Source organism: Strongylocentrotus purpuratus, unplaced genomic scaffold, assembly GCF_000002235.5.
Source record: "Strongylocentrotus purpuratus isolate Spur 01 unplaced genomic scaffold, Spur_5.0 spur5_scaffold_1, whole genome shotgun sequence".
In the NCBI taxonomy this organism is placed as follows: domain Eukaryota; kingdom Metazoa; phylum Echinodermata; class Echinoidea; order Camarodonta; family Strongylocentrotidae; genus Strongylocentrotus; species Strongylocentrotus purpuratus.
This window is the reverse complement of record NW_022145594.1, coordinates 37,075,972-37,148,060: the sequence shown is the minus strand read 5'-3', so window position 1 is coordinate 37,148,060 and position 72,089 is coordinate 37,075,972. Positions and strand designations below refer to the sequence as shown.

At 37.6% G+C, this 72,089-nt stretch overlaps 2 protein-coding genes across 5 annotated transcripts in view; both read left to right on the top strand.

Annotated features, from left to right (window-relative positions):
• The window catches only part of LOC115921092, a 5,183-nt gene extending 4,104 nt beyond the window's left edge, over positions 1-1,079 (top strand). For all 4 annotated transcript variants that reach the window (XM_030978163.1, XM_030978162.1, XM_030978161.1 and 1 more), the window contains exon 2: positions 1-1,079. This exon is cut by the window's left edge. The gene's annotated coding sequence lies outside the window, so the exon portion shown is untranslated.
• A 28,238-nt stretch (positions 1,080-29,317) lies between these two features.
• Positions 29,318-63,533, top strand: LOC105441412. Its single transcript, XM_030978758.1, has 11 exons — positions 29,318-29,416; positions 30,754-31,043; positions 31,798-33,506; positions 41,423-41,590; positions 43,924-44,088; positions 45,468-45,632; positions 46,470-46,631; positions 50,528-50,695; positions 59,609-59,776; positions 61,979-62,146; positions 63,516-63,533. The coding sequence occupies exons 1-11, from the start codon at positions 29,325-29,327 to the stop codon at positions 63,531-63,533; spliced, it is 3,273 nt and encodes a 1,090-aa protein (XP_030834618.1). The 5' UTR covers positions 29,318-29,324.
• Positions 63,534-72,089: the final 8,556 nt, after the last annotated feature.

The following is a 72,089-nucleotide window of genomic DNA, read 5'->3' as shown; positions in this document are numbered from 1 at the left end:
AATTGTCTTGGAAAAACAGTCCGACAATATGTTTTTTTTTTTTATTAAAGAAGAGTAATGAAAAAAAGGAAAGAGTAATCGTTATATGAATTCATGTAATACATTTTTTCTGCAAATAACGGTTAAGTGATTATGTTTTGTTAAATAATCAGAAAGGGATATTCGACAAAAAGGATATTCAAGAAAGATGATCATTTAAATCTTGAGACGGATTAAATTGGAATAGATTGTTAAATATTTTTTTGTTAAATTGTTCAGTGTGCTACAAGGAAATGCACCCGTTCTTTTTTACATCTAGGTCGGTCTGGCAGGCTTTTCCATAAAGATTGTTATTGATGTAATCTGTGAGTCATTAACTGAGTAATGAAGGATGAGAATATACTTGTATTTTCCTGCGGTACAACGTATAGCAGGAAAATGTTGTATATGCGGATCCGTTTAATGATTACGTAATGGGAGTGGCGAGACGCCATGATTCCGCGAAGCGGGATGGTTTGAATAACTTAGGCAGGTGTAAGTTATTGTTTTGAGAAGGAAAGGAATGTTCAGAAAGGCATAATAAGAGAGGGAAATGGGCGTGGTAGCCATTCTAGCTTTGTCAGACACTAGATACACGACACAAATTTCAAGTGGAAATTTTAATACAGAACAATAGTTTGGTGTTTGTTTTTGTAGGAGGTTTAGAGATTCAAATAGATTATTTTTATTGGGACGATTTGCCATTAGGTTTTTCCAGAGCATTTGCCTTATTTAGTTTATCTCTGGTTTTTTCAACCTAGGGAATCGGTCCGGGCGTGGGGGAAAAAGGCAAAGCCCCATGCAGGTTAGGGATCAAAATTAATATTTTATTCTATACAATGTCAGTATATATTGAGGTATGAACGTTGACGATTGAGATTGAAATTATGCAATGTTAACAATATTTACACTTGATATTTTCAGAATCAAGAATGAGTTTAAAAAATTGAAATTATTTTGATGTTCAAAATGATATAATAACAAAGATTGTTCATGATTGTTCAAAAAGATACAATTCGAATAAAAGCTGGCTTGGTCGGTCTGGCAGGCTTTTCCATAAAGATTGTTATTGATGTAATCTGTGAGTCATTAACTGAGTAATGAAGGATGAGAATATACGGAATCTTATGTACCGGGGACGGACGAATCTAATCTGATCATTTGAAGTGTCAACAACTGAAGTATTGAATACGGACCCGTGTGTTTTTCACCAGCGAGGAATGTTTGTATCAAAACGAAACGAAGTAATACCCAAATTTGGACATGCTTACACTTCAAATAGTTTTTCCATTGTAGTTTTACTCTAAAGAATCTATTCGACAAACAAGTTTTTGAGCTTCTAAGCACCCACGCTCCTAAAGTCACAATCAGTGATCATAATTTTTTGTCTCAATATAAAATCTACCAGCGTGAACACCATTACAAAGGATTTGAATCACGGTACGTTTCCTTTCAGAACGTTCCTTTATTTTTTATTTTTCTATTTTACCGTTGTTACAAGCCCTGCCGTATAAAATATTTCATTCACCTACGATACTGTGATATGCAGAGTGTGCCAGTCCGTATATCATGGTATGACTAATGGGGATCGGACCTAGATTTGTGTGGTTTCCATGCAAAGTCACTCTTTTGTCTCTCTCTTTCTCTCTTTGTGTTAAAACAGTCAGGGTGTATGAGTAAACCCATATCGTTTACATACTATAAACTAAGAAGAGGAATACAAATACACTACATACACAACCAGTAACACAATGTTTTTGATTTAGAGAAGTAAATTCGTTAGGCTGTGAGCAAGGTTACTTGTAGAAGTAGAATCATCAAATGCATTTCATGGGGTAGGTTGATCCGTTTATTTCGTGGCATTCTGGCATCTGAAATGAAATTATTGGAATAACACCAAATACTTATACTTATACTTATTACATGTACATCGAGACATGTATTGCTGTCAACCATCATTTCTTCCTTTTTAACTTTAATGTTTTAAAAAGTACACAATTATTTACACAGGGGTAAGATGAGCCACACACTGGTTAAGCCAGGGCTCAACTTGCCCCAACGGAAAGTCCCATCTTACCCCACACACGCCATTTTGCAAACTTGACAAAGCATTTTTTGTTTACAGTATAATGAGGCTCCCAGATTTTTACACGAAAATCCGCTTTAATCTAAGCATATATTTACAACAAGCAATTTAGATAGATCCCAATTGGGTACATTGTGTAAAACCCCAAAATAACGACAAATTTCTTATCATTCTGCCCCCATGTGACAAAGGTAGTTCCAGCGATGTAAATTGATGTCCTTAATGTCCTGAGGGCGCAAACCTGCTTTCACTTCGTACAGTTTTCTAGTAACAAGGGGTGGCTCAACTTACCCACCAAGGCTCATCTTACCTCACTTTCCCCTACGTATGCATTACAAATAGCTTGTGGTGGGGTGGCCCCCCCCCCCACCCCACTCCGGGCCGGAATGACCGCATGCGTGTTACCAAAATGTCCGGTAAAGGGGTACTTTTCACGCACCAAAGTCCGGCTCGTACATACACAAAATTGACTTTACACACCGGAATTAGGGGGTGTTTTCAAAAGGAGGGAACACGAATATACGTACCCTAAATAACACTGAGTGGCGGGCCGGGGGTGGGTTACCCATTCCATCCAATACGTTGCCGACCCGTTTCTCAGTGTAGCGATTTAAAAAAAAAATGTATTTATCACTCTCTCTTTCTTTTTTTGCTTTCTTTCTCTCTTTTACCTTCTTTTCTCTTTCTTTTTCCGTTTTTTTCTTCTGCCGCTCTCTCTTCCCTTCTTCCCCTAATTTTAGGCCGCCAATAGGGTTGGTCATGGCCGATTTGCCCCCACACCCTGGATCCGCCACCACTGACATGACAACAATTTATTATTGGAGACCCTGAAAACTGTTTTACTACTGATGTCAATCTATGTAGTACTAAATTCATTCACCAGCCGCGCGCAGAGAATATCTTTCTAAAACGGCTAGGCTGTTGTGTAAAAAATTGTATTATATCATCCAAAAATTCAACCTATACATTTGAATCCAACCTGCATTAAAGTTAAAGGGACGAAAGCATAATTATTCACCAACTGAGAGTCGGTAGATGAATGCGTTTTGAACAAAACTCTTTTCAAAAGCAAACATCAAAACGGTTTTCTTTATATTGTAACATAATAGAAAATGTACAGCATTATAATATTAATATTGACTGTAAACAGACAGTTTTTTTTTCCTCCTGAAAATTTAAAAATGGCGCCGGCCGAGAAGTCCCTTAGTGGGTTGGGGGGAGGGGGGGGGGGTGGGGCCCTCCAAAATTTGAAAATTTGCACCCCCCCCCCCTTGATCGCCAGGGGAGGGGGCCATCCCCCCTAAAAAGCTCAAGTTCACGTGTTTTTACACGTTTTTTTTCCAGGGGGAGGGGGGGGGGGGCGGGGCCCCCGGCTCCCTCCTTGGATTCGCCACTGATGTACGTATTACGTTTAATGTTACTATAAGGTATTCGTAACGTTAGTCACTGTCTATCCGTCTATATGTTCAGTGCATGCTTCCGTCCAATATGATTTGTTCAGTGTAAATTTGGTAAAACAGTTTCTTTTGATCATCTCCATGTCATGTAATTTATGTTGATGTGGCCACTTTCCTTCATCAAGACTGCTGCATTTATCTTTGACCCTACCCCAAAGGGTTCATGATATGACTAATACAAATACCAAAATGAAATTACTGCATGACATAGAATCTGCAAGTCCCACTGACAAGAAATTATTTCATAAACTCATCAAAGAACAAAAGTTTTCATCAGGCTCTCTATCTTCAGTTTAATCAATTACTTTAGGGTCAATCTTACAGTGGTCATCTTGATCACAAAGGATGGGAAACCTACTGCTGGGAACTTTCAACGTCTAAAATTGGTCCTTCAGATTCAGTTAATATGGACAGAGAGGTGGCTGACAATGAAAATTCTACAGAGCACTCAAACATCACTTTGTCTTCAAAAGATATGACCCAAGCCTTATCACATCTGAAACCAGGGAAAGCAAGCGGCGAGGATAATATGTGCGTTAATAACTTAAAAGCATAATTAATGTACAAAAAGACAGCCTGATAGAGTACAATAGAGTAGAGGAGCACCATAGCATCCGTATTGGTCTACATGTGTGTTGTATAATGTTTTTATTGAATTATTTCAATCAATACTCCCTGCAAGGGTGTCGATTTGTGTCCGTGGTTGGGGGGGGGGGGGATGATAGGTGCCATAATATTTTCGGCAATGGATCAAAGCAACCACGAGGTTGAAGCGTGTGGCAGATTGCACCCCCTCCCCAAGCGCGTAGCCAGGATTTCATTTTAGGGGGGCGGTAGTGAGCACGCAAAGCGTGGGAATCACTTACAAAGCGCGCTCTTTAGGGGGTTTGGTGCAGGGAGGGGGGGGGGAGTTTTCCCCCTCCCCCGCGAAGCGCGGAAGCTTTGACGTTTCATTAAATTATTAGAGAAAGAAAACGATTCGTTGGACCGTTCTCGACTCTTAATTCTTGTTTGAATTTTGAATCAAGTTCCCCGACCTCCGCGCATAGCGCGGAAGCTCTGACGTTTCATTAGATTATTAAGGAAAGAAGATGATTCGATGTACCATTCTAGACTCTTAATCCTTGTCTGAATTCAGTTTCCCCCCTTCTGCGCGAAGCGCGGAAGCTTTGACGTTTCATTAAATTATTAGAGAAAAAAGACGATTCGTTGTATCGTGTCCCTGTCTGAGCGCAATTCCCCCCGCCCATCCAGCGCTAAGCGCGGATGCTTTTACGTTTCATTAAACTATTAGAAAAAGAAGACGATTCGTTGGACCGTTCTCGACTCTTAATCCTTGTTTGAGTCAAGTTCCCCTCCCTCCGCGCGTAGCGCGGAAGCTCTGACGTTTCATTAGATTATTAAAAAAAGAAGATGATTCGATGTACCATTCTCGACTTGTCTGAATTCAGTTTCCCCCTCCCGCGCGAAGCGCGGAAGCTTTGACGTTTCATTAAATTATTAGAGAAAGAAGACAATTCGTTGTACCGTGTCCTTGTCTGAGCGCAATTCCCCCCGCCCTCCCGTGGAACCTTTGACGTTTCAATTAATTATTACTCTTAATCCTTGTCTGTATTCATTTTCGCCCATCCCGCGCGTAGCGCGGAAGCTTTGCCGTTTCACTAAATTATTAGAGAAAGAAGACGATTCGTTGTACTGTTCTCTATATTAATCGTTGTCTGAATTCAGTTTCCCCACATGATGTACGTATTATTAGAGAAGCAAATTTTTGCATGCACAGCCCGAGTGCTTGTCGCAATAGCTTCTAGAAAGGAATTGTATACTACTGTTAGTGTTAACTGCCACTAATTAGGCCCATTAGTGACTGTACAAAATATATGCTCTTCCTGACTATTTGGGAATGTGTCAGTTTGAAACAGAAATGGAGAAATGTGAATTTTGTTGAAAATCATGTGATATCACAAACATATATAAATCACTTGTATGAAATTGAAAATTAGTCATGGTTGGATGTTATTTTTTTTTGGGGGGGGGGACTAGCGCCCCCAAGCTCCCCCCCCCCCACCAGTACGCCAGTGACATAGGCCTACATCAGCATTTCAATCAAGCAAAAATAAGTTGTGACATAATAATCTTTCTCCAAAAATGAAAAATGTTTTAGGAAATATCAGGAAATAAAATGAGTAAAAAACAAACAAATAAAGATACAATGACGTGAATTTTAAAAAGGGTGAACGAAAACAACATAACAACTAGTGAACTATCTTATAAGTCATATTAATTAATATTATTAATTAATATTTCTCCTTGTCTCCGATCTCATCACGACATGAATTCGTCACAGAGTTTATACTGTCCAGGATTGTCTGATGTGCATTGCAGATTGCTACTTTTGCGCTTTTAACGCTGCGTCTTTGCATTTGGCGCACTGCATTTCTATGATGCTGTTGATTGAACAAATTGAATAAATTCATCAATTCCTGATGAAGCCGTATGAGCGAGAATTCAATTTATTCTTGTCTCATATACAGTTGTCTCATTTACTTCGTATATATGTATGTATTATGAAAATGAGATAGCAAAATGTGTATATTGATGGTCATCTGGCGAGTAATAACCATTAACTACTCTCATCGGGTTCACATCAAAACAAAAATCTCTTCTTTTTTTTTTTTTGATGGTGAATTATTGGGGGGGGGGGGATGATTGTACAGGCCATCCCCCCCCACCTGAAATATTGGGGGGGGGGGGGGATATATCCCCCCCCCCCATCCCCCCCGGGATCGACACCCATGAGTCTCCCTGAATTTTTCAGTTCAGCTTTCAGTTCAGTTCAGTTTATTAATTTTTTTCAAGCATAAAAACAATATTATAATATATACAAAAAATGGCAAATATACATAGTAAGAGAAAAAGGAAAAAAAGTTTATAAAAACTTGTATGGCGTAGTTTCCAGTAAAGGGGAAAAAATACATGGTATAAACAATTGCAATAACAAATTACAAAATTATGCAGATTTATAAGGTACGCAAACTTATACCAAGCCTAATTTACTCATTTATTTATTTATCTAGTGAACTTGGTATAATTTGATTTGTCAAAAAAAAAACATTTTCTTGTTTTCTACACCAACCTATACCAAATTCGTAACATCATCGGCTTAGCAGTCCAAAATCGGCCTATAGGTTAGGGTATAAATATGTTAAATAGCTTGAATTTCGTTGATATCTTATAACATTTCATAGAATTTATTAATAAGTACACAAATCGGGAATGTTATGTACCGGGGACGGACGAATCTAATCTGATTATTTGAAGTGTCAACAACTGAAGTATTGAAATACGGACCCGTGTGTTTTTCACCAGCGAGGAATGTTTGTATCAAAACGAAACGAAGTAATATCCAAATTTAGACATGCTAACACTTCAAATAGTTTTTCCATTGTAGTTTTACTCTAAAGAATCTATTCGACAAACATGTTTTTGAGCTTCTAAGCACCCACGCTCCTAAAGTCACAATCAGTGATCATAATTTTTTTTCTCAATATAAAATCTACCAGCGTGAACACCATTACAAAGGATTTGAATCATGGTACGTTTCCTTTCAGAACGTTCCTTTATTTTTTATTTTTTATTTTGCCGTTGTTACAAGCCCTGCCGTATAAATTGTTTTATTCACCTACGATACTGTGATATGCAGAGTGTGCCAGTCCGTATATCATGGTATGACTAATGGGGATCGGACCTAGATTTGTTTGGTTTCAATGCAAAGTCACTCTTTTGTCTCTCTCTTTCTCTCTTTGTGTTAAAACAGTCAAGGTGTATGAGTAAACCCATGTCGTTTACATACTATAAACTAAGAAGAGGAATACAAATACACTACATACACAACCAGTAACACAATGTTTTTGATTTAGAGAAGTAAATTCGTTAGGATGTGAGCAAGGTTACTTGTAGAATCATCAAATGCATGTCATGGGGTTTGTTGATCCGTGTTATTTCGTGATATTCTGGCATCTGAAATAAAATTATTGGAATAACACCAAATACTTATACTTATACTCATATTACATGTACATCGAGACATGTATTGCTGTCAACCATCATTTCTTCCTTTTTAATTTTAATGTTTTAAACATTACACAATTATTCACACAGGGGTAAGATGAGCCACACACTGGTTAAGCCAGGGCTCAACTTGCCCCAACGAAAAGTCCATTTTGCAAACTTAACAAAGCATTTTTTGTTTACAGTTCAATGAGGCTCAAAGGTTTTTACACATAAAATCCGCTTTAATCTAAGCATATATTTACAACAAGCAATTTAGATAGATCCCAATTGGATAAATTGTGTAAAACCCCAAAATAACGACAAATTTCTTATCATTCTGCCCCCATGTGACAAAGGAAGTTCCAGCGATGTAAATTGATGTCCTTAATGTCCTGAGAGCGCAAACCTGTTTTTCACTTCGTACAGTTTCCTAGTAACAAGGGGTGGCTCAACTTACCCACCGTGGCTCATCTTACCTCACTTTCCCCTACGTATGCATTACAAATAGCATGTGGTGGGGTTGGGGTCCGGCCCCCACCCCCCCTCCTCCCCCCCCTACTCCGGCGACGGAATGACCGCATGCGTGTTACCAAAATGTCCGGTAAAGGGTAGCCTCTTGTCGATGCCCTCGCGCTGTTGGAGTCTCTAAATTCTGACGAGCGAAGCGAGTCAGAGCGCCTCGGTTTCTCTGACTCGCTTCGCTCGTCAGAATTTAGAGACTCCAACAGCGCGAGGGCATCGACAAGAGGCTAGGTAAAGGGGTACTTTTCACGCACCAAAGTCCGGCTCGTACATACACAAAATTGTCTTTACACACCGGACTTAGGGGGTGTTTTCAAAAGGAGGGAACACGCGTATGCGTACCCTAAATAACACTGAGTGGCGGGCTGGGGGTGGGGTACCCATTCCATCCAATACGTTGCCGACCCGTTACTCAGGGTAGCGATTTACAAAAAAAAATTGTATTTATCTCTCTCTCTTTCTTTTTTTCTTTCTTCCTCTCTTTAACCTTCTTTTCTCTTTCTTTTTCCGTTTTTTCTTCCGCCGCTCTCTCTCCCACTTCCCCTAATTTTAGGCCGCCAAAAAGGGTTAACCATGGCCGATTTGCCCCCACACCCTGGATCCGCCACCACTGACATGACAACAATTTATTATTGGAGACGCTGAAAACTTTCTTAATACTGATGTCAATCTATGTAGTACTAAATTCGTTCACCACTGGCAGCCGCGCGCAGAGAATATCTTTCTAAAACGGTTAGGCTGTTGTGTAAAAAATTGTATTATATCAACCAAAAATTCAACCTATACATTTGAATCCAATCTGCATTATAGTTAAAGGGACGGAAGCATAATTATTTACCTACTGGTAGATGAATGCGTTTTGAATAAAACTCTTTTCAAAAGCAAACATCAAAACGGTTTTCTTTATATTGTAACATAATGGAAAATGTACAGCCCCCCCCCCCTGGATCCGCCACTGATGTACGTATTACGTTTAATGTTACTATAAGGTATTCGTAACGTTAGTCACTCTCTATCCGTCTATATGTTCAGTGCATGCTTCTGTCCAATATGATTTGTTCAGTGTAAATTTTGTAAAACACTTTTTTTTTATCATCTCCATGTCATGTAATATATGTCGATGTGGTCACTTTCCTTCATCCAGACCGTGCATTTATCTTTGACCCTACCCCAAAGGGTTCATGATATAAGTAATACAAATACCAAAATGAAATTACTGCTTGACATAGAATCTGCAAGTCCCACTGACAAGAAATTATTTCATAAACTCATCCAAGAACAAAAGTTTTCATCAGGCTCTCTATCTTCAGTTTAATCAATTACTTTAGGGTCAATCGTACAGTGGTCATCTTGATCACAAAGGATGGGAAACCTACTGCTGGGAACTTTCAACGTCTAAAATTGGTCCTTCAGATTCAGTTAGGATGGACAGAGAGGTGGCTGACAATGACAATTCTACAGAGCACTCAAACATCACTTTGTCTTCAAAAGATATGACCCAAGCCTTATCACATCTGAAACCAGGGAAAGCAAGCGGCGATGATAATATGTGCGTTAATAACTTAAAAGCATAATTAATGTACAAAAAGACAGCCTGATAGAGTACAGTAGAGTAGAGGTGCACGCATCCTTATTAGTCTACATGTGTGTTGTATGATGTTTTTCCGGGGACGGACGAATCTAATCTGATCATTTGAAGTGTCAACAACTCAAGTATTAAAATACGGACCCGTGTTTTTTTTCACCAGCGAGGAATGTTTGTATCAAAGCGAAACGAAGTAATACCCAAATTTGGACATGCTTACACTTCAAATAGTTTTTCCATTGTAGTTTTACCATAAAGAATCTATTCGACAAACATGTTTTTGAGCTTCTAAGCACCCACGCTCCTAAGGTCACAATCAGTGATCATAAAAGGATTTCAATCGAGGTATGTTTCCATTCAGAACGTTCCTTTCAAATGTGTTTTTCTCTTTTTCTTTTACCCTTGTTACAAGGCCAGCCGTATGAAATATCTTATTTACTATATGGTATGACTAATGGGGATCGGACCTAGATTTGTGTGGTTTCCAGGCAAAGTCACTCTTTTGTCTCTCTCTCTCTCTCTCTCTTTGTGTTAAAAATCCAGGGTCCATGTGTAAACCCATATCGTTTACATAATATAAACAAACAAGAAGAACAAAACACTACACACACACATATAAGTTTCATAACACAATCTTTTGAATCAAGAGAAGAACATTTGTTAGGTTGCGATCAAGTTTACTTGTAGAATCGTCCAATGTCGGGTGATGATTTTGTCTTCAAATTAAAGGGAGTGTAGCATGACGAGACTATGAGGATGTTCACACCGGCAGAGATAGCACGCGCTAGACCGCGCTATCTCTGCGGTTTGGAAGGTACAACGTCGTTTCGGTCCGCCCAACAGCGAGCCACGGCGAGCCAAAACGGCGTGCCACTGGAGCACCTCTTGGGGGTGGTCCACGAGAGAGAGCGCGGTTTAGCGCGCGCTAGAAAAGAGGGGGTGCTACGATAGACCGCGCTATCTCATTGCGGTGTGAACAGCCTCTATGAGGCTGTTCACACCGGCAGAGATAGCGCGCGCTAGACCGCGCTATCTCTGCGGTTTGGAAGGTACAACGTCGTTTCGGTCCGCCCAACAGCGAGCCACGGCGAGCCAAAACGGCGTGCCACTAGAGCACCTCTTGGGGGTGGTCCCAACGAACTCAAACCAAGTAGAAGGATTGTGTCCGTTCACGTTTCACGCAGCGCAATGGCACCGCTCGAGTGCGCCCGCCGCCATTTTGCGTAGTACAAGAAATCGCCTGCGCATACGTATTGTGTACAAGCTCCTAGGAAGGGACGTCCAGAAACCAGGGTTTTATTGTTAGTTTTGGTGAAAAATATCTTTACATATATTGTTTATGCCCTTTTCCAAGTCCCATACAGATGTTTGATGACTTGAATATTGGAATAAGAGCGGCAGCTTGGACAGTAGGGGAGTTGAAATTTTAGGGGTTTTTTTTGCATAAAGACTAAAAGAGCTAGACTATTTGTTAAATATCATTTGTGGTATTAGGCTAGTTTTGTATCTTTCTGTGATAGAAAGAATATATCAAATTATTTAGGCTCTATCTATATAAATCACTCCCACTTTCTCTTTACACACACTCGTAAATTCTCAGTCTTTGTGTTTCTCTTCCCACTCCTCCTCTCTCTTATCCCCTTCTCTCCCTCCCTCTGTTTTTCTTTCACACTCCCTTTCTTTCTCTCTTTCTCTCTATCCCCTTCTCTCTCTCCCTCTCTTTTTCTTTCACTCTCCCTTTCTTTCTCTCTTTCTCTCTATCCCCTTCTCTTTTTCTCTCCCCCTTTTACTTTCACTCTCTCCCCTCTCTCTTTCTCTATCCCTTTGATTCTTGGCACTGCAGAAGTAGGCCCACTGAATATTAATATTATTTCTTTTCTTTCCCTTGGGAGGCTACCATTTAGCTGCCAGATATTATTTTCATCCCATATAGGCATATTAAAGATTTGTCTAAGAAGTGTTAAGTAATGACACATTGTGGCAACTATTCACATGTCTTTCCACATAATTGTGAATACTTTCATCTTTATTAAGTTTTTTTTTTAACCTTGGCATTGCGCTATGTATTACATGAATGTATAGAGTAACATCCATGAACTATTGCAATGGTGGATATGAAGAAAAAAATCCTCAATGGTGTGGAAAAAATGTTCCTCAAGCAAGCAATCATGGCACATTATGTTTATACCGGCACATTTCTTATTCATTTTAACACACAGAGAAATAATCACATGTACATTTGCATTTGACTGACTACAATGTACAAAAGGCAAGATTTTCTCCCTTTTAGCACTCAAAACTTGAACATACTTCATTAAAAACTAGACATCAACAAGATATAATACATATTTATCAGTATTTCCCTCTCTTTGGTTTGTTCATGAAGCAATGTATGGATTCATTTGATTTCAGTGAAAACTTTTAAAACAGATTTTTACTCTAGATGAAAGTTGCAACTTTCATTTAGCTCAAGCTCTTTCAGTTGGTAAACATGGATACAACCATTGCAACTACAGTTTGAATTCAATAGTGTAGAATAGATGACACTGCACATTGAACAATAAAATCATTGGACAATATTTTATAACAAAACAGGGATCGTTTGCATACACCGTAAACCTCTGTATACAGATTTTCATACAACATAATGAGTGACTTCCTGTTTGTACACACATGTATGTGGCACTATGCCATCACCGAATACATTATCCATTATCAAGAAACATACGCACAATAATTTGTAAATAGCTTTGGGAACTATAAGTGATCAGAGTCAAGTTAAAAATACAAAATTTAAAGAAAATCCCTTTCCCTGAAACACGTTGACAATAATCCAGTTGTTTTTTTATTTCTTTGATGCCTCTTTCGCAAATTCTAATCTCAAATCTAATTTATGCAATCAGATTCAAACTATACCTAAACCTGTCAGACAGAAGACAGGCTAGTGTAAATAATAGAATCACACAATTCCTTTCTCTCTGGGTAAGCCTAGATGACACACAAAATAGACCAATAGGGCAAACATCGTAATAAATATCGTATACTATATCAGGCGCGTACGCAGGATTTTTTCAAGGGGGGGGTTTTAACATTTATAAATCGGTCCGAAAATTTCGCAACGACTCAGCCAGCCGCTGAATAAGCGGGGGGGGGGGGGGGGGGGGGGGGGGGGGGGGGGGGGTAAGAGGACACATTTTTTTTTTTTTTTGGTCCCCAAAAAATCGCAACGACTCAGCCGACCGCTGAATAAGCGGGGGGGGGGGGGGGTAAGAGGACACTTTTTTTTTTTTTTTTGGTCTCGAAATTTGGAAATTTGACATTTTTTTTTTTTTTTTTTTTTTTAATAATTAAAAAAAAAAAAAAAAAAAAAAAAAAAAAAAATCCAAAAGGGGGGGGGGGGGGGGGTTTTAGGTTTTTTTTAGGGGGGTTTACACACAAAAAATTTCCAAAGGGGGGGGGGGTTTAACCCCCAAACCCCCCCCCCCTGCGTACGCGCCTGTACTATATTATCCCTGTAGTGCACATTCTGTCATTTCAGTGGGAAGGAGAAGTTGAAATAGTCTGTTTGAATTAGTATATTTATTTCATCAATGGTGAAATATTATGTAAAAAAATACACATAAATAAGATTGACCAATTTTTTACCCTATTACAGCAGAAATCCCCAAATATTTCAAAATGTATATGTCTTTAAAGATAAACATGTACCAGAATAATGGGAGCTTCGCAAAATATTGCCTGGTGTTTTTTTGTCTTGATTTGTATTTCAAGTGCTGTGCTTTACTAGGCCATATGAAATCATTACATAATCTACACATATTCATCTGAGGAGTAAGTTTTAGAGGACGTAGGAAGGTTCATGCAGGTAGCTTCTTTAATGACTGACAGGTCGTAACTTTCACAATGACCAACTTTGATGAGTAAAATTTCTTGTGTTTTACAACAATTTAAATGTCCAAAATTAAGGTGTAAATTTTGAGTAAATTCCAGTAAATTTCTTACAATAATGCTTGAAAGTCTGACGACTCACGGGAAATTGTGTCACTATTAATACCAGTGCCGCGATGCAACATGTTCATAAGTTCAAGTTAATCTTCAAAGTAACTTGAACCAAGTTTCACCAAGTCAAACAAAGAAAGTGACCTGCTTATGCCCCAATGATTCCCCCCCCCCCAAAAAAAAAAAAAAAAAAAAAAAAACACAAAACAGAAAAGTATTCTCTGGATATCATGTATTCGATATTATCGGTTTATAATACTTTGCAGCTCTGTGGAATTCAATATTTTTGATAGTTCATAGCTGATGTCATTGAACTCGAGCGAAAACAGTTCACAAACATGGAAATGAATAGATGGGACCGATGTACAAACCCGTGTACAAATACACGCTTTAGTCTGTGGCTTTCTGCTTTCGGATCATGCAAAACTGTTTATTTTTGCCATGTTTTTAATGAAGTGATCACTTAACTATGAAAGGTTATTCCAGAGCCTCTTTTAAGGCGATTGGTGCAGTTGAAAGCTGCACAATATGGCATTTTGCAGACGAAAGTTGAGCATACACATAGCACGTAGTCGCAGTTCGCTTTCACAACGCTCGTTCTATCCAAGATGGCGCACGGCGGTGCAATTCAGCGGTCTCGGAAAATCCTTCTACTTACTTGGATTTCGATGGGTGGTCCACGAGAGATCGCGCGGTCTAGCGCGCGCTAGAAAAAAAGGGGGTGCTACGATAGACCGCGCTATCTCATTGCGGTGTGAACAGCCTCTATGTTTCTTTCCGTAGCCCTACTCGGGGCCAATCGGGTATATTAGGGACTTTTAGATTCGCACGAAGACAATAGGTCTATGCTACGATCGACGTCCTGTTAATGCACTGCCGTGAATGGAAGTCACACGTATCAGTCTACGCAAATCTAAAAGTCCCTAATACGAAGCGTGAGGAGAACTTCGGTCTGTTTCGCGAACGCTAGCGCGCGCTGACCAAGTAGAGATGACTACCGTTAATAGGGACTTTTAGATTTGCACGTCGTTAGCTTTGACTGCAACGTGTGACGTCATTTTAAGGCACTGCGCATGCGTTACGTCGTCTCAGTCGGCGATCGAGAATGCGTCAACCTTGAATTTCCTAAATCTAGTACATACATACATACATATTGGTATTTATATAGCGCCTTTACATGCTCAAGGTACTAGTATGCCGCGTGCGCATAAAATATTCAGTTCCTCAGGTAGACAAAGGAACATCCCTTCCCCGCTATTATGTACAAATGTGTAGAACAGGTGTCACATGCATATTCACCTGTTCTACACATTTGTACATAATAGCAGTGAAGGGATGTTCTTTTGTTGAGGGTAGAATGAGGAACTGTATATTTTGTCCTCTTTCTTTGTCCGTGATGTTCATAGTGTTACTTCCTGCATGCATGTATATCGTCCAGTGCAATCTAAAAGATTTCTAATTGTAGTCAACATGGGCAGTTAAGTACGTTGACACGCATGATCAGTCGGCGTTCGTCGTGTTCTCGTCCACCCAATCTAAAAGTCCCTAATGAAGTCCATTCGTTTACGTGCAGTTGTCCATAAGAAGACGTAGATGGCGTTAACCAGTATTTGCCATGCTACACTCCCTTTTACATGATGTAATAATGACATAACCGCTGTCGTTACAGATTTTTTTTGTACCGAATGGCATTTAAATGTTTAATGCTAATGTTAGACGATAAACTCTGTTGTTGACGAATCGACCCTTTGACAGTCTCTTGCCAGACGTTATATATATTTGCCTTGTAATCCCTCCTGCTGAATCTTGCCTCTGTTCTGTTACGCATAATCAGGATCATAAAGCCGTTTTTTTTTTTTAGTGTGGCACATATTGGACCAGTTTCGTAATGTGTTCGGGTTGGGTGTGTGGGTCTTGTCGGGGTGCTTGGATGCGGGTGGCTCCATTCACCTGTTGTTGGGAGTGGTTGTGTTTCGGTGGGCGGGGTGTAGGTTGCGTGAATTAGTTGTTGCTAGGTTGGGAATGCTCTTATGTATTGCCAGCCTGGTAGCGGCTATCGTGTGCAATTCGCATTCTGTTTGTTGGGATACAATTGTTCTAGCTGGCGGGTGGATGGAGTCAGTCGTGTCCGGGCGTTTCTCGGAGACCTGTGCATCCGACGTGAACACGTTGCGAGACTGGTCTATCACTTTTCTGACACACTGTAAACATTTTATCTACATGTGTCGTTTACAACTTGTCTCCCTTCCTTTTCCTTTTCTTCCCCTTCCCTCCATTTCTATCCTCTCCTCTCCCTTCCTTCCTCCACCGTGTCCACCTTTCGTTCCTATATCTCTCTCCCTCTCTCTCTCTCTCTCTCTCTCCCTTTCTCTCTCTCTTTCTCTCCTTACTATTTTGCTCTTTAATCTAGTCTCATTTCGACCCCTTTCTCTCTTCTCTATCTTTAAATGTCGACTCCTTTCTTAAGTTGTTCATATTATTATGTAATACATGTACTGTATATTTTATGCTTTTGTTTTCAAATGTCATGACTCGTGTGAATTTATGTACATTTATGTGACGTATACACCTATGTGTTTATCAATTATCTTGTAACTACATTGTATTTTGTTTATGTGCTGCCAGTGGATGCCAATTTTCTATGTTTTGAATAAGGATCAATGAAGAATCTATCTATCTATCTAATAATTTAATACAATATATAACTACTATGATAAAACGAAACTCGAATGTAAAAAAAATCAAATCATATTTAAATAGTGACTGGGAAACCTAAGCCTTGGCTACCCATAGGAAAGTGAAAAGTATGCCGCAGACCTGCCGCAGATCTGCTGCAGATCTGCGGCAGACTTTTAGTCTGCGGCAAAGAGTATGCCGAAGTATGCGGCAGAAAGAAATTTAGCTGCAGACTTGCCGCATACCAGTATGCCACAGAAACAGTCTGCGGTAGATGTGCGGCATGATGAAACTTTGCTCCAGACTTGCCGCATACTAGTATGCCACAGGAATAGTCTGTGGCAGGTCTGCGGTAGGATGAAACTTTGCTCCAGACTTGCAGCATATCAGTATGCCGCAGGAACAGTCTGCGGCAGATCTGCGGCAGGATGAAACTTTGCTCCAGATTTGCTGCATATCAGTATGCCGCAGGAACAGTCTGCGGTAGATCTGCGGCAGTATGAAACTTTGCTCCAGACTTGCCGCATACCAGTATGCCACAGGAAAAATCTGCGGCAGGTCTGCCACAGAAAAGTTGGAAATTATACAGTCTACAGCAAGGCTATAGGCGGCCATTTTGGAGGACCATGCAGGGCCATGAGGTTGCAGGCTGAGCCCATGATCTTGTAAATTCATGTGTTAGAACTGTTAATTGTTTTTTTAGCTTCTGTGAAACCAAACAATTTGCTTCAAGTTCTAAGTGGTACCATAAGAGGAATAAGTTACATAAGAGGAGACTGAGGAATTAACGGACTGTTTCAAACTTTTTTGTTGTGCCATATGTGATCTTATCTTCAGCCCCACTAACTCACTTTTTTTGTTGTAACTAGCACATGGATCTGTGACTCTACTCTGGACTATGTGTATTCAGTTATTGTATTCCTATTCCTGTACCTCTACTTCTGCATTGTGTTAAACCCATATTTGTAGAATTGTTGAAGCAATTCCGCCTGTTTTAGCTGTTTCTACTAATTCAAGGTGCTAGAATGTAATGATCGCAATGCATGCTCTCCAGCATAGCCTTCCTGCAAGACTCATACTTAATTGCCACGTACTGGATATGAAAGAGTATGCGGCAGGTCTGCAACAGGTCTATATGAGATATGAATATTCATGATGAAAAGTCTGCGGCAGGTCTGCAGCAGACTCTTTGTTATAGCCTTTTCTATGAATATCCATGATAAAGAGTATGCGGCAGACCTGCCGCAGACTCTTTATCATACTGAAAGTGTATGCGGCAAGTCTGTGGCAAGTCTGCTGCAAAACTAATTTGCATGTGAAAAAGATGACTGTCTGCGGCAGGTCTGCTGCAGATCTGCGGCAAGTCTGCCGCAGGAGTATGCGGCAGGCTCTAGTTATTCGTATTTTCCTCGGACTGGTTTCTTTTTTGGACCACGTGATCCAACTGACTTGCATTGGGTACCTGCTCTATATGCCACGTCGACAGACAGTGAAATACAGACTCGCGCGTCTTATATCTTTCATTTAATACGGGTTATCCGTCACTATTACATGACAATCTGATGGAACGAAGCACATTTGTGCGAAGGGAATCTGCATTAGATTGATTTCTAGATAATTTTCTTCGATACACTGCATGTTTTGGCATCTGTCAACCAGATTCATGACCCAGAGACAAACTCTATCTCCTCTTATCTTGCGAAAGAGACATTGTAAACGCCTTTATGATTAACACGTTCTAGAAGAGACCTCTCAAGTCAATTAAATTGTTGCCAGTTACTTTTATTTGAACTGTGTAAGATTGTGTGTTAATCCTTTTAGCTCGGCTGTAATTGGATAAATATTTCTAAGGAGAGGACTCGACGCCTCATTCCACGATTCATTTTGCATTTAACAGGATCTAGACAAACAGTGAGTATAATATCATTTTCAACTTTAAATTTTGTTGATCCAAGCCATAGCCACTATATAAGCTTATCAGAATAGAATCACATACAATCCATACCATGTTTATATTGCATAAACCCTAATCCTTAGTAAATATCATAAACAATTTGACTAAATGTTATTAGTATACCCACATTAGCATGTCTTAAAGGTATAGACCAGTTTTGGAAACGCCCCTTCTCAAAAATGAAATGGAAGCTCTTATTACCAATCATGTGAAAGAAAATGTTTTAACTAATACGTGATGATACAAATTTTGCCGGGAAACTGCCTACTAATTGATATATTTGGTAACTTATCATATCGATCCGGACTGGATAGATATCGCGATTGCGTATATAGTCCCATATATACATCTTTCTGTGTATAGTGCTTGTAACTTTACCAAGACTGGGCCACATTTCTGATCATTTTGATGATTCCAAAACCTTGCAGTACACACCAATACTTATATGCTAGATGATCAACCTTTTCTGATCGATTCCACGTTTCTTTCACAATGCTATCGCATGATCAGAACTGGTATATATTAAGTTTAAGTTTAAGTCTATACCTGGGCAAGGATAAGGCATTTTGGCTCTGGTAACGTATGGAACATCATCTTGTTCGAAGCGGTTCCCCTGAAATCTCCGGTAGGATGGTGGACTTTGTATTTAATGAACCTAAAAGTAGTATTTCCGTTGAAAATGTGTTGTTGCTGTTGTTGATGATCATGGTGTTGATTCGTGATCTCTCGACGTTAGAGAACAGTTTCAACATCCGGGCAATGTTGGGCAATGTTGGGCAATTTGCATAAGTTGCATAAACTTTTGAGCCAAATGTTCCATGATGATGCATAATAGGTGTACTTCTGATGTTTATCTTGTTCTTTAATGTCATGTCTATAAGTTCTAAAGGTCAAGTAAAGATTGGAATAGTTATCTTGGAATATTGACAATGGATACTATATTAGGCCTAAATAGAAATCTGTATTCGTTAATTCGTTTATTTATCATGTTCCATATAGAGGGTGGTCTCTCCAGTACATACAAACTGTTTTGCAAGTGATCGAAGCCTGTATAACTTAAAACAATTACAATTCAATGTAGAACAATAAAAAAAATCAACAAAAAACAAATTATTTGAATAGTTTACGTAACAAAGCAAAACAAGAACAAAATAAAGATTAAAATTTGAAACTTTTATTGGACTTTTAAAAAAATCAAATCTAAAATATATAATTCTGTAGGAATGTACATTTATTTAAAGCAATAAAACACCACAAAGAGTTAAAGTGAAAATCAGAATCTTGAATTGTTCCCAAAAAGTGTGAAAATTACTTATCAAGATTTAAAAAAAAAGTGTGAAAATAACGACCATTAGTTGTCAAATCGACTTATTGCAATCACCTAAGCAATGCTAATACTTTGATTTCAGACACTTTTACCGAATGGTCATATGTTTTGTGCTGCACTAAGATTCGATCAGTTTCATTTTTGCATTTAAGTAGTGGGTTATTGATGTAAACTAATGCGCATGTACCTGTAACACAGCTCATTTTATGTGTGTTATTACCAAAGAAAACGAGATGTCAGTCAGTCACTTAATAGTGTCTGACAGTGAAGTCTACACGTTTAATGGGTTTCCTTGCAAAATTTGAATACTAGGACACTTCTAATGTTTCAATTTCACAGATAGGATATACATGACATATTCATAATTCCTGCAAAGTTCTACAGAATTTGATGTTAGCTGCAAAAGGGACATAGTATCTTTAACAGTGGTTAACTTCTTAAAATTACCGTTTTAAATCAACTGTCCGGATGAAATGTGCACATTGCTTCTATGATAATTAATTTTTTGTCTTTCTTTTTGTATTAAGGAAGATATTAATATTTCAACAGTTTCTTGCACTTAGTGTAACGATGAGTTATTTCTCTCCCTTTGTATGCAATTTGATTTTAATATTTAATACGGAATAAGATATGGCAACACCTCAGGTATTTAGCGTATAAATATTACCATAAATCTGTGTATTCAGTGGCGGATCCAGGGGGGCCCGGGGGCCCGCCCCCCCCCCTGGCAAAAAAAAGAAGGGGAAAAAAGAAGGGAAAAAAAAGAAGGAAAAAAAAAAGAAGGAAGGAAATAAAAGGAGAAAGATATCAAAGCAGGCGCGTAGCCAGGGGGGTGGTAAGGGCGGTCACCCCCCACCCCCCCCCCCCCCAAAAAAAAAAAACGCCGGCCAAAAAAAAAAAAAAAAAATAGAGAAAGAAGAAAGGAAGAGGACGTAGAAAGAAAAAGGATTAAGAGTCGAGAACGGTACAAAGAATCGTTTTCTTTCTCTAATAATTGAATGAAACGTCAAAGCTTCCGCGCGGCAGGGGGGGCCCGACCCCCCACTCTGGGGTAGGAATGACCGCATGCGTGTTACCAAAATGTCCGGTAAACGTCAAAAGAAACTGAATTTAGACAAGGACTAAGAGTCTAGAACGGTCCTACGAATCGTCTTCTTTCTCTAATAATTTAATGAAACGTCAAAGCTTCCGCACTTTGCAAAAAGAGGGGAACATCCCCCTCCCTGCACCCACCCCGTAGGGAGCGCGCTTCGCGCGCTCTTTAAGTGATTCGCACGTTTTGCGTGCTCACTACCGCCCCCCCCTAAAATGAAACCCTGGCTACGCGCTTGTATCAAATGTATCAAAATATGCTCATCTGACAGTAATTAAATGCCTAAAACCCCTTGACTTCCGGTGGCTTTGCCCCCTGGACCCCACCTAGGGCCCTAAGGTGGACGGCTGGATGCTCATCTGACGTTAATTTAATGCTTAAAACCCCTGAGCTTCTGCCTATATTTTGTGTTAAAAAGGGCTCTGTGGTAACTTCTGTCAAGAGAGATGGACAAGTTATGAAGCGGTCAATAAATGATGAAAGAATCTCAAGGTTCAAGCAACACTTAGCTGAAATTAATTGTCAGGCTCTGCCTTCACTGGAAGGCGCCGATGAGTCATATGAACATTTTCTACAAATATTTCTGGAATTATATAATTTATGTTTCCCATTAATTGAAGTATCGATAAAAAGTAAATGTAAAAAGCCATGGGTAACTCGTGGTTTATTGAAAACAATAAATCATAAACATAAGCTTTATGGTAGTTATGTCAAGAGACCAACAGCTGAGAATAAAAAGAAATATATCGATTATAAGAATGTCTTGGTTAATACTCTTCGTATAGCCAAGCAAAATTATTACAATGATTTGTTCCACAGTGTTAAAGGTAATATAAGGAAAACTTGGTCTCATATCAATGAATTGTTAGGTCGGTCAACTAGGCATTCACTCCCTCAAGAGATGGATTTTAATGGAGTACTTCTTTCTTCTGCCAAGGATAAGGCTGAAAATTGTAATAAATATTTCATTGGATTACCCATGAAAATCAGTGCAGACATTCCTCAAGTACCACAATCTTTTCAAGATTATATGTAACAGTGTGATGATAATGCGTCAATGTTTCTTAAACCAACTTCAAAATCTGAGATCATCGATATTGTGTTGTCTTTGAAACCATCTAAATCTAGTGGTTCTGATGATATTTCACCTAGGATTATAAAGGAGTGCATTCACCTTTTTATTGATCCCTTGTGTAAATTCATGAATATGTCTTTATCTCAGGGAGTTGTTCCTGATAAACTCAAGGTAGCTAAAGTGGTACCAGTGTATAAAAAATCTGACCGTAAAAACGTCATTAATTACAGGCCAATAATATTGTTACCAATCTTTTCTAAAATTCTTGAGACAATAATTTATAAACGCTTAAAGTTGATACTCTAAGACAATCCCAAATACTGAGATAATTACATAAATAGAAAGCTTCTAACCCCCATAATAACACCAAATGGTGTCCACCCGACAAAACAAGGTTAGAATCATGAATTTATTCGAGTAAACTCTACCAAAATATCTAAGTCTGAAACCCGGAAGTGCACGTATAGTCGGGCCTCTATCCGTGACGTCACGAACGGGACTCATGGGCTCAGTGAGAGTGAATGGCAGTGATATCTCTACGTAAATGCTATCCTGCAGAGCTTAGATTTGTTGTTGTTAAGGAGTATATTTGATGGATTTTCTGTTTTCATTTGAATGAAGAATAACGAAGCAACATTTTCCAGTCGCTGATTTCTTTTTGTATCCTCATATTTGGTAGAGATTTAAGACGAGTTTACTGCTTAGGAATTAAAGTTAAATCGTGCACGTATGAATAGGCGGATGCATTATATTGTCATCAGATAAGGTACAGGAGCAGTTTTGTAAACCGAATAGGTCTAGAACTATGATAGTACTTATCATAGATGTGTGTGACTGCCTCAAAAAAGGATACAGTACCAGTTAAACATTTTATGTTGTAAAATATCAAACTTGAACGAGATCATGCAAGCGCGCTGCCTCTATAATATTTTGGCGAGTGATGCGGCTCTTGCATGAACGTTCGTGAAGCGAGCAGAATCGGGAGGTAAGACCAAGCCGCTGCTCTAGGCGCTGCTTGCTTGTGATGGAACGTACGTGCGCTAGTTATATGTTTATCGGCAATTGCAAGAGAATGAAAGCGATGTTGCCAGCTAAGAAAAACAACGAACATGGACTTGCTCCTGACTACCGGTGTCAGAATTGGTAGATGGAGGATCTTCAGGGCCAAGGAAGGCGAAAGACATGGGAAAAAGGAAAAAGAAACCATCGGGAGATCGCTGTAATGTATGGTAATGAACTGTGCATGGGTAGACAGCTACTGTTCACTCCGTGCCTGGGCCGATTTCAACACCAAAACAAAAATTACATGGTAAAAATATCGACTAATAGCACATCGTTGGCATGTATATGTCATAATTTTTAAAAGGGGAATTGATATTAATACTATAAAGTACTAGGGGAAGGTAAATAATTGTACATAGAATTATGGTTTATTAGACTTTTCAGCCTTTGAAACAAAAATATGCAGAAAATCGTATCACTCTGCACATGTTTGCTATGGAACATCCGGGTACGTGAATATACTCTTTCCCGGACGTGAGGTCATAAATAGTGACCAGCGCCGTGACTGATTAGTCTATGCAAAGAGAGGCGGATATTTTCGACATTTCAATTGAGGATTTCGAGTAGACAGAATTTTTGTGTGATATACTAAGTAATTGAAAAACTTAAAAATAACATATACTTGCCGTAGGTAACAAATTAAGGGACATTTATTTGCTTAGAGTATCATTTTTAAATGAATTTCTATCTAAAAAGAATATCTTGATTCCTCAGCAGTATGGTTTCCGTAAGCACTTCTCCACACAAATGGGTGTGTTTAATTTATTAAGTAATATCATAAAAGCTATTGATAGAGACAAGTATTGTTTGGGGATATTCTTAGATCTATCTAAGGCGTTTGATACATTGACCATGACATCCTCCTCAGGAAACTTAAACATTATGGAATACGTGGTGTAGCATTGTCTTGGTTCCAAAGCTATTTGTTTGACAGGACACAATTTGTTGTGGTGAATGGTACTAATTCTCAACTTGCTTCTATTAAATATGGTGTACCTCAGGGTTCTGTTTTGGGTCCCCTGTTGTTTTTGATCTATATAAATGATATATTACACTCATCAACATTATTCTCATACTCACTTTTTGCTGATGATACCAGCTTGCTGTTGGCTGATAAGAAGGCTGAAGATTTATTACTAATTGATTTGATTTGATTTGATTTGATTTATTGGTTTCTGCATCTTTTTTCTTTTTTTTCATCATACATTTTCATGAACATAATATGGCTTGATACAATATTTCAAGTGTATATAATTTTTATACAGATAATAAACGATATTAAACACATATATTGAATTTAAACAAATATATTGAATGGAAATTAACATACATTAGATGCATGAGGGCTAAAGTAATAAGCAAAGTAGCTTGACGTGCCGGCAGCCCTCAACTTAGATACAACAATACAAATAAAAATAAAAAAGAGTGACTTGCAGAGAAGAAAAGGAAAGGGGAGAAAAGAAGGAGGAGGAGGAGCGTTGGTAATAATACAATAAATCTCATACAGCTGCTGATTGAATACAGGTTCATTCATGAATTGCGAATCAAGAGATTCAGAAACTGTATGCATGGTATTGTTTTAATAAGTTATTGTTGAATGTTCAAAAGACCAAATGTGTTATTTTTCGCTCCAAGGGTAAAAAGCTTCCAGATGGCATTACTTTTCTTAATGTTGGAGGCCATGATGTTGCGCTTAGTGAAAATGTTCAGTTCTTAGGGTTAACCATGGATGAGCATTTATCTTGGAGAAATCATTTAGATGCTGTATGCACAAAGTTGTCCCGTAGTGTAGGTGTCATTTTTAGATTAAAATTTATTTTACCTGAAAGAGTGCTGATAACATTATATAATAGTATTATTCTTCCTTATTTGACATATTGTAATGTTGCTTGGGGAAACACTTTTAAGTCATATCTTGATAAGTTGAGAGTATGGCAGAAGAAGGCAATACGGCTTATTACTAATTCTTATTATAGACATCCAAGTTCTCCATTGTTCCTTCGACTAAGAATGTTACCACTAGGTGGACTTGTGTCGTTCAATTGCATATTGTTTATGTTTAATCTTAAGTCTATGCCTCATGAATGTACGTTAAAAGATTTATTCCGTCAGAACTCGCAAATTCATAATTATAACACACGTCAAAGGTGTCTTATTCGACAGCCTTTTGCAAGAACAAATGTCACTCTGACCTCTTTCCATATCTCTTGCATTAGAGAATGGAACAGTCTGCCTGATGATATAAAAAATAGTACAACTCTTTCTAGGTTTACAAGTTTATCTAAAACGTACCTGCTTAAAAGACTGACATATTTTTTATTTGCATCTTAGTAATTTCTTATTCTAAAATGCTTTTTGACCACTAAGGACCTACTCGTCAGTGTGTTTGCTGTGTATGGGCGTGTGTGTGTGTGTGTGTGAGAGAGTATTTGTATGTTCTATATTCTGTAGCTTAGTATTTTCATCCATTATATAATCATACGTAACATTCTTTTTACTGTAAATGTATGTATTTTGTTGACTACAGGGCCCCGCTCACAAGCTTAGCTTCTAAAGGGGTCCTAAAACCATTCAGTTTATGATGTAATCAAGTTAGAATATGTTGATTGATGTACTATTACCAGTCTCTTTTTTATGTAACAGATTATATCATGCTTTGTATGGTTTTGAATAAAATGAACTGAACTGAACTGAACTGAGTCTCGGCCCCCTGGACCTCACGCCAATTAGTGTCCTGCCAGTGTCACAAAGGTATCAAAATATGTGCATCTGACCGTAATTTAATGTCTAAAACCCCTAAGTTTCCGGGGCTCTACCCCCTCGACCCCACCAGGGGCCCTAAGGCGGGCCCATGCATGCTTGTCTGACCGTAATCTATTGCCTAACACCCCTGAGTCTCCGGGGGCTCTGCCCCTGAACCCCACGCCTATTCGTGACCTGTCAGTGTCACAAATAAGGTATAAGATTATGCTCATCTGACGATAAATTGATGTATAAACCCTTGAGCTTCTGAAGGCTCCGCCGCCAGGACCCAACACCAATTTGTGTCCTGCCAATGTAACAAATAAGGTACAAAAATATGCCCATCTGACCGTAATTTATTGCCCAAAACCCCTAGGCTTCCGGGGCTCCGCCCCCTGGACCCCAACCCAATTCATGGCCTTCCAGTGTCACAAATAAGGTAATAAATTATGCTCATCTGACGATAAATTGATGTATAAACCTCTGAGCTTCTGAGGGCACCGTCCCCCTGGACCCAACACTAATATGTGTCCTGCCAGTGTCACAAATAAGGTATCAAAATATGCTCATCTGACAGTAATTTGTTATCCCAAAGCCCTGAGCTTCCGAGGGCTCCGCCCCCTGGACCCTACGCCAATTCGTGACCTGCCAGTGTCACAAATAAGGTATAAAATATGCTCATCTGACGATAATAAAACCCCTGGACCCAACACCAATTTGTGTCTTGTCAGTGTCACAAATAAGGTACAAAAATATACTCATCTGACCGTTATTTATTGCCCAAAACCCCTTATACCACAAATAAGGTATAAGATTATGCTCATCTGACGATAAATTGATGTATAAACCCTTGAGCTTCTGAAGGCTCCGCCGCCAGGACCCAACACCAATTTGTGTCCTGCCAATGTAACAAATAAGGTACAAAAATATGCCCATCTGACCGTAATTTATTGCCCAAAACCCCTAGGCTTCCGGGGCTCCGCCCCCTGGACCCCAACCCAATTCATGGCCTTCCAGTGTCACAAATAAGGTAATAAATTATGCTCATCTGACGATAAATTGATGTATAAACCTCTGAGCTTCTGAGGGCACTGTCCCCCTGGACCCAACACTAATATGTGTCCTGCCAGTGTCACAAATAAGGTATCAAAATATGCTCATCTGACAGTAATTTGTTATCCCAAACCCCTGAGCTTCCGAGGGCTCCGCCTCCTGGACCCTACGCCAATTCGTGACCTGCCAGTGTCACAAATAAGGTATAAAATATGCTCATCTGACGATAATAAAACCCCTGGACCCAACACCAATTTGTGTCTTGTCAGTGTCACAAATAAGGTACAAAAATATACTCATCTGACCGTTATTTATTGCCCAAAACCCCTTATACCACAAATAAGGTATAAGATTATGCTCATCTGACGATAAATTGATGTATAAACCCTTGAGCTTCTGAAGGCTCCGCCGCCAGGACCCAACACCAATTTGTGTCCTGCCAATGTAACAAATAAGGTACAAAAATATGCCCATCCGACCGTAATTTATTGCCCAAAACCCCTAGGCTTCCGGGGCTCCGCCCCCTGGACCCAAACCCAATTCATGGCCTTCCAGTGTCACAAATAAGGTAATAAATTATGCTCATCTTACGATAAATTGATTTATAAACCTCTGAGCTTCTGAGGGCACCGTCCCCCTGGACCCAACACTAATATGTGTCCTGCCAGTGTCACAAATAAGGTATCAAAATATGCTCATCTGACAGTAATTTGTTATCCCAAACACCTGAGCTTCCGAGGGCTCCGTCCCCTGGACCCTACGCCAATTCGTGACCTGCCAGTGTCACAAATAAGGTATAAAATATGCTCATCTGACGATAATAAAACCCCTGGACCCAACACCAATTTGTGTCTTGTCAGTGTCACAAATAAGGTACAAAAATATACTCATCTGACCGTTATTTATTGCCCAAAAACACTGAGCTTACGGGGGCTCCACCCCTTGGACCCCACGCCAATTCGTGACCTGCCAGTGTCACAAATAAGGTATAAAAGTATGCTCATCCGACGATAATTTGATTTATAAACCCTTGAGCTTCTGAGGTCTCCGCCCCCCTGGGAAAAAAACCCGTTAATTTTACCTTTTTTGGAGATGCCCCCCCTGGCGCTAAAGGAGGAGGGGGGGGGGGGGGGGTGCGATTTTTCAAATTTTCGAGGGCCAAAAAAAGAGCTCACTACCATGATGTAATTAAGAAAAGGGAAGGACGAAAACGAAAAATGCATATACAGTGTAGGGCTTTATCAACATAGGGGCTCACAATTTGGCTATATTTTTTTTTTCTCCTTTAAATATTGTCATACTATACATCAATGTAAAGCTCTTGATGAGAGAAATTCAATGGTGAAATGATGATTGAAATAGGATATTGCATTATTATTAAAGTTATGGCTTGTCAAAGTACTCATCTCTTAATTGCAAATCTTACGCCCCACTTCTTGGATGATCAGTAACTATGATCTGCTCGTTACCTTTAATATTTATCATCAGGCTATTAAAAGTATACTTCTTCAAACAAAATACAGCTTTTGATACGAGGAATGCAGTGATGAAGGTATCGCAGTAGGAAGTAGAGGCTAGAGTCGGTCGGTCACAACGAATCCCGACCGTCGCCATCGGGTCCCGGTTTAGCTTTTTGGAAGCCGATGCTCCGATAAAAATAATGAAATATATAAGATATTGCAGTATTGCACACCACAAAAATTAATCCACCTTAAAACTCTTAAGTATTTATTTTTTACCAATATGTTTTTCATACTCTAGCTCATCCTGAATCAATCCGAACTGGCAATATAAATATGGGTTGCAAAGCAGTTCACTGTTCGCGGCATGCATGGGGTTGTTACCAGCTGCGCAGCTAGCAAGCAAGCTAGCTACTGGTCGGGTCTCGACAGGATAAATAAATTAGGTTTAAAAAACATTAATGTTGGAATTATAAAACGGCTTTCTAAAAAATTCTTCTTTACAACATACCGATCGAATATATTTTGAACACAAAATAAATATTTCCCTCCTATTTTAAATACTGCATGCTTTTTTAATAGCTGATAATTACTTAATAATCATAACAAGTTTCGATACTGATAGCTGTTGCAAGGCAAGTTCGGACTAGTCACGGAAGGAATGTGCAATACACTTCATTAGCTGTAATGCGTCACTGTTACCGTCGCCGTCACTCACTTTCCTTAGTCCAGACTGCTGCTTCTATCTTATGCATGCTCCACCGACATCTCTGCATACGATGCAGTACATGATGACCCTTATTTCGCGCTGTGAAAGAAACCCGGGCGCCCCGATTGACAACTACCGAAACAATTCAATAAAATCATTGTTATCTGCCCAATTATTGTATTTCTCGAATATGAACCCTGCGAGGCACAGCTTCTTGACTGGTCCCAGCAATTCTTAATAAGAGCGGGTTTTAGGAGGCGGGGGCAACAAAATGTATGGCGTCGAAAACTCCCCACATTGTTCACTATTATTAGATAGATATATAGAGAGAATTGAAACTCTCTAAAGGATCTTTATTTCATTTGCTTTATGTACGTAATGTAGATATTTCTGAATAATATTTTCAGGCATTGTGTGCCCACGATTTACTGTCGAGTGAGAAGGACATATTACACCATGGGTGGATTTTGCCTTCTCTACCTGCTCCTGATCCTCTTGATGAGATCTGGTGACGTTGAAACCAATCCAGGTCCTAACACTGCAGAAAGGTATGCATATACTGGCTTACTTCGAGTCATTGGGTCATCGCGTCCGGTCGGGTGGTTGCGTTACACGACCTTGCATGAAACAAAAGATCATGCGAAGATGCACGTTCAGGATGCGATCTTTAGTAGATTTACTGAAAGGTTTTCACAAAGTGTCAGGTAATTTGGACCAGACCATTTGAAGATGAGAAGGATTTATTTCACACACATATCCCCTGACATTTCATGAATAAAGGGCATGTTAATTTTCACAAAGGGCCGGGTAACGCTACAACCTGACCCGACATGATGACCCGATGATTCCAACACCAACATAAACAGAATGAAAAGGCTCACAAATTATTTACACCTTTCCCTGAACTCGACCTTTTCTTTGTATGTGACACTTTAAGGTATCATGTGAATACAAAATATGCATATAGACTATGCAATGATGCAGATAATTATCATGAAGATGAAGGTAATAATAATAATAATAATAAAAATAATAACAAATAGTAGTAGTAGTAGTACTAATAGTAGTAATAGTAGTAATACTAGTACTAGTAGTAGTAGTAGTAGTAGTAGTAGAAGAAGTTGTAGTATATTAGTAGAAGTAATAATAGTAAAAGTAATGATAATATGTACAGTTAAACCTGTCTATAGCGACCGCCTAAGGGAAACACACACAATGGTCGTTGTAGATAGGTTGGCGTTGGTCGCAATTTTAAGCCGATCGATAAATCTAACAATGCAAGTTTTTTTTCCGGTGCTTAAAAATTAAATAAAAAAAGAGTGGTACGGTTTTTAGTCAAAATAAAAATACTAAATGATTTAACATATTTTCATTTCTTTGACATTGTCCAGTATATCAAACTATATTTGAAATAAATGCAATGAACGAGCCTGAATAATTAATTGACAGACAGCACACCGCTCACTCGCCTCTCACAGGCCAGTGCGAAAACTAGTGAGGCATAGATCGCGAAGTTCATGAGAATGCCGCTGTATTGCTGTGTATTCAATAGGCGATTATCATTATTATTATTAGAACTAGTAGTAATCTTTTTCTTATTGATATTATCATTACTGTCTAACCATTATTGTATGTACTGCCAGATTCTGCTTTAGGCAGAATGATTACCTTTGCCAGAACAATACCGCCCTCACCTGCAATTTGGGGCAGTATGTTTCAAATGTTAATATCACAGGCAATACATTCTGATATCCCCAGCTTGTTAAATTGCACGCTCGAGCACGTAATGCAAATTGTTGAGTGTCACATAATAGCTTCTCAGCCAATAGGATACTCTCTAACTAATATCCTATCGTACCTGTTTGATTTATTATTCATTTTACAGTACTGTCAGTGAAATGGAGTTCCTGAAGCTGGCCCAGAATATCCCTCCATCTTACTACGAGGCTGTAGGGATATCTCTAGGGATCCCCTATGCTCAGCTACAGGCAATTCTAAGTGAGAAGTTGAAGAACTATACCAATGCATTACTGGATGTCTTTATGAAATGGAATGTCAAGCAGCAACCTCCACACTCAAACAAAAGACAGCTTTTGGCAGACAAACTACGAGAGATTGACTTGGGTAGCCTATCAGACGGATTACTCAAGGGACCTCCAATTCCGAACAGCACAGGTAAACAGAAACTAATTCTTGCTACACCAGAAGATATAGAAAACCATTCATAAAAGCGAAGTCAGTTTTTTACCATTTAGATAGGGAGTGTTCTGTGTTCTATACATTTGCCACAGTTTACAGGAGTTTCCAATTTTATCAGGCCCTATGCATGTTTTTATAATTTCTTTATTTTCAAGTTAGTCATGAATTTCAAATTTGGTGTTGGTATGCATCCCAATATTAAGAGAAACTAATTATATTTTGGGTTAAGAAGGTCAAGGTCAGCAACCTAAAACAATTATCACCACATCAATAACTAGCTATTTTAACTGAAATTAATGTTTAAAAAAAAGCTACATATGGTTTGATCCATCATAGGGAGAGAAGTGATCAGGTCAACATGTGTATATTCTCATTGTGATATTTAAAGATTGATTTAAGCCCCGATCTTAACTGAATTTAGGCAGAGGCATACTGAAGATGCATTTATATTTGTCTTTTTTCCCTTCAAAATAAGATGTGTGCTAATTGTCAGGGCAACTCTGCATTGCTGAAAAGTCCTAGGAAAAATTGTTTCAGTGATATTCATCTACAAGTACATGTCTACACTAATTACTCAGATTATAAATGCCTTTAAATTGATTGAAGTCATATAAATTCAGACAAACATGTAGGATTCTTTTAACATGCACCTAGTCTTACATTGTAGGTCATACTATTGTACCTTGTAAAGATCAAATCATGTAAATATGGATTATCTATGTATTTTTAGGAGAGCCATCAAGACTGCATGAATCACAGACCAATCCTCCTTCAGCTGAATCTCAGACCAAACCACTTTCTCCTGAACTGGTTGAGCGGTGTGCAAATGATTTCAAGTTCAAGTACAGGTCAACTCTCTGTAAGATCAGAACTGATCCTCTCAATCCTGCCTCCACTGTGCCGTTTGACGACATTTATACTAATCTCTTCTTACAAAAAGAACATGGGACAGAGAAGCGAATGCTAGATTACAATGATATCCTTGATCTCAAAGTGAATGGAGAGTTCCCCAAGCGGATCATGGTTCAGGGAGAGGCAGGGGCTGGAAAAACTACATTTTGTGCTAAGATTGCCTGGGACTGGGTTGAAGGGAGGCATTTCAGTCACTTTGTGTGGGTCTTGATTGTTCCTCTACGTGAATTTAAGCAACACACTATTGGCGAGATTGCAAAGTCCTATCTAGCCAAAAGCAATCCAGCAACAGTTTCTCAGATTTCTGAGTATATCCGGTCAAATCCTGACAAGGTATTCATCGCGTTCGATGGGCTAGACGAAGTCAGTAGCAAAATCATGAAGACTGAATCTTGTGAATCACAGCCTACTGATCAAATACAACTTCAGCCATCACAGCCAAGTGTCACCTCCTCAGAGGCATGTGGAAGCTCATCTGAGGATGATGATATTGGACTTGTAGATATTCTTTGTTCAGATCAACTTGCCTCTTGCCCAGTTTTGGTGACCACTCGCCCATGGAAAGCAGTAGAGATTAGATCAGATGGTGATCTAATGAAGCTCTACACATTCATTCATGTTGAGGGTTTCAGAATAGAGGATTTGTCAGTTTACATTCACAAATACTTTCCAAAGAATGACAATAAAGCAAATCGGCTTATCCAGTTCACCCTTGAGAATAATGTCATATCTGAATACATGGCCCACTATCCTATATATGTAGCCATGTTGTGTCTTATGTGGAAACAACGTGACAAGCAAAAACTAAAGGAAATGAAATCAATGAAAACTTTTTCACAGATATTCAAAGAATTGATTGCCTTTCTAAAAGAACACTATGCTCAGAAAGAGGTGAAGAAAGTAGGCAGCCCTTCACTTATTGCCTTTTTGAACAAAATTGATGAGCTCCTTGGACCGATTGCCAAAGAGGCCCTCAATGGTCTGCTAGAAAATACCTTGGTTTTTGATGAAGATGATTTCAAAATATGCCCAGAATCCAAGGACACTGCCTGTAGGGTCGGGATTTTGTCTCAGGAGGACAGAATTCCCGCTGACACAGATACACATGAGAGGAATTCTCATGTGCAATTGCCAGTCTTCTTCCCTCACAAACTGTTTCAAGAGTACATGGCTGGAGTCCATCTTGCTTCACTGTATGAATCAGATCGTAATGAATTCAACAGGCTGATTGAGCAAGTAGTGCTGCCAAGGAAGGAGGAGTTTAGGTATCTCTTGTACTTCACTGTGTCACAGAACAAAAGTATTGCAACCAATGTAATGAAGTCTATGCTTCAGGTAGTATACAGGAATTGTTTGAACATAAATAAACATTTACCCTTCATTGTTGATGTAGCCTTTGAGAGTCAGGACCCAGATGTAGCAGCCTTGGTGAAGGACAGGTTGTCATCACTGGCAATTATGCTAACCCTATCCGAAGGCAAACCAGCACACACTGTAGCAGCTTATGCTTTCATTGGACCACATTTGGTAAGTTTGATCATAGTTCGGTAAACAAAATTTGTTCATCCATTTTTGTTCAATTTTTTGCAATTTTCTTACAGTACAAGCTGTAAAGAGGTTTGAACAGTAATAATTTGAATGCATTGATGCCTGTATTTCTATTTCTTAGGGGCATATAAATAAAGCAATTAGATGATCCTACAGTATGTACACAACGTGTAACAAGGCACACGTCCTTGAGCACATATGGTTGTCCATAACCTTCTGCCAAGATATAAAATCGTGCCTTAAAAGCCCTGTTTGAAAAAGTTTAAAGGCCGTCTGTACTAGTTTGGCCAGGAGGGATTAGACCACACAGCTTGGTCACTGACAGGTGGCTATCTCATCAACTCAGCTCTCAATTAATATAAGAAAAAGAGGATCATGGCCAGGGAACCAACGGGCACTGATTAGGCATTGTTTTCTATATAGAGCGAGCATGTAGCTACAAGTACCGGTAGTACAGTGGGGCTTTAAAATTCTGGGTTTAGCCACCGAAGCCAGTTTAGCCAGTCCGAAAATGATGTTAAAATAGCAAGTACGTGTTACAAATAATTGGGCAGAAACCCTGCATAATCCGAATTTTTCTGAGTGAACATACATGTATACTGTGTATGATATCATTTAAAGGGGCATTTCATTTTGACCCCATTGCATCCATGCTTATGTAATACAGCGTACAAGCATGTCACGCATTGCAATGTGATGCATATCAAATATAACATTTTTTTATAATAACCTTGTGATGATCGACGTCATGAAATTTTACCAAACTTGGCAGGCAGTTTTCAAGTAGGTTGATATGCATTTCTGCTAAGTTTTATAGACCTAGGTATAAAGTTTGTAAATTAAGCACATGTTGAAGTTATTTAGGAATTATTATTTTTTGCTTAAAGGGGTTTATCTTGAAGTATCTAAATCCAAAAAAGGGTACTGATTAAGCCAGGCATGATGGAGCTATGGCCCCATAAACACATCCATTTTCAGAACTTTAGAGGATGCAATTCATGTCATGTGTGACCATTGATGTGCGAAATTCAGCAGAAACATGTGCAGTGCAAAACTTAAGTTGCTGTACACATTTTAGACGGAAAGAAATTGATATGACAAAGTTATGGTAATATTTTACTTAAATTTAGAATATTAAGATGGCTTTTTGAAGGGCCATTTGTATGTCAAAGATGAAGAGCAACTCTTGCACTATCTAGAAATAGCTAGGCTGAAAGAAAGGCATAAAAACAGACCTGAAACAGTCTAAATGGCGCCTAGACGATCAGTTCAGTGCACAAGATGAGATGGTAAAGATTATGCATACAAAATCTGGAAGGAATTGGGGTAGAGAAAGGGACCCTTTTCGGAATAACAAGCACTGTGTGCAAAACGAATGTGATTTGGGTGGAAGAGGAATAAGAAAAAGAATTCAGAACGCCCAAATCTATAAGGCATTGATGAGGACCTCAGTGCTTTTTAGTGGACCCCTCTGTTTCCAACATGTATTTCTTACTTTTGTTTTAAATGCTTATAATTGATTTGTAATGTTTTGTTGGAACTTGGAAACATGAATAAATTGAAATTGAAATTGAATTGAATTGAATTACATTGAGGCAATGTACTGGCACGTGCATATAGATACCTTTTAGAAGATATGAAATTTGGGGACAGGGAACTATCAATAGTTTGCACATTTTCATCCCTGCCAAATAATATCTCTTGCCTAAGTGAAATCCCAATTCTTGGTTTATAAATGTTTTTACATCTTTTCTCCTTAGCGAGCCTAGATTTTTAGTTTAGTGATTGTATTCCTATTAACACTGATAAATGATTAAGGTATAAGGCACCAGATGGTGTGAACTCAAATAATCTCCTTTGAAACCTATTCTTACACTTATACTCTCTATTTATGTAGTTTAAGGATTCTCTGTTTAGTACATGGTAAGATGAGATATTCCTACAGTCCTAAAAATAGGAATTTGATATGAAATTTCACTCCAATAGCCTATACCCTTATTTATTTCCTTTTCCCTCTAGTCTTACTCTCTTTTGTTCTAGCAGCACATCTAGGGCAACCGCTCCTGCAGGTTACACAAGTATGCCTAACTTCCAAGTGACAATGTATGTTCTGCATCCCATCAGTAATCACTTTGTCATTTTATCCAGGGTGATCTCAGTGTCTTTAGATGTGGTGGACCTATGTCACCTGATGTGGCAGAGATAATATGCTCCGTACCATCCTTGAAGAAAGCTACTCTATATTATGCATTCCATCCTCGATTTTTTGAAACACTTGCAAGGAAAGGAAGGAAATCAAAGGTGAGCGATTCATTCACAATTGTGATGTATGTGTGAGTGTTTGATATAATTTGTTTTCCATTATCATCTCTACCCTTTGTATGCCTCCGCAACGAAGTAGCTGAAGGCATTATGTTTTCGGGTTGTCCGTCCGTCCGTCCCGTTCTCGTGATCGCGTTATCTCAAGAACAGATTGATGGATTCCCGTCAAACTTAGGTCATGTATGTATCTGACAGAGCCCATGAACTGATTAGATTTTGGGGTCATGAGGTTAAAGGTCATGGGGCTCTTTATTTATGCAAAATAGTTTGTGATTGCATTATCATTAGAACAGATAGACAGATTATCATCAAACTCAAGACATGTATGTATCTTGCAGAGCCAATGAGCTGCTTAGATATTAGGGGGTCATGAGGTCAAAGGTCATGGGGCTCATGTATGTGAACGTATTGTCATTAGAACCGATGGATGGATTACTATGAGACTCAGGACATTTATGTATCTTTCAAAGACAATGAACTGATTAGATTTTAGGGTCCTGATGTCAAAGATCAAATGGTTATACATGTATATGAAAAATAGCTTGTAATCAATATTCTGAGAACCTGATATTGGATTTTAAAAATTGCTTGTTTTGGTTTGTAAAGTCGCTCTATGGCGGAGGCATCATTTTTTTACTGTGCTTAGTTGAAGATCCATCTAGGCTTATCTACAATTTACTTCTTTAATTCCTTTAAATGTCTCATAAATGCTGGTTCTTTTGACAGAAGAATATATCAATGGTCTTCACTAAGGTGGCAGCAGTGTTAACAAAAACTTTTAAGTGTGAATACTAACTGTGGAAAACCAGAAAGATTACAACATACTTAAGGGGGAAGTCCACCCTGATATTAAGTTGGTTTTAATAAAAGCAGAAAAATGAGAGAAATAACTTCTTGATGATGTCATCAGTGGAATCAGTGATCGGTGTCATTTGCAACACTGATGTATCTTGTGAGCTCCTCTCCAATTTGCTCTGTACAGAAAATTTCATAAACTTCCATTCTCTCACCTTTTGATGACGGAATAGATTTGTTTCATACAGGAGTTGCATAAAAGGTTATTTACCGGTATAGTAAATATATTAGGGTGATGCATGATTGAAAATGTTCTTTATGGGAAATCCAACCCAAATAGACAACTGCTCCAAAAGAAAGCAGACAAATCTGAAAAGCAAAATGATGAAAGTTTCAATTAAATCTGACTAAGATAAGAAGGTTATGAATTTTTAAAAGATGTAATCACTATACGTATGGGCACTTCAAATTGGCTGAAGCGGTAATGTCAATGTGATGTTGTGCCGGACTACTTTCCCATCTATTCCAACATATAAAATGACAGGAGGTCTATTCTTTTTAGAGGAACTATAATGCTATCTATAATCTATTTGAGTAGTGCCCCAAGGGAGAAGGAACTTACAAGAAAAACAGAAATTAGTGATATTTTTGAAGGGTCATTTATTGAAGGGTCAAAGGGAGGGAACCTTGCAAGATACGTCACAGAGTTGCCAATTTGTCTTTTATTGATCGCACCTTCAAAAATTAATAACTTTCTATTTTCAATTGGGTTTTGCTCAAACTTTCACTGACCGATTCTCGAATTTTTCTGCTTTTATTAAATCAATTTAATATGAGGGTGGACTTTCCCTTTAATATGATAGATATATGTGGTTAGAGTTATTTCATTCCAGGAAGTGGAGCTTTATGAATGAAAAATGATGGGAAGCACATGTAGTAAAACATAGGGTAGATAACAATAATATCCTAATTTTGTAGATAAATACAAAATCTAATTTTAGGCTACATCCAATGTGAAGTAATAAGAAGGGAGAGTGATTTTTGCATGTTTTGTTTTGGACTCAGATGCCTTTTAGTGTCAGTCACATTTACAATTCCAAGAAGAGAATTTGCATAATGCTTACTTCTTGGGATTGATTGTATAACATATTTGGCATTTACTGAAAACGAGATATATATGTACATGTATTTCTCAATCCTGGTAAAAGTTAAGCATTTATTATTATCCTTATCATTATTATCATTATTTTTTAAAATCATCATTTTTATGCCTCCGCCCATTGAAGGCATTACGTTTTGGGGCTGTCCGTACATCCCGTTTTCTCGTCAATGCGATATCTCCAGAGCTCCCAATCCTCCCAGAAAATCTACCAATGTTCTGATACATACAAAATCTACTTTCATAGACTGTATCTGGACAAGTACATTGTACCCCTTGGACAATTTTCCACACTCCCCTTACAACTACCCAAGGAGAATTTTGGTTAGGTGTAAAAATGTGAGAGGTTAAAATATCAGAGGTAAAAATGTCAGAGGTAAATATGCCGGGGTTATGAAAAAATGCCAGAAGCACCAATCCTTCACATCAACCAAATTTGATAGACGGGTTTCTATTTTTCTTTCACCTATACTTTACCTATGGCAATTATTACAGAAACATCTAAGCAAACTAACTAAACAAAGATCACTGGACTAGATGTCAACATTTCCATGTCACCCTCCCCCTTCCAATTTGTGTGCCTCCGCTACAAAGTAGCCGGAGGCATTATGTTTTCGGGTTGTCCGTACGTACGTCCGTCCGTATGTCCTGTTCTCGTGATCGCGTTATCTCAAGAACCCACTGATGGATTCCTGCCAAGCTTTGGTCTTGCACATAGCTTGCACATCAACCAATTTTGATAGACGGGTTTCTATTTTTCTTTCACCTATCCTTTACCTATGTCAATTATAAAAGAAACATTTAAGCAAACTAACCCAACGAAGATCACTGCACTAGATGTCAACATTTCCATGTCACCCTCCCCCTTCAAATTGTTATGCCTCCGCTACAAAGTAGCAGGAGGCATTATGTTTTCGAGTTGTCCGTACGTACGTCCGTCCGTACGTCTTGTTCTCGTGATCCCGAGAACCCACTGATGGAATCTTGCCAAACTTTGGTCTTGTATGTATCTTGCAGAACCAATGAACTGATTAGATTATTGGGTCACAAGGTCCAAGGTCAAAGGTCACAGGGCTCATTATGTATGCAAAAATAGCTCGTGATCGCGTTTTCTCAAGAACCCATTGATGGATTCCCGCCAAACTTGGGTCATGTATGTATCTTGCAGAGGCAATGAATCGATAAGATTTTGGGGTCACAAGGTCCAAGGTCAAAGGTCACAGGGCTCATTATGTATGCAAAAATAGCTCGTGATCGCGTTTTCTCAAGAACCCATCGATGGATTCCTGCCAAACTAGAGTCATGTATGTATCTTGCAGAGCCAAGAACTGATAAGATTTTGGGGTCACAAGGTCCAAGGTCAAAGGTCACAGGGCTCATTATGTGTGCAAAAATAGCTTGTGATCGTGTTATCTCAAGAACCCATTGATGGATTCGTGCCAAACTTTGGTCGTGTATGTATCTTGTAAAACCAATGAACTGATTAGATTATTGGGTCACAATGTCCAAGGTCAAAGGTCACAGGGCTCATTATGTATGCAAAAATAGCTCGTGATCACGTTTTCTCAAGAACCCATTGATGGATTCCTGCCAAACTTGAGTCATGTATGTATCTTGCAGAGCCAAGAACTGATGAGATTTTGGGGTCACAAGGTCCAAGGTCAAAGGTCACAGGGCTCATTATGTGTGCAAAAATAGCTTGTGATCGCGTTATCTCAAGAATCCATTGATGGATTTGTGCCAAACTTTGGTCGTGTATGTATCTTGTAAAACCAATGAACTGATTAGATTATTGGGTCACAAAGTCTAAGGTCAAATGTCACAGGGCTCATTATGTATGCAAAAATAGCTTGTGATCACGTTATCTCAAGAACCCATCGAAGGATGTCAACCAAACTTGGGTCATGTATTTATCTTGCAAAGCCAATGAACTGATTAGATTTTGGGTCATGAGGTCAAATGTCAAAGGTCACAGGCTTATTATGTATGCAAAAATAGCTCGCTTCTTTTTTGGTTTGTAAAATTGCTCCATGGCGGAGGCATTTTTTTTGACTGCGCGCGATCGAAGGTCCATCTTGTTTTAACCTATTTATGCTACTGTCTGTTGTTTAGAAGAGGCATAGTGATCCATGTGTGACTGTTGCCAAAGAACGTCAACTATGCACTGTGGGGCGCTATGTGACACATGTTTGATTTTGTCACAAAAGCAAACTCACATAGTGATTTTGTCCATGGAATCAAACCTGCGAGTGATTCTGTCCATGGAATCACTACTGACATTGATTTTGTGAAACCATCAAGTGGTTTTGTGAATTTTCATATCCAAACAAGGCATTTCCAGATTAATAGGTTTATGATCCGTTGGACATATATATTTGAAATGCTTGAATTAAAATAAACTAGAAGATAGGTAGAAGATTTTCTGATGCCTAATCGGTTTCATTGATATTAACAGACTCTTCAAACTATAGAATATAAACAACTAATCCATCCCTGGCTGCATGCATATTAACTTATTGATTTCCACATAAAGGTTGAAATACTCTTTTCAGATTTCATTGTGATAATCATCAATTTTATTGTTTCTCCTCTTGCTTGTTCTATTTAATGAATTGTCAAGTATTACTGTTCAAATTTTTTTTACAATTTTCTTGTATCCCTTTCATACATTCTCCCCCTCTCTCTCTCTCTCTCTCTGCCTTTTTGCTCTCCCTCTCCTCCCCATCTTCTCTCATAGTGACATTTCAATACTTGATTATTATTTTGATGAGACCATGAATTCACTCTCTATTGGTATTGCACTTGACTTTAATTGATAGGGATTGGGTATCTTTGCCTCAAATTCCCAACAAAATCCTAGAATTTAGCTCATGCTGCAACATAATTATAAACCTTTAGGTCAGTCAGGATCGCCTGTCTGATTATCAAGATATTTATGATTGGAAATCGAAATATCCAAACCTGAAAATGATTATGGTAAAACCGGTCACTCAAAGACTTTTACCTTTTTTAGGCACTTCATGATCATTATGAAGGGCAATTCTTTAGGGCTTTAATATTACACCATATCACAGACACTGATAATCATGCATCTCAGATTTTTAAAACTGGAAACATTGTTAAACGATGCCTTTAAGTAGATCTAGAATGTATATTTATTTCCTTCACACCCTCTCTATCTCTCTCTCTCTTTCCTTCACTCTCTTTTTGCCTCTCTATCTTCTCGCCCTCTCTCTCTCTGACTCTCCTGGGGGCCCTCTCTCCCTATGTCTCTCTCTTTACTTATCTAAATCCTTCCTATTTCGGCAATAAATACATAAATTGATATCAAAACATCTAATTAAATTACTATGGCGTAAAGACATCAAACACCAAAGATAACTGAAAGTTATCAGGCCAATCATCTAAATATTCTGATCACCTGTCTACAATTCAAATAAATCATTCTAATCATCTTAAAGGAATTTCTGTCTTCTGACATTAACAATGTGAATATTAATAAAACTGTTTCATGCATATACTTGGTGATAAATATAAGAAGGCAATGAGGAATCAGTACTAATGAATAAATATATGCATGTATAGATGAGTTACTTAACTACATTGACAAACCATGCAGGTCCAGAATATCTGCTGCCTTTTTATCAAGACTTTCACACCAGCCTCATCACACCACCTAGCAGAAGCACTGTGTTCTATGCCAAACCTGAATGACCTGTCATTCTGTGAGGTGGATGTCACTGAGGAGTTCTACCCTACATTGAAAGCACAGGCCTCATCCATACAGGTATGTGTATATTAATGTAAATGTCATGGAAATGGTTAAATTGAAAAAAAGAAAGAATAGAAATGATTTTATGATTGAATTGAATTTTTTAAAAATTTAAATTTATCTTTATTTCATTCATCATAAAAACATCTTAACAAACATACAAAATATAGCGTACAAGTTAAAGAGAAACATTTACAATAGAATACAACAACAAAAATATATATGAATGTGGAGACAGCTAGGAAAGCCAAAGGCTCTATTGGTGCTGCCACCAAAACAGTAATAAAGTATAATACAGTATTATACAGTGCAACCCAGCAAAAACGAAACCGAGAATTATCTCTTTTTTTTAATCATAACTCAATCACAATTATAATTAATTAATGACACATATTTGTAAAGCTTAGATCCTCCTCTTTCATTTGATGCAACTCATATGATGCATATTTCATACATTAGTAGCACTATTAATTTCATTGTTTTTAGGAGTAGGACTTATCGATGCAAACAGGTTGGAAGCCCTATAAAGAATACTTATTGAATTTATTTTAAAAATAAAACGCTATTACTGAAATTAACCTTTCCATAGAATCTTTAGTGCGTTCCTTTTTTTCAATTGACAAGAATTGAATTCAAATTCAAATTTGTTTATTTCACATATCTTAAAAATACAAGTTATGCAGATATTAACGGTTTAACAACAACATTGTACAAAAAATAGGCATATGATACAAATGAGTAAAGATGCATACACCGTCGAGACTGCTCCCCGTATTAACATTTATCTTGTAGAGGTGTTGTGGACGAGTGGATAAGTCGCCGGACTGTGGATCACAAGGTCTGTGGTTCAAGTCCCGCCGCAAGATGTCTTTGGCAAGACATTGATCTACATTTGCCACTCTCCACCCAGGTGTTAAATGGGTACCCGGTAGAATGCGAAAGCTAATGTGGTTAGATTAGCAAGTGTGCGCATGTAAAAATGACGCCTGGCTGGAATGCTCCCCAGGGAGTGGAGAATGTGCAAACATTGTGTGCGGGTAAGCCTGAATCCAATGACTGGGGTAATAATATACTTATTTGTAAAGCGCTTTGTGAGGGCCTCCGGTCTTGAAAAGCGCTATATAAGAACGAGCTATTATTATTATTATTATTATCTCTGTAACAAATCAAAAGTTACAATAGACATTAGTATATAAGAAACAAAAATAAAAACAATAAAGAAGAAATAAACACAAACAAACAAAATAACAGACAAAAAAGCATAAAATAAATAAAAAATTGCCGGAAGGCTCGTCAATTAAGTAATATAGTAATTCAAAAGGTTAGATTTGTATTCTTTTTTTAAAAAGATTTTAGCAAGGTACGGTACAGTGTTTAAATTTGGATGGCAAATTGTTCCACACGATTCGTTCCTGTTTTCACGAAGTGACGGTAGTGAGGAAAATCTGCACGCAAATTGTATGCAATTTTCTTCACTACCGTCACTTCGTGAAAATAAGGACAAATTAGTCCATTGTAACTTATACCTGTTCTTGAGAAGCTGATACAGTAAAAGGGAATATGTAATTTATCAGTTTCTTGTTAAGTATTTGTTGTGTTCTTACACATGTACTGTTCATCTTTGGTACTACGCTAGAATCCACTCTACTGCCCTCCGCGGTAAAAAGCAGTATATCAGTTAACCAAACACCCTTTTTTAAAGGCCATTCACTTGGTTTATTGGAACAGTCATGCAACATGGAATGAAAGCACACTACACATGTTCTGATACTGATTTCAGTTAAAATGTAATTGTGTAAGATTTACATTGTTTTGATCAATAATCAATATCCAACCTTTTCCAAGTTTGATTGATGGCAAAAATATGTCATATGATTTTTTTAAGACCCAATTTTGATAAAGGCTTGAATTTCACCAAACCGTACCATATCAACAAACCTACCAACTTAGAGGTCGGGTGCACATGAAATCTAGAGCCTTGAATACCTTGAATACATTAATAATAAATGTATATTTATGGGCATTATTGATTTTAGTGTTATTAGGAGAAGGACTAATCAATGCAGACAGGTTCGAAGCTCTTCAAAGTCACTTTAAATATACATAAAGAATGTGTTTCTTATCATTATTAGTATTACTAAATCTTCTCCATAAAAACCTTTAGTGTGTTCTTTTTTTTTTATAGACAAGAATTAAATTTGAAATATTATTCCTTCATTTTTGTCAGGAATGTCATGCAACTATGTAATTAATGGAATTTGTGTGAAATGTAAGAATACAGTGAGAAATTAGTAAATAAAACATGCATATACAGACGTACTGCTCAACTATATTCACAATGAATGCAGGTCAAGACTCTCCATCTTGATGATCCCCGGGATCCCACACCAGTCACATCACAACACCTTGCAGAAGCACTGTGTTCTATGCCAAACCTGACTAAACTGACACTTCTAATGGATCTCCCTGAAGAGTTCTACTTTACACTGGAAGCACATGCATCGTCCATAAAGGTATGTTTGTACTATTGTTTGTGTCATGGAGGGGGTCATTGAAAGAAAAAAAGAAGAGCATTAATGATTATATGGCGCACTTGTTTATTGTGATTTTTTGTTTGTGGAAAATGATACAAAAATAATAGAAAAGATCTGCTAGATCTACCAGTGTTGTTAGATCTAAATGTTTGCATAAATATGCTTAAATTTCACTATTTATAACAGCCACAATCCTCTGAATAAACATGCATGCCTTTGCTAATATCAGATTTATCTCATAATAATTTTTTTTTCCATCTATCTTTGGCAACTTCAAGTGCTTTTCTATTAATCCAAATACTTTGCGTTTCTTTTGAAACCTGATATATTTATTTAGTTATTACAACAAATTTCGATTCTCACCGCTGTTGCAAGGGAAGTTTGGACTAGTCACAAAAGGTATATGCATGTAGTACGTTAGTGATTATGTGATCATACCCAGATATCATTCAAAATTATGAGAGTATAATTAGAAAGACAACAACTACTCAAAATTGTTGTAAACAGATACATAACTTGGACAAAGTGTTCAATAGTTGTCCAAGAAATGCCACAAAAATGCCACAGAAATAGTGATATTTGAGGAGTTATTATGTACATTTTTATCAGAATGGGCCTTCTACGAGGTTCTTTGATACATGTTGATCACTACGCTAGAATCCACTCTACTGCCCTCTGCTGTAAAAAGCAGTATATCAGTTAGCCAAACACCTTGTTTTATAGGCCATTCACTTGGTTTATTGGAACAGTAATGAAACCTGGAATGAAAGCACACTACACATGTACTGATCCAGTTGGAATCCAAGTGTGTATATCGTTTGGTCAATAATCAATATCCAACCTTTTCCAAGTTTGATAGCAAAAATATGTCATATGGTTTTTTAAGAGCCAATTCAAATAAATGCTTGATTTTTACCAAACCGTACCATAGCAACAAACCTACTAACTTAGGGGTCTTGTGCACATGAAATCCAGAGCTCTGAATACCTTTAATACATTTATAGCAAATGTATATTTATGGGTATTATTAATTTCAGTGTTAGTAGGAATATGACTTATCAATGCAAACAGGTTAGAAGCCATTCAAAGAATACATATAGAATATTTTTAAAATCTCTTTTTAATTAAATCATCCTCTCTATAGAAACTTAAGTGTGATTTTTGTCAATAGACGAGAATTGAATTTGAAAATAAAACCTATTCATCCAATGTTTGTTGAGAATGTCTTCATTTTAACTGCAACTTTGTAATTAATGGTATTTGTGTGAAATGTAAGAATACAGTGAGAAATTAGTAAGAACAAATGTATGCATGTATAGATGAGTTACTTAACTATTATAAATTCACCATAAATGCAGGTCCAGACTCTCACGCTTTGTGGTACCCAGTGTCCAAAACCAGCCTCCTCGCACCACCTTGTAGAAGCACTGTGTTCTATGCCAAACCTGGCTGACCTGACACTTGAAATGGGTCTCCATGAGGAGTTCTACTCTAGATTGAAAGCAAAGGCATTGTTCATAAAGGTATGTGTGTACTAATGTAAATGTCATGGAGAGGGTCATTGAACGAAGAAAAAAAAAGCAGTAATGATTATATGATGCACATGTATATCAGTTTTTTTTCATTCCCAACACGCTTTTGTTTTTTAAGAGCCAATTTTAATAAAGGCATTAATTCTACCAAACTGTAAATTAAACATAGCAACAACAGCAAATCCTAACTTTGGGGTCTCATGCACATGAAATCCAGAGTTATGAATACCTTTTATACAATAATAGCAAATGCATATCTGTGGGCAGGTCCACAAAGTATTCAAAGGAAGATAGAACATACAGGCATTTATTTAGCACACCTGGCAGTCCCTGTACTGAAAAGGATGATGGTTACCCCTGTAACACAATCAACGAGTCCAGCTACTCTTGAGCTTGACCCGACTTCGTGGAGAACAGCATTCTACTGTTACTTTCATCAAGAAATAACACCAGTCTGTCTTTTCTCTTTATTTAAGGGTCGAGGTGGGCTACATATCTATGGGTATTATTAATTTCAGTGTTCTTAGGAGTAGGAATTATCAATGCAAACAGGTTGGAAGCCCCATAAGGAATATATATAGAATTTATTTCAAAAAAACATTATTAAATTCTCCTCTCCATAGAAACCTCATTGTGTTCTTTTTTTCAATAGACAAGAAATGAATTTGGAAATAAAGTCTATTCACTCATTTTTGCTGAGAATATTTTTATGAACGCAACAATTTATTTAATGGAATAGTGTGAAATGTAAGAATACAGCGAGGAATTAGTCAACAAAATGTATGCATGAATAGATGTATTACTTGACTATATTCACAAACAATGCAGGTCAAGACTCTCAAGCTTGGTGCTTTCAAGTGTCCAACACCAGCCGAATCACATCACTTAGCAGACGCACTATGTTCTATGCCAAACCTGACTGACTTGACACTTGACAAGGTTCACAATGACATCTACTCCACATTGAAAGCAAATGCATCATCCATACAGGTATGTGTGTCCTAATGTCTTTGGAGGAAAGAAAGAGCAGTACCAGTAATCCTTATATGGGGCACATGGAGAGATGTCTTTTTTCTTCCAAACACCCTTTTTTATTTTTAAAGACCTTTCACTTGGTATATTGGAATAGTCATGACACATTTAATGAGAGCAAAGTACACGTTTACTGATTCAGTTGAAATCCAAGAGGGTATCAAACCCAGGAGGGGGGGGGGGGGGGTCACTCTCATACACAAGTGCTACCCATCCGTGTCCATCAACCTATGAAAAGGACCCTAATGGCATATATATTACACATTTTCTGAAATGGATCCTAGAAGGCGTATCACACATTTTAAAGTTAACACCTCAAAATCGTTATAAATGGCTTTGAAAAACTTGACGCAAAATGTACTATTTCACTGAATAGTATACCCATGAATTAAAAGATGAATGTGTATTAGTCTTAAGAATACAACTACCCAAAGGAAAATCATTGTCTTCTCAGAAATGAAATTGTAACTTCTTTTTAATTTTAATCTTCAAGAATCACCATCTACTGCAATCACTTGATATACAATGGTATATTAAATATTACAACACCTTACAATCAAGTTCAACAGGGAACTGCGCGATGATTATCGAGAACGTCAAGGACCCATCTGGCTTGAGTGGCAGGTCAATAATGGCATCGGGATCGGGTTCATCCTCTTTAGCGACACAAATGAAATCCATGTTTGGCAAGAAAATAATTTATGAGTAGTAGGAAGTCGTTTGTAGCGAAGGTTTTCAGTAAAGAATGTGTAATCGCGCTAAGAAATCCTGGTGAAAAATCAATCAATGAACTTCGCAAAATGGGCACAAAATACACACGTGGCACTTTGCAAGATCGCAAGATGATTGTGTAGTCCAGCTAAAAAGACCCTATTTTCACTTGATGCATAATCTCGGCATAGATCAATGGATATCAATCGGGAGATTAGTCCATCAATCCCAGATCAATAGAACTTAGAAGAGCCTGTCTATGATTTATTTTGAACTATTATTCATGATTAATAACCGATACTGTAAAAATTGTTTTTACAATTGATCACAGAGCGATAATAAGACTGAATATTATCAAATATTAGTTATAAAATACTGTAGATAAGGCCCAAAGATAAGACTAGAGAACCCGGCCAGGTACCTACTGGTGCGCTGACAATGATGTAATTACATGCGTACGTATGGATATGCTTTGTATGGCATTATTATACACGTTACACCTGTACCTATATCCCCCCTGGCCCTAGCTACTGTATATTTCCATATTTCAATATTATTATACCAGGTGAATTCCCTAAACAAGGTGTGTGTGCGCTCATGGCCGAGCAGGTTTGATCAATTATTATGCATATTTTTAAGAAAAGGTCGAAACTTGTGAACCTGAAAAGGTACCCTTTTTTAAGACAACGTTGAAACCTGTGAACGAATTAACCTCCTGACTTCTGGGTCTTGTTCATATTAAATCCAGTGTTATGAATACCTTTACCGTAATACATTTAAGTGACTCTGTAACATTGGTGAAGGTTGATGAATAAAACTGTAATTTGTGTATGAAATGTTACTTGTTATATTCCTTCTACTGTACCTACCCTTTAACAGGCAAAAAATCCTGAAAAAATTCTCAAACCACAAAGATATTAATGGTTGGATTTGGAAGTGTCACTATGCAACACCCTCTAACAGTGATTAACAGTAAATTCTCCTAACTATTTTTGAATTTTCCCAACCGTTTTCCCTTTAAAATAAGATATAAGATAGGCTTACTAAAATAGTATATAGAGCCAGTTCATTGCTTTGTGACGATTTACATTCACCTGAAATGTAATTTAATTGCATTAATATAGTTGGGAGAATTAGGGAATCGATCAGATTATTTTTTCCCAATTATTGACGTTAAATATGGTCCATTTTCACTCAAACTTTCAGATTATCTTTAATCGTAAATCTAGCATCGAAGTCGCTAACTCTCATCTGAACAATGACCAAGTCCCTAGTAAATTAAAAAGTAAATGTATATTTATGGGTATTATTAATTTCAGTGTTAGTAGGAGTAGGAATTATAAATGCAAACAAGTTGGAAGTCCTACAAAGAATACATATATAATTTTTAAAAAGCACTCTTACCCAATCCCCCTCTCCATGGAAACTTTAGTGTGTACTTTTCCTCAATAGACAAGAATTTAATTTAAGAAGAAAATCTATTCAATCATTTTAGCAGAGAATGTTGTTATGAATACAACTACACTGTTGCTCATAACGGTGGAATATATTTTTTTATCCCAATTTATGGAATTATTTAAAAAATAATTTAAAAATACTAGATCTAGATAATAGTATACAGTCTCAGATTTTATTGAATAATAATTTGCCAATATGTGTTTTGCGTGACTGCTAAAGCATGTATATTATGCTACTATGTTTATCAACTAGGGGACCTATGCCCTTAAGTCATAAATGACAGTAATGAGGATTAATGCCTCACAAAAGGGCTCTGATATAGCACATCGACACGGTGTTGATCCTGGGGCCTCACAGTTACGAGGCCATTGCTTTGTCACTGAACCATGACTGTACGCAGCGGGGGCTAGGGTAGGGGGCAGTTTCCATAAATTAAAAAAAGAAAAGAAAATGCAATAAATATTCAATAATTTATTGCATTCTACCCCGGTCCCCAACATAAAAAAATCCTCTGGACGGCCATGCATTATGGCTCAAGGCATGTGCACACAGAAGATTTTTTTTATTTAGTAGGAAGTCGTTTGTAGCGAAGGTTTTCAGTAAAGAATGTGTAATCGCGCTAAGAAATCCTGGTGAAAAATCAATCAATGAACTTCGCAAAATGGGCACAAAATACACACGTGGCACTTTGCAAGATCGCAAGATGATTGTGTAGTCCAGCTAAAAAGACCCTATTTTCACTTGATGCATAATCTCGGCATAGATCAATGGATATCAATCGGGAGATTAGTCCATCAATCCCAGATCAATAGAACTTAGAAGAGCCTGTCTATAAATAACAGTAAATGACAGTAATGAGGATTAATGCCTCACAAAAGGGCTCTGATATAGCACATCGACACGGTGTTGATCCTGGGGCCTCACAGTTACGAGGCCATTGCTTTGTCACTGAACCATGACTGTACGCAGCGGGGGCTAGGGTAGGGGGCAGTTTCCATAAATTAAAAAAAGAAAAGAAAATGCAATAAATATTCAATAATTTATTGCATTCTACCCCGGTCCCCAACATAAAAAAATCCTCTGGACGGCCATGCATTATGGCTCAAGGCATGTGCACACAGAAGATTTTTTTTATGTTGGGGACCGGGGTAGAATGCAATAAATTATTGAAAATTTATTGCATTTTCTGTTTTTTTTTAAATTTATGGAAACTGCCCCCTACCATAGCCCCCGCTGCGTACAGTCATGGTTCAGTGACAAAGCAATGGCCTCGTAACTGTGAGGCCCCAGGATCAACACCGTGTCGATGTGCTATATTAGTGCCCTTTTGTGAGGCATTAATCCTCATTACTGTCATTTATGACTTAAGGGCATAGGTCCCCTAGTTAATAAACATAGTAGCATAATATACATGATTTAGCAGTCACGCAAAACACATATTGGCAAATTATTATTCAATAAAATCTAAGACTGTATACTATTATCTAGATCTAGTATTTTTAAATTATTTTTTAAATAATTCCATAAATTGGGATAAAAAAATATATTCCACCGTTATGAGCAACAGTGTATGTTATTAATTGAATTTGTGTGAAATGTAAGAATACAGTGAGAAATTAGTAAATAAAACACATACATGTATAGACTTGTTGCTTAACTCATGTCTATATTCACCATAAATGCAGGTCCAGACTCTCAAGCTTCATTTGGACAAGAGTCCCAAACCACACACATCGCATCACCTTGCAGAGGCACTGTGTTCTATCCCAAACCTGTCTGACCTGACACTCCATGGGGAGGATCTCACTGAGGAGTTCTTCTCTACATTGAAAGCAATGGCATCATCCATACAGGTATGTGTGTCCTAATATTAATGTCATGGAGGATCATTGAAAGAAAGAAACAGCAGTTACAGTTATATTGTGCACATGTGTATATGTTTTTTTTCCTCCAAACACCCTTTTTTAAGGGCCATTCACTTGGTATATTGGAACAGTCATGAAACATGGAATAAAGGCAAACTACACATGAACTGATTCAGTTGAAATCCAAGTGTGTTTATAGTACTTACATTGTTTTAATCAAAAATCATATATCAAAATCGAAGAGGTGTCTTTTTTGTAACTATTTAGGGATTTGCTTATGTATCAGGACAATATCCTGTGCAAAGGAGAGGCTTATATTTCAGTTTGCTGACAAGATATTTGCATTACGGCTGTCCAGAATGCCAGAATAGGGGTGAGGCACATACATGAACAGATTCTGTATATTGACCTTATCTAGACTTGCTATGATGCACACCATGTTATAACCGTAAGAGTAATTTGAAGGATACTCAGAGAATGATGGGGATGCTGAGAATATTGGGAGTTTTTATTCAGAAAATCCAACGGTGCGTTCACAATCAGATACTGACTTAAATGAATATTGAAGAAAATGGAAAGGAGACCCTGCCTACAGGCCTATCACGATTATGGGAATGGGTGTGGGGGATTTTTCTTCTTCCCCAGACGAGTTATGAATATGATGCATAATATCTTCCCTTTCAAATTTTGTGTGTGGATATATTGGAAATATGTGTAAGTTTGATAAAGAGTCCTTTCCAACATTATAAATAGTCTGACATTTTAACCACCCAAACGTGATTATAATGCTAAGAAGTTCTTAACTTTGAAGAAAATGATAGATAAATGCATCATATGCATGTATTTTGAAGGTGAGAGTGTGGAAGATATCTCGGGAGTTATTAAGTCCCCAGAATTGCCAAAGTGTACAATGGTTCAATATCATAAGTTTTTTTACAAGAAATAAAAAGGGCACATCCTGGATATTGTGGAGAACAAGTCCCCCACCCCAACCAACCCAATTTGAAAGAAAAATGAAGATCAAAAACTCCCAATATATGTTTAGAATGCAAATTAGTTCTGAATTTTGAAAGAAATTAAAGGGATCCGGTAACTTTGTCTTAGATCCTTTTAAAAGAATCCTTGATTTAGCTCATGCTGCAATAAAAATTATAAACCTTTAGGTCAGTCAGGAACCCCATTAATGGTACAAGCCCGTCAAAGATATTTATGAATGAAAATCGAAATCAAATTTTGCGTTTGCCAAACGGTTTTCATAACACTACAGTCTATTGGGGAAAACGAGTATGGTAAAACTGGTCACTCAAAGGTTTTTACTTTTTTGAGGCACTTCTTGATCAATTTAAAGGGCTTCAATATAACACCATATCACAGACACTGATAACAGATGGGTGTGGGATGAATGTTTCAGATTTGAATCACCAGGGCGTGGTATGATGCACACCTCTTTTTTTTTGGGGGGGGGGGGGAGGGGGGGGGGCGATTTCAACAAAAGATAAAGCCTGCATTTATGTAAATTAGAAAATGGCATAGTTATTTATACAAACAAATCCCTAGAATTCGAATTTCCTGACCTAATTAGAGAACATTCAGTTAGATAAAAGGAAAAAATTGCTTGTTTGCCCCCTCATACCCCTTCTCTCTCTTTCAATCAATGCATGTGCAATAACTATTTACCAGGGGCTTCTACTGACAACACCTGTCATTTTTGGTAGAAAAAAAGGGGCAGATTTGCCGTGGAGAGTTTGGGAAATTTGGGAAATTCCCCACAATGATGAAGGTCCAGTCGATCTGAGGGCCACCTGATATATGCATCTTATATATTGGGTGGGCTGGCCGCATCAAACTTTTAAAACCAATTTTCAGTCCCAATCCGCCCGAGAAACATCAAATGAGTTTTTGTCTCGCCTGCGTAGCAAAAAGCGAGACATAGGCGCCGCTTTTCCGGTGACGGCGGCGGCGGCGGCGGCGTCAACATCAAAAACTTAACCTAAGGTTAAGTTTTTGAATTTTTGATATCATTTTTGTCTCGCCTGCGTAGCAAAAAGCGAGACATAGGCGCCGCTTTTCCGGTGATGGCGGCGGCGACGGCGTCAACATCAAAAACTTAACCTAAGGTTAGGTTTTTGAATTTTGGATATAATTTTTAAAGTATAAGTTCTTAGTCAATGAAACTTTGACTATAGGGTAAGCAAGTATCCCCAATCATGTGAGTAGAATTTCAGATCACAAAGTCAAGGTCAAAGGTCATTTCAAGTCAACAGACTTGGACTATGTTGTGGCATCACCATCAAGATTTTCAAAATGCTTCTTCGTTATTTTTCAACCGATTTTGATTCTGATTGTTTCATATGATAGGGCTAGGAGGGGGATTTAAAATTTCTACACAGAATCGTGAAATTCATTATCTATGCTAATTTATGCAAATTTATTCGAAATCACAAAAAAGGCCTCTTCTCCTTCATTTCTCGACCGATTTTGATTTGGTTTGCTTTATATCGTAGAGCTAACTTTGGTACACTCAACTTCTACACAGAATTTTGAAATTGTTCTCCATTAATTAATTATGGTTATTTATGCAAATTTATTCCAGTTCAAAAGTGTACCACATAAAATTTACGACATTTGTTGTTGCGAGATGCGGATGAGTGCTACGTCATTGACGTTCTGGTTTATCATATTGAATTGTGTTATGCAGGCGAGACCGCCGAGAGTGTTTCCCTTGTTTGTCAAAGTCATGATGTAGAAAAATACAGAGGCCGGTCAAGGTCTGTCTGTCTATTATCTGGCACTATGAACATGACAGACAATGAAAGCGGACAAAATATACAGTTCCTCAGGTAGACAAAGGAACATCCCTTCACTGCTATTATGTAAAAATGTGTAGAACAGGTGAATATGCATGTGACACCTGTTCTACAAATTTTTACATAATAGCAGTGAAGGGATGTCCCTTTGTCTACCTGAGGAACTGTATATTTTGTCCGCTTTCATTGTCTGTCATGTTCATAGTGTGGGTATGTGATCTTTGGACAGAGCTGCAATAGTTTTAGTTATTCTAGGACCTAATGGATAGCCATCATTTTTGTTTTCTATTTGATTTATCCTCATTGAAGGTGGACAGACGGGCCACGGCCCCCCTCTGAGAGAAAGTAAATCCATGCAAAAAAAAAAGATTCATGAATGAAAATGGGAAATTCGTTCCCCACGCGCACCCCTTCTTAGCAATACACTAAGCTTTCAGAGTTATGAATCTTCTTTCATTTTAAGAGTTATGAACGCAATAGTATACAAAGTTTGGGTGTTTATAATTATTTTACCTCAGAAAAATGAATATTTTTAAATAAGAGTGCCACTCCCCAACTGGGTTGATTTTTAACCATTATGACATTTGATGTCTTTGAGATGACATGCTGAGTTTGCAAGACAAAATGCAAATCCAACCATTGTGAGTGCAAACAAATTGTTACTTAATCCTGATAAGGCGGGGGGGGGGGGGGCATAATCCCCCTTTCAAATTTTTGCCGCTGCATCAAAACCCTCAAACCTTTAGCGCTGAAATTTCATTAGTTTTTTTCCCTCATGTATTCAGCACATGTTGATACCAAATTTGTTATGGGCGGACCTATGGTTCGGGTATAAGGTGACAAAATATCACATGTCAATCAAAATATGTAATTCTCAAAAATGTGCGTGTGTAAATATATTGCAGTTATATGATTTTTATCAAAATCAATATCATGAGTGATTTATTTCATGTTATGCAGTCATACATTCATGATTATACCTGTTTAGTATTGGCCAAGCAATATTTTATTCACAATGAAATACATAAGAAAATAAAAACAATAGAATACATAAGAAATTGGTAATTATAAATATAAAAGAAACTGACGCTTTTCACCCGCAAAATATTGTACAAACTATAGTTTCATATGAAAACAACTTGAAGCAAACATATTAGTACCTGTGTGTGTGTGTTTATTTGTATGTTTGCATTAGAAACTATTATATTTCAATTGATAAATGCTATGACTCAACTTAAACAGCAATTTTAAATCAAATCTGCCCATGCATTGTTCAAAATCACCATTTTTGAGAAAACAAATTATTCATATTGTCATAAAAATATTAATACAAAATAAATAAGTAAACATAAAAGGAAATAAACATTACCATCCTATTCAATATACTTAAATATATCACTATGCTAATTTTCACATTAATTGGAGCTTCCTAGGCCGATATCTTAGGGGGGGGGCATACCCCCCCCCCTGGCCGTATTAAGACCTCAAATAGCCCGGCCATTTTTAGGGTTAAATTCTATACAAGGACAACAGAAGTACTTGGATTTGGTTTGGAACATTAATTTGACACGACTCATGGAATACTAGATCTATATGATATTTATCACAGTTAAGCCCTCATCACATTTGACAGACCCTTTTAACCATTTTAATCAAACTATTTCTAATTATAGATATCTATATACGGCTTTTTATGCATTACTTTTTGTATAAACTAAACGTGTATAAAGGTATATATTTTTTTTAAATGTCAATGCAATAAACTTTATTCTGATAGTTGTAAGATTAGAAATGTTTTCTACCAAATTAGCTAATAACTTATTTTTATTTGAAAGAAGAAATGTAATAGCTATATTAACGCAACTAAAAAAAGTTAGAAGTGGAAAACTGTAGAAATACTGGCTGGGTTCCAGCGGGGTGCTAGTCTGATCCCGGTGTTCTTAACAGAGGAGAGGAGCTAATAGGTGACGCTGTTAGCTCTTGAAAAACTCTCATAACCCTATGACGAGAACATGACAAGGCGGGTTGGGTCGCCTTCAAATAAACCCCGTCCTGCACCGGGCAGCAGCGATGCAGTACCTGTAGTTGGCGGAGGATCCAAACCTTGGACAACGGTGGCTACGGGGGAGCAGAGGGCAGGCCGGCATTAATGCTTCTGGCTTCTCTACTGCGATGGAAGGATCTGGCCGCCCACCATTATTAATTGGTCGCGTTTGTCATCGTGAGAGTACAAAATCAACAAATCAAGTGGGTATCGGAAGGTGGAACCCGCAGGCCGGAAAATACGTCAAGAGCTACTGCGGAAGAGAGAGGTACTGCTCGTAGTACGCTTGCGGGTGATGACGGATCAGGATCAAAGCCTCTTGTAGGAAGTTCTGATCATGAAGGTCCCATGATGGAAAGGAACAGCACCCCTCTAAGGAAACCAATCAATGTAGCCACGTGGAACGTGCGTGGTATGTCTGATGGGAAGATCGAGATGGTGGAGAAGGAGATGGCTTTAAATGATATTAAAGTTTTTGGAATATCTGAATCATGGTGGCTTGGACAAGGCAGATTTACATCAGACGAAGGAAATACAATCATCTTTTCGGGGAAAGAAAGTGGAAGGAAGCGAAGGGGTGTGGGATTCATCATAGAGAAGGCTACAGCTAAATGTGTCTTGGGATACAACCCGATCAACAAGAGAATTATGACTGTGCGATTACAAGGGCATCCTATGAATATCTCCATAATTCAGGTATATGCACCAACAGCAGACGCACCGGAGGAAGAAATCACTGATTTCTATGAGATGGTACAAGATGTCGTAGACAGCATTCCTAGGAAAGATTTCCTCATAATATTGGGTGACTGGAATGCCAAGATTGGTAAAACGAGGGGTAAATCTGAGTACATTGGCAATCATGGTCTTGGCATCAGAAATGAAAGAGGTGATCTTTGTGGCTAAACTGAGACTAAGACTGAAAGCTAAGAAATGTGATTCAGCTCCCACAAGGTATGATGTTGAAAATATCCCTTCTCAATTCTCAGTGGAAGTGAAGAACAAGTTTGAGCTGCTGTTGAGAAACGTTGAAGCAGAGCAAACACCGAATGAGCTGTGGGAAGACATGGAAGAAACAGTTGAAAATGCAACAAAGAACCACATCCCAAAGAAAAGGAAGCGGAAACAACCATGGATCTCCAATCAGACTTTCAACATTGCTGATGACAGGAAGAGAGCAAAAGCAAAACACAATAGAGGAGAATGGTCGAGACTCAATAAAGCAGTTACAAATACATCGAGGGGAAGTGTGAAGACCTAGAGCGTCACAAGAACAACTCCAAGGCAGCATTTGCAATTGTGAAAGAAATCACAAAGAAAACAATCCCAAGACTGGATGTAATTAATGATGACAATGGCAAAACATTGACGGAAAATGAAGACATCAAGGAAACATGGGTGCAGTATAGTACCAAGCTGTTTGCTGCACAGGAACAAGTTGACACTCAGTGGGAGGAAAGTGATGAAATGGAGCCCCCTCTATTAAGATCAGAAGTGGAGCTTGCAATGAAACAACTGAAGGATGGCAAATCCCCTGGCTTTGACAACTTGACTTCCGAGATGTGGAAGGCTACAGGTGAAGAAGGTACTGACCTGATGTGGCGTCTCTGTTGCAATATCTGGAATAGTAGGGAGTGGCCTAAGGACTGGTGTAGAGCTGTTTTTATACCATTGCCAAAGAAGGGAGATCTGAAAGAATGTGCAAATCACCGAACGATCAGCTTGATTTGTCATGCAAGCAAAATACTCCTGAAGGTGATTAGCAGAAGAATGAAAATCAAACTGCAAGCTGATATCTCAGATGAGCAAGCAGGGTTCTGTGAAGGTAGAGGGACAAGAGAACAGATCGTCAACAATAGAAACATAATCGAGAAATGCAGAGAACACAGACATCCCCTCTATTTGTGCTTTATAGATTATAGCAAAGCATTTGACTGTGTGAGCCACTCTCATTTGTGGAATACAATGGCAAAGATGGGGTTCCCAAGTCACATCATCGAACTGATCAAAAACCTCTATCATGACCAAGAAGCAACCGTGAGAACCAGTAACAGCAATACTGAGTGGTTTGGAATTGGTAGGGGAGTACGTCAAGGATGCATACTGTCTCCGAACCTTTTTAACATTTATTCTGAGGACATTATGAGAAATGCTCTGGAAGGATTCAATGGGGAGTCAAGTTTGGAGGTAAAAAGATCACAAACCTAAGGTATGCTGGCGGCACTACTCTCGTTTGCAGCAGCAGAGAAGAGCTGATGGATTTGTTGAATCGCATCAAACAGGCAAGTGAAGAGAAAGACCTTCTAAACACCAAAAAGACAAAAATAATGGTTGTCGATAGAGATGATAATAACACTGACTTCACCGTAGCTGGAAATAAGATTGAAGTAGTAAATCGGTTTGAGTGCTTGGGTTCAATCATCACTAACAAAGGAGAGAGCACCACAGAGATAAGGAGAAGGATGGCAATGGCGAGATCAACAGTACAGAATATGTCTCACATCTGGAAGAGCCGAGGCCTATCTCTCAGTCTGAAGGTTCGTCTGCTTCAAGCAACTTCTTTCTCTATTGCGACTTACAGGAGTGAGTCCTGGGCCATGACAAAGAATGACAGAAAGAGAGTTGATGCCTTTGAAATGTGGTGCTACAGGAGGCTGGTGCAGGTGTCATGGAAAGATAAAAAGACAAATGTGTGGGTCCTGGAAAAGTTTGGAACAGACTTGACCATCAGAAGGGGAATCATGGAAAGAAAACTAAACTATTTTGGGCACATTGTTGGGAGATCTGAAGGTGTTGAGAAGCAAATACTGCAAGGAGCAGTCGAAGGAAAACGAGGTAGAGGTCGTCCACCAATATCTTGGACTGATGATATCAAGAAAGTGTCTGGACAAGGAATGAAAGGTGCAACACAAATGGCAGGTGAAAGAGTTGCATGGCGTGCTCTCGTGAAGACCACAGCAGCGCTTTACAGCGCCACCTGAAGTTGATGATGAAAATGCTATTCCTTTTCTATGTTTTTTCTTCAATAATGGAAAAGAAAAAAAATTGCGGATTTACAAGACCTGCACGTCAGTCTTGTGGGCATTCTAATATTTTCTTCTGAGGGTTCAAGAGGCCTCCATTGCTGGTCTCGTGGGCTGTATATATAATCCAAGCTAGATCCGAAGCATGATTTTGTTTAGTTATCTTTCTTTGATTATGTTGAAATATTTTTTTTTTACCATCGCAAGATTTTACCAAGCAGTAAGGTGGAGGGAAGTGTCTAAAAATAGTTGATAGTATGTGTGTGTGTGGGAAGGGGGAGGCAACTTCCCATGCCTAAATTTTATAAAACCTCACAAAGTATATATAGAGATACTTATCAATTGCACTCAGTACTCCTGATCCTTTGAACTGTCTGTATTACTAAATGTCCAATCACCATCGTCCAGTTACACCAAGAACCTGTCCAAAAATATATATATATATATATATATATATATTATTTATTTATTTATTATTTTATTTATTTTTTTTTTGGGGGGGAGGAATATCAACACACACAAACAATATATTTTCAGCTCAAAATTCATATTTTACACACTACATAACTCAAAGCAATTGATGTCAACCTGAATTTCTATTAATTGTACCAGAATTGTGATAAAATCTTTTGAATAAACAAGGTGTACTTTTTTCGAGTGGTAGTGGGAGGCAACTCAAAAACTAAGCATGATATTTGACTTTGGCCCTATGGTTATTCGTAGAAGTAGGACTTATCAATGCAAACTGGTTGGAAGCCCTATAAAGAAAAAAATATAGAACTATACAAAAAAACGCTCTTACAAAATCTTCCTCTCCATAGAAACTTTAGTGTGTTCTTCATTCTCAATAGACAAAAATTGAACTTGAGAAGAAAATCTGTTTAATCATTTTTGTTGAGATTGTTGTTTTGAATACAACTATGTGATTAATAAAATTGTGTGAAGTGTACGAAAACAGTAAGAAATTAGTAAATGAAACATATGCAAGTATAGACGTGCTGCTTAACTATATTCACAAACAATGCAGGTCCAGACTCTCAAGCTTGATGTTGTCAAGAGTCTCACACCAGCCTCATCACATCACCTAGTAGAAGCACTCTGTTCTATGCCAAACCTGAATGACCTGACACTGAATGGAAGGTTTCTCAATAAGGAGTTCTACTCTTCATTGAAAGCAATGGCATCATCCATACAGGTATGTGTGTACTAATGTAAATGTCATGGAGGGTTATTAATGGACAGAAAGAACGGTAATTTATTATATGGTGCACTTCTTCTTTTTTTCTTTTTTTTCAAACACCCTTTTGCAAAGGCAATTTACTTGATATATTGGGACAGTCATGAAAAATGGCATGAAAGTAAACTACACATGTACTGATTCAGTTGCAATTCAAGGGTGTATAAAATTTACATTGTTTTGATCAATGATCGATATCCAACCTTTTCCAAGTTTGATTGATAGGAAAACTATGTCATATATTAGTTTAAGAGCCAGTTATAAGAAAGACGTGAATCAACAAACTGTACCATAGCAACAAACCTCCTGACCTAGGGGTCTTGTGCCACGAAATGCAGAGTTATGAATAACTTTAATACCTAAATAGCAGATGCATAATTTTGGGTATCATTAATTTCAGTGTTATTAGGAGTAGGAATTATCAATGCAAACAGGTTGGAAGCCCTATAAAGAATACATAAAGAATTTTAAACAAAATACTCTTACAAAATCATCCTCTCCATAGAAACCTTAATATGTCTTTTCTCAATAGACAAGAATTAATTTGAGAAGAAAATCTATTCAATCGTTTTTGCTGAGAATGTTATTATGAAAACAACTATTCCATTAAATGGAATTTGTGTTAAATGTAAGAATAAAGTGAGAAACAAGTAAATAAAACACATGCATATAAGATAGACGTGCTGCTTAACTATATTCACAAACATTTCAGGTCAAGGCTCTCAAGCTTGATGTTGACGAGAGTCTCACACCAGCCTCATCACATCACCTAGCAAAAGCACTGTGTTCAATGCCACACCTGACTGACCTGACACTTGAAAGGAATCTCAATGATGAGTTCTACTCTACATTGAAAGCAAAGGCATCATCCATACAGGTAACTGCATCCTGATGTAAATTTAATGGAGAGGGTCATTGATAGAAAGAAAGAGCAGTAATGATTATATTGTGCACATATAATTTTTTTTTTTTTTTTTGTGGGGGGGGGGGGGGGGGGTAGTTAAATGCCATTCACTCAATGCATTGGAATAGTCATGAAATATGGAATGAAAGCAAACTGTTTTAGATTTTATTCAAATGTTATATTTTTTAAATGATGTCATCCTTAACTGAATAGACGCTTTCTCTCTGTCTCATTATCATCTCTCCCCTTTGTGCTCTTTCTCATTCTCACATCTTCACTTTTTTTGTAGTGTTGCAGTCTCTTATAGTCTAAAAAGGTATTTTTAGGTTGTTTAAATCATATTAATCCGATGATTCCGATCACTTTGGACCTTCGTCTGCATGTATGACGGTGTAAGGCTGTATCCACGCACATCATGCATGACAAACTTGACTCCCAACTGAAGCTTGGCCATGATACATGGATATTTTAGAACGATCAAAAGGCACATGAATGTTGTTTCAAGAGCTTCAATTTATCTTCCTTTATCATAATATCTTGGGGAAGCCATTATTTTGTGGATATTATGACAATTCATGCCTTTTCTCCCTTCTAAATATTTATATATACAGTGTAAGTTTTTATTTCTTTTGCAATTTAATGTAATATTGTGTTTACCATGATAAGGGCCTCATTTACCGAGCACAAGTTGCTTCTTAGAGGTCCTAGCCTGTTATGTATTTTGTATTTATGATTTGTATTTTTCTTTTCATGCCAAATAGATTGAATTGAAAACTATGGAAAATGTGGAGATTCATCTGAAATTGAAGTGTGTACAAGCTTTACAAATTGCACCATAGCAACAAACTTCCTGACTTGGGATTCTCGTGCACATGTTATCCAAAGATATAAATACTTTTAATACATTAATAGCAAATGCATATTTCTGGGTATTATTAATTTCAGTGTTAGTAGGAGTAGGAATTATTAATGCAAACAGGTTGGAAGCCCTATAAAGAAAACATATAGAATTTCTTTTTAATCGCTCTTACTAAATCATCTTCTCCATAGAATCTTTAGTGTGTTTTTTTTTCTCCAAAAGACAAGAATTGGATTTGAGAAAAAAACTTCTTTCATCATTTTTGCTGAGAATTTTATTATGAATAAAACTATGTAATTGATGGAATTTGTGTCAAATGTAAGAATACAGTGAGAATATAAAATAAAACATATGCATATAAAGATGAGCTGCTCAACTATATTCACAAACAATGCAGGTCCAGACTCTCAAGCTTGATGTTGTCAAGAGTCTCACACCAGCCTCATCACATCACCTAGTAGAAGCACTCTGTTCTATGCCAAACCTGAATGACCTGACACTGAATGGAAGGTTTCTCAATGAGGAGTTCTACTCTTCATTGAAAGCAATGGCATCATCCATACAGGTATGTGTATACTAATGTAAATGTCATGGAGGGTTATTGATGGACAGAAAGAACGGTAAAGATTATATGGGGCACATGTTTTTGTCCCCTCACCAACGAAGTCGGAGGGGATATAGTACAGTAACGCTGCAGTCCGTCCTTCCGTCCGTAACAAATCTGGTTTCCGTTCGATAACTTTAGTAATGTTTGACGGATTTTAATGTAATTTGAAATGAATGTACATGGTATCAAAGTATAGCCAAAGTTCGATTTCAAAGTATGTAGGTCAAAGGTCATAGCTCATTAATTATGCAAAATTACCTTGTTATTTATGAGAAAATGTGGTTTTCATTAAATAACGTAAGTAATGTTGTTGAGTATATACGACAAAGGTCACAGCTCATTGATTATGCAAAAATGTGGTTTCCGTTTGAAAATTTAAATGGCCACTCTAACCAAAACGGGCTAAAATATGAAAAAAAAAGACATGTAGAATAATTTTTAACGGAGATTCCGAACATGACAAAGATTTTTCTTAGAAATCATCAATAATTCTGGAATCTAGCTTTTAAATATGACAACTCAGAACGTTCAGGAAAAAAGGCCCAGTTTCGGAGCTGTATTGCACAATAGCATATGATGTCACTGCAGGAGACTTTGCGGTGAAAAGGAGGGTGATTTAGGCATTCAAATGTCTTGAAAATAGCAAACTATGATATTAATTGGAAAAAAAGACATTTATCCGAAAAATAATATGCACTTGACAATCCCAGTACATTTCTGGCAATTTCGTCATTCCTAATTATGAATTACAATGAGGTTGTAAAATCCTTAGTTGTAGGACAAATCGGACATTCCCGTAATGACGTCAAATGCGTCATCAAGCCATGTGACCATATTCCCTTTTTTTGATGGGGCGCAGCCCAGCAAGTGTGAGATCTGTGAAAAATGGATGGTTATGATTTTTTGGTCAATTTAGAGATTTTCTGAAAAATCATAGGCTGGAATATTAATAAGTAGAGGTGTATTATATTTGTATAAAGAGTAGGACTTATCAATGCAAAGAGGTTAGAAGCCCTATAAAGAAAACATATATAATTTTAAACAAAACACTTTTAATTAATCTTTCTCTCAGTAGAAACTTTAGTGTGTTCTTTTTTTCAATGGACAAGAAATGAATTTGAAATTAATATCTATTCATTCATTTTTGATGAGAATGTTATTATGAATACAACTATGTAATCAATGGATTTTGTGTGAAATGGAAGAATACAGTGAGAAATAAGTAAATATAACATATGCATATGTGGATGAGCTGCTTAACTACCATATTTACAAACAATGCAGGTCCGGATTCTCAAGCTTGATGTTTTCAAGGTTCCCACACCAGCCTCATCGCATCACCTAGCAGAAGCACTTTGTTCTATGCCAAATCTGAATGACCTGACACTTGGAAGGTATCTCAATGATGAGTTCTACTCTTCATTTAAAGCAATGGCATCATCCATACAGGTATTGTATACTAATGTAAATGTCAGTGAGGTTCATTGATTGACAGGTATATTGGAACAGTCATGAAACATGGAATGAAAGCAATCTACACATGTATACTGATTCAGTTGAAATTCAAGTGTGTATAAGATTTTCATTGTTTTGATCAATAATCAATATCCAACCTTTTCCAAGTTTGGTTGATAGGAAAAATATGTCATATAAGTGTTTTAACCCTATCTAGCCTCTAAATTGTTTGCGATAATTTTTTAACGCAAAAGAATCTTGCGCTGAAATTTATTTTTTTGGGTCTTGCGCATCTTGTGAAATAATTTTTTTGAAAATCGGACCTAGCGTTACATAGTCACGTGACCTTTTGTCTTTGAATGTCGAAAATCGCTCATTTTCGTGATTTGCGTACAAAACATGGAAATATCATTTTTCCAAAAAAGAGATAAAACATTTACTTGGTCAAATAGTTGAATGATAGTTAGAAATGAAAAAAAACAAAAAACAGTAAAATACATCAGTTAAAAAACAGAGATATACATAAGAAATTATCATAAGAATAGATAACATAAGGAATAACCTGGCTCTTCAAAATTTTGTTGTTGTATTATTATTCCAAATGGTCTAAAGAGTATTGCAGTGAAAAGGAATATTTAAAAATGAAGAATATATGATTTTGGGGTAAAAATGTGATTTAATGACGTTAATTGCATAAATAATCATTAATATGCAAATGGGTGAATTTTTCAAAAAATTGGAATTACTATTACATTGTATACACTTCACTTGACATACATGCACATTTTCGCAGCGATCGGCCGTTTCACGGCCTAGATCATAGAGGGTGGGGGCTTTAGAAGCCCTCCTCCCCAGGCTATGCAAGTTTTAAAAAAGCCCAGACTAGCGGAATGTTGAGACCGTATCCGGACACCTACCCCCTGGACATCCACCCCCTGGACATCCACCCCCTGGACATCCACCCCCAGTCAACTACCCACTAGGGCAGGCCTTCTCAACTAGTTTATTAGAAGCGCCAAAACAAAAATGAATTGAGGTTGAAGTGCCAACCTGTATGTTTGGTGACTGTGTTACGAGGGAGCGTAGCGACCGAGCCGATACCGGGTGGCGTCCAGGGGGCGAAGTCCCCGAAAGCTAGTGGATTTTGGGGCTTTTTTAAGGCCCAGATGTGTCATTTTTAACACCTTTTTGTTCCATAAAACATATAAAACATCAATCATAATTTCATATTGATGTGAAATAGTTAGTACAATTCCTGGCTAAAATCTACACTGGAAGTTAATTTATATGTAGTTATTTTGGTGCAATAAACACGGAAAATGTCAAAATAAGGTGAAAATCAAACAAACAAAATGACTTCCTTACATTTTGGGCTCAACTTCGACTGCGACTTTTTGATTTTTCTGAGTTTTTTTTATGTTAAGATATCATTTTTTAATGTTGTTCTTTCTTTAATTTTTAATTTTTAATTTTTATTAATTTTTTTGGAACAGCCGCGCGCCACTCTGACTACCCGCAAGCGCCACGAGTGGCGCGCGCGCCGCCAGTTGAGAAGGCCTGCACTAGGGCAACCACCCTCCAGAACATCTACCCCCCACCCCAGGACAACTACCCCCCAGACAACTACCCCCTAGGAAAACTACCCCCCGGATAACTTCCCCCCGGACAACTACCCCCTAGGAAAACTACCCCCTAGGACAACTACCCCCGGACAACTACCCCCCAGATAACTACCCCTACGTCAACCATCCTCTAGGACAACTACCTCCCAGACAACTATCCTAGGGGGTAGTTGTCAGGGGGGTTGTTGTCCTAGGGGGTACTTGGTTGAGAACCGGTTAAGACAATTGTAACTTTGGCTTTAGACCCATTATTGTTTTTTTTCTCTAAACCGGATACATGGATATTCATAGAAGCTATTGTTGCCCGCAAATTCTGCCCAGCAACAAGGGTCTGTTTGCTCGCATCCGTGAGACCGATTACAGCTATCGCGATACCTTGCCTTCATATCCCATGTACCAAAGTCTCTGTATTGCAGTTAGATTGTGTTGACACCCAACGATCCATTGTTTTCCTATATTACTTCTATTTCTTGGTATTTCTGTTTGCTGTTCCTATTTTTTTCGGAAACTTTGTGATTTTGTTTCATCCTGGTGGACATATATTGCGTTTTATATTTGTTTCCGGTAAATTATGGTAAGGTTTGTTTCAAGTGAGTCAGTTTTATTGCACACGCTATTCTCTGTGTATGTAGTGAATGGGCTGTGACTGTGAATGTGGTGACTGTGGCTGTGGATGTGACGACTGTGACTGTGAATGGACTGTGTATGTATGTTGTGAATGGGCTGCAGCGATTTTGGAGTTTGGGAGCCTTGCTTTCTCTACACTTCTCCTTGCTGGGTCCCTGTCATTTGAGGCTTGGAACATTTTAGTGTCTGTTTTTGTGAAATTTCTAGTCCTTGAATATTGTATTTTTATGGGAATTTGGTGTGAATTTGCGCATTTTGTCAAGTTTTGTTTGATCCATGTCTGGGACTTCGCAGGTGTTTCTTTACCCTTTTTTCATTCTCTTTCTTTCTTTCTGACATAATATCTGCCTTCTTGCATTGCCTGATGATGAAAATTTTATCAAAAAAAAAATGAATTGCTATGTAGAGAAATAACATAAATACATCTACTAACCGTACAATGAATACGAATTACTAATATTTTTTTTTTACCTCGTTAGTCAGGAATGGGAATACTTTCCCCGAAAAAAAGTAATTGAAAGGTCCTGTGAAATAATGTATCAAAAGTTTCATCAAAGAACATATATCACATTAATATAATTTCTTTATACATTAACTAAAAAAATATCCAAAAAAGGGAGAAAATCAAATCCAGTAATCAAGCAAAATAAAGACAAGTTGACCTTTCCCATCGCCTATACTTTCTAAATTCTAGGAATGGAATGATGCAAAATTCCATCATGAAACAGAAAGTTACATTGATGAAATTCCCTTATACTTCTCCCATAACAAATACAATTTATAAAAGAGGACATTCCAGTATTCACCCCAAATAAAGTCAAGATTCCCCCTTATCTCACCTTCTTTGTAATTCCTAGGTTGAAATATTATGCATCATTTTAGTAATTGCCAGTAATTATAAGCTTATCAAAATATGTTATATGTATTTATTTCTGTAAATTCTGGAATAAAGATACACACTTTGGGATTCAAATATGTTCAACAATATCACGGGAAACTCCACTTGAGGTCATTCAACCAGCTTGTAAATTCCAACATTCTTATTTGTTTAACGTAAACTCAGGGGGAGGGAAGCCTAGCAAATTGGTGAATGAACTGACCTTCATTCCTTCCTCTGTCCGATTTGATGTAAATCACAGACATTTAGCAAAAAAAATTGTTCCTCATAAATGCATTTCCCCGCCAGTGAATGTTGTATTCAGTAGGAGTTGGACTTATCACTGCAAACAAATTTTATTTAAAGAATAACTATCACTAAATCCTCCTCTCCGTAGGAACCTTACTGTGTTCTTATTTCAATAGGCAAGAAATGAATTTGAGAATGTTATTATGAATGCAAATATGTACTTGAAGGGACTTCGTAACATTGTAAAGATTAGAGAAAATGGTGCTAAGGTAGGGATTTCAATGCTAGATGTACAATTAAAGATAATCTGAAAGTTTGAGTAAAATCAGACCATTATTATCAATAAGAATTGGGAAAAACTGATCTGATCGATACCTTAATTCTCCCAACTATATTATTACAATTTAATTTCATTTTAAGGTGAATGTAAATCGTCACAAAGCAATGAATTGGCTCTATATACCATTCCAGACATTTGAGAGTTGAAAGATTTTTAAAGCCTTTTTTTGGTCTTATTTTCATGGAAAAACGGTTGGGAAAATTCAAAAGTGGTTGGAGAATTTACTGTTAATCACTGTTAAAGGGTGTTGCACAGTGACACCTTCTTAGAAAACCATTAATATTTTTGTGGTTTGAGAATTTCTTTCAGGATTTGTTTGCATGTTAGTACAGTAGAAGGAAGATAATAAGTAACATTTCATACAAAAATTACAAAATTTGTAATCAACCTTCAACAATGTTACCGAGTCAATTTAATGGAGTTTGTGTGAAATGTAAGAATACAGTGAGGAATTATAAATAAAAAAATATTCATGTATAGATGTGCTGCTTAACTATATTAACAAATAATGCAGGTCCAGACTCTTGTGCTTGATGATGTTCGGGGTCTCACATCAGCCTCTTCACATCACCTAGCAGAATCACTGTGTTCTATGCCCAACCTGACTGACCTGACAGTTGGGATGCTTTTCAATGGGAAGTTCTGCTCTACATTGAAAGCAAAGGCATCTTCCATACAGGTTTGTGCGTACTAATGTAAATTTCATGGAGAGGGTCGTTCAAAGAAAGAAAGAAAGGGCAGTAATAATAAATGGTGCACATGTATATACGTTATTTTTTGTTTGTGAAAATGATACAACAGAAAACATCTGATAGATCTACTACTGTTGTGAGATCTAAATGTTCCATTAATATGCGTGAATTTCATTGTAGTGGCCAAATACCTTTGAATATATCCCATATGAAGTTATTTTCATCCATGTTTGGCAATGTTCAGTACTTTTCTATTAGTCTAAATACGTCATGTTTCTTTTAAAATCTGATATATGTACTTAGTAATGACAACAAGTATCAACACTCATCGTTGTTGCAAGGCAAGTATGACTAGTCACAGAAGGTATATGCATAGTATGTTAGCTGTATTACATGCTGAAACAAACCTAAACAAAAACATTTAATAATACCAAGATATCAGTAAAAACATGAGAGCATAATGAGAAAGACAACAACTACTCAAACTTATTGTAAACAGATACATAGCTTGGACGAAGAATTCATTAGTTGTCCAAGGAATGCCACAGAAATAGTGAATGGACCTGTTGCTCATATATTGTTAGTACTAATCAGAAGAAGTCTGAAGTCAAAGTCGAATGGGATATAGTAACGCTGCCGTCCGTCCTTCCGCCGGTCTGTAACAAATCTGGTTTCCGTTCGATAACTTTAGTAATGTTTGACGGATTTTAATGGATTTTAATTTGATATGAAGGTACATGGTATCAAAGTATAGCCAAAGTTCGATTTCGGAGTATGTAGGTCAAAGGTCATAGCTCATTAATTATGCAAAATAACTTTGTTATTTATGAGAAAATGTGGTTTTCATTCAATAAAATAAGTAATATTGTTGAGTATATACGACAAAGGTCACAGCTCATTGATTATGCAAAAATGTGGTTTTTGTTTGATAATTTAAATGGCCACTCTAACCAAAACATGGTATCAAAATACAGCCTAAGTTAAATTTTGGAGTATAAAGGTCAAAGGTCATAGCTAATTAAATATGCAAAAATCGCTAATCAAAATTGCTAATCATGTACATGAGAAATGCTTTGTCCTAACAGGTTTTTTTTCTTCAGATTTTGTCCCGATTTCTTTTTATTTATTTATTTATCAATGTAAATCCGATTTAGGGATGAAAATTAAGGGGCAGCCTTTTTTTCATAACTTGCTCAAACACCTCGTGCAAGCGCTTGGGACCTCGCCTCACTCAGATTTTTAAAACCTTTTTTTCAGCACTCACTATTGCCCCTTTAAATCTAATGTGCAAAATTTGTATTACTCTAGCTGTTTTATTTCTCTATAATTTTTTTTCCCCTTCTTAATTTCATTTGTTTATGGGATGTTTCATACTGTAGTGTAGATTCCCCAAGAAAATAGATTATATGACAGAATGAAATAGATCCACTTACTTGAAACTGATACAAGGCTTACACGCAATGTTGCTTTTATATGTTACAGGGATGTTTTCCTCAGGTCAGGAAGGAAAACTTCATGTTCAATGGGATTGCTCAAGATGACTTGAACTCATTTCTTCATACCCTCCCATGTTTGAAAAGGTCAGTACAGTATATGTGATTAAATAAAAAAATCAGATAACATCATGAAGACTTTTCATGAAGAGCCTCTAATGGAATACTGAGAAAAGATACAATGCTGATACCTCAGCAGAGAGCATGCGATAAAGTGATAATGTGTACCTTCAAATAAATTAAGATTTCTTGTCTGACAAAACTAAATATTCAGTAACAGCTTTATTGAACAAATTCCCTACTGTAGTGCCTTCAACCTTAAATTTGTAGATTTTGTTGTGTTCCTGGTTTTGTGTGTGTGTTTTCTTGATGATTTTGTTACACTGTAGTCTCTTCTATTTTGTTTCTTCTTTATTTACTGATCAAAATGTTCCTTGAGACCGGTACTTTCAATAATACCAATAGTGGCTGATTTTTTATTTCTCTTTCATTCAGATAATAAGAACAAAATCTGCTTCCTTTACAGCTCTGACTCTGACTGCTCAAGCGACTCGGATAACTAGCTCTGCCAAATCAGACAACTCGACTGACCCTCAACAGCAACCCATGGGTGATGAACACTCTTCGAAAACCACCTTCAGACCACCCTCAACAGCAACCCATGTGTGATATACACTCTCCAAGAAGGAAATTACCACCATCAGACCACCCTCAACAGCAACTCATGGGTGATGTTCACTCTCCAAGAAAGACATTACCTTCATCAGACCACCCTCAACAGCATGTTGGCAATATATCAGATACTGTATTTCAATTTTCTCAGACACAGAGAAGGCAGCAGGAGTCAGGGCAAGCTCCTTGCACTCACTCAAGAGATCCACAGGATGATCTTTGAATTTCAGAGAAACAATCAAAGTATGAAGTCTAGTTGCTATGGTATCGGTAGAGTAAGACAGTGTCCCACTGGTAACACTTCATCTTGACTTTTGTATGTATGATACAGGGCTCCACACTAACTTTTTTGGGGGAAACGAGGTTTAGATCTAACTTTTTACAGTCTGTATTCATGATCCCTGAGTAAAAACTTCCAAGTTCGGGGGGTCTTGCCTCTAAAGAGGGGGTCAATTTTTTACTCCGCTATGATCATGCATTATGCCTGTGTATAGAAGGTGACAAAACCGGTGACTAGTAGTTATAATGATAATAACAGTGGCTTCTGATGTAGTACACACGCCGTCATGCAATGACAGACCGTCATACCATGACACTACTGGCGCTCAAACATTATTACCCTGGTTCTAGGCGGTGGCCAAATATGTAACGCTTTAGAATATTGGGTGCCCATTTAAATCTGGATGGAGAGTGGCAAATGTGGATTAATGCCTTGTCAAGGATGTTAGTGGATTAGTCAGTTCATGTAGTGCATGCATGTAATAAGTATAATTATGTGTATTGTAGACTTTTACCATTTTGTTTTACCGGTAGGTGATTTGCATGCAATGTATGAAATATCACTATACTTTCACAAAGTGAGTTATGAGGTTAAGTATATAATATTTCAAATTATCTTGTCAAACTATCACAGTATATTTCAATGTCATTGCACATGTTCAATACAAATACAATTAAGTATAATCTAAATTAACTTGTAAATTTGTTATCAGAAATGACCCAGATGTTAAGAGCCATGTTGCTTTTGTTATCTTGTCAACGAACTTGATACTCAATATGATAGTGGAGAACTAGCTTTGTCTGGTAAGGGTGTATGAATCAAGGCAAGAGTTATCAGTGTTACATTTTGTTAGACATGTATAATTTTTTGTAAATTTGTAACTACATCCAGTTCTAGATTTTGAAATCCAATTGAGGAAATATTTCCCAGGATTTTCTTTACATCATTCTAGTGTAAGGTATATGTAAATATGTTACTATGATTTTAAGATACATGTCTCTTTTATCAATCTAACATGCCTGAGTTATCAGTGCAATATTTAATTTGAAATGGGTTATTGTTTTTATATGTTGTAATTACATTCACCAGTACTACATAATAAATCCATTTGAGAAAATATTTTCCAGGAATTTCTTTACATCACTCCAGTGTACATGTAAATATGCTACTATAGTTGTACAATACATGTTAAATCTCTTTGTATTATGTACTGGATTTCAATAATTTTGATGATACATATTCCAGGCTTTTCATCACATCATTATGATTATGATTATGCAATGGTATCATACATGTATATTCTGAACTTGTTTGCATTTCTAATCGGTTTATAAGCTACATACGTAGACACTACACTTATGAGCATTCCGTTACCTTGCTTTTGATCACCATCCTCTTCTGATTAAGTGATGGCATTTATATAATCCACTCTGATTTTCATAATTGACAATGCAAATCGCTCAGATCTGTGAGTTTATTCTGAATTATGTCATGCAAAAGGATGTATCAAATAGGTCTTTCTATATATATATTGGATGATCATAAATTTCTGAAATAGAGGTTGCAGTGCATTATATATTTCAACATTTTGATG

Coding starts and splice junctions, on each gene's coding strand:
- LOC105441412 (XM_030978758.1), top strand. CDS start 29,325: ATGGGTGGATTTTGCCTTCTCTACCTGCTCCTGATCCTCTTGATGAGA. Junction 29,417..30,753: donor GGTCCTAACACTGCAGAAAG/GTATGCATATAC, acceptor TTCATTTTACAG/TACTGTCAGTGAAATGGAGT. Junction 59,777..61,978: donor CAATGGCATCATCCATACAG/GTATGTGTGTAC, acceptor CAAACAATGCAG/GTCCAGACTCTCAAGCTTGA.